Consider the following 68,385-nt stretch of genomic DNA (forward strand, 5'->3'; position numbering starts at 1 on the left):
GATGGACGCCGGGTCCATCTGCAACACTGCCTTGGAGCCTGAGCCCCACCCAGGAGAGACCTCTGAGCACAGAGCCGGGAGTCAGCCTTGAGCACAGAGCCGGGAGTCAGCCCTGAGCACAGAGCCAGGAGTCAGCCCTGAGCACTGCCGGTGTGAGCAGAGGACTGTGAGGCCGACTCCAGGCAGAGACCGCCCCGACACCTCCACCTTCCTTGCGTTCTTTCACACCGCAGCTGAGGGCCCGAGGGGGGCGTCCCTGCTCTGCAGGCAGGAGGCCAGGGCTGACGCTGGCAGGAGCCCCCGCCCCCACAGAGCACAGGGTGTGTGAGCCTGAGCCAGACCACGCAGGAGCGTTCCTACCCGTGGGACAGAAATAAACTCTCAGGGCTGGAGCGGCAGCACAGCGGGGAGGGCGTTTTCCTTGCACGCGGCTGACCCGGGTTCGATTCCCAGCATCCCATAGGGTCCCCCCGAGGGCCGCCAGGAGTGATTCCTGAGTGCAGAGCCAGGAGTAGCCCCCTGAGCATCGCCGGGTGTGACCCAAAAAGCAAAAGGAAAGAAATAAGCTCTCGCGCTTGGGGGTCAACGGAGTTTTGACGAAGATGGCAGGAGATTCAGGAGGGAAGAGGCCAGTGTCCCACGCACACGTGCCTGGGACTGAGTGTCGGATCCTGCACCCAGAAGGTCCCCGAGCCCTGCCGGGGGTGCTCCCTGAGCACAGCCAGGTGTGGCCCAAAGACAAACAAACAAGACGTTCAACTAAATGGCGCCACAGAGACTGGCCTGGGAACGATGGAGTCCCACAGCCAGAGCTCAAGGGCACCCTTCCGGGTGGGGCACAGGCAGCCGCTGCCGCCCCCCGCGCCAGGCCGGAGTCCCCCCAGCAAGGCTGAGCAGGCGCCAGGTAGGGCCGGGCTGTCCCGTGGCCGGGCCAGGCCGCCTAGAGTGAGGACGGAGCCCAACGCAGGCTGCGTGGCCCAGAACAAGAAGGAAAGGGAAGGAAGGAAGGAAGGAAGGAAGGAAGGAAGGAAGAAGGAAGGAAGGAAGAAGGAAGGAAGGAAGGAAGGAAGGAAGGAAAGGAAAAAGAAAGAAGAAAGAAAAGAAAGAAAGAAAGAAAGAAGAAAGAAAGAAAGAAGAAGAAAAGGAAGGAAGGAAGGAAGAAAGGAAGGAAAGGAAGGAAGAGGAAAGAAAGGAAAGAAAGAAAGAAAGAAAGAAAGAAAGAAAGAAAGAAAGAAAGAAAGGAAAGGAAGGAAGGAAGGAAGGAAGGAAGGAAAGGAAAGGAAGGAAGGAAAAGAAAGAAAAGAAAGAAAGAAAGAAAGGAAAGAAGAAGGAAGGAAGGAAGGAAGGAAAAGAAAGACAGAAAGAAAGAAAGAAAGAAGAGAGAGAAAGAAAGGAAGAAAGAAAGAAAGAAAGAAGAGAAAGAAAGAAAGAAAGAAAGAAAGGAAAGAAAAGAGAAGAAGAAGGAAGAAGGAAAGAAAGGAAAGGAAAGAGAAAGAGAAAGAAAGAAAGGAAGAAGGAAGGAAGGAAGAAAGAAGAAGAAAGAAAGAAGAAAGAAAGAAGAAGAAAGAAGAGAAAGAAAGAAGAAAGAAAGAAAGAAAGAAAGAAGGAAAGGAAAGGAAGAAGGAAGAAGAAGAAGGAAAGAAAAGAAAGAAAGAAAGAAAGAAAGAAAGAAAGAAAGAAGAAAGAAAAGAAGAAAGAAGAAGAAGAAAGAAGGAAAAAAGAAAGAAGAAAGGAAGGAAAGAAGAAGAAAAGAAAGAAAGAAAGAAAGAGAGAAGAAGGAAGGGAAGGAAAGAAGAAAGAAAGAAAGAAAGAAGGAAGAAAGAAGAAAGAAGGAAGGAAGGAAGGAAGGAAAGGAAGGAAGGAAGGAAGAAGGAAGGAAGGAAGGAAGGGAGGAAGGAAGGAAGGAAGGAAAACGTCAAACAAACCCGGGCCACGGAGAGCGCAGAGGGGCGCCAACGAGAGGCAAAGGGAACCTTTTGGGATGAACCGGGAGGGCGGGAAGGGCCCGGCCCCTCACTGCCAGAGACGCCTCCAGGGCCCGGCCAGCGGGCAAGGAGGAGCCGAAGGCTCGGGCCACGGCGACAAGCAGAAGTCCCAAGTGTGGCCACTGGGCGGAGGGACACGCCTGACCTGTCCAGGCAGTGAAGCAGCAGCTGCGAGAACGGGACCAGCCCTGACCCCGAAGCCGGAGAAAGCGGCTCTGCAGCCCCTGGGGGTGGGGGGTGGGGGGTGCCGCTGACACGGGCTCAGGAGGACTCGGGAGGACTCCGGGGCCTCAGAGATGGGCAGGGCAGCGCTGCCCGGGCCGGCGGCGCCAGGCTAGGGAACCCACGCGGGGAAGGTCCCTCTCGCGGTGACGCTTGCTGTGGATCACGTGTGACTTACATGTCCAGGGCGCTCGGGAGGGCCAGAGGGAGCCGGCAGTGGACAGTGGCCGCACTCTGGGACCGTCCGTCTGTGGACAGCAGGCGCGCGTCTCTGCGGAGAGGAGGCCCGGCTTCCCGCCCAGTGCCACGGCCCCTGGGCACGGCCTCTCGCTCTGACCCGTCCCCCAGCCTCGCTGCTGAGCTGTGGCGGACGCTCCCGCCCGAGCCGAGCTCAAGGCGCACCAAGGGGGCGAAGCTCAAGCTGTGAGATGACGTCACGGACAGAGAGGGGGGAGAGGGAGAGAGAGAGACAGAGAGAGACAGAGACGGGGAGAGACAGAGACAGAGAGACAGCGAGAGAGACAGAGACAGAGAGACAGAGACAGAGAGAGACAGAGACAGAGAGAGACAGAGACAGAGAGACAGAGACGGGAAGGGACAGGGACGGGGGAGAGGGGGGGAAGGAGAGAGAGGGTGGGAGAGAGAAAAGGAGAGAGAGAAGGAAGAAGAGAGGGATGGAGAGAAGAAGGAGAGACGGAGAGAGGGGGAGAGGGAGGGAGACGGACAGACAGACAGACAAACTGAGCCACCACCCTGTGTTTCCCGGAGAGGGCGGCAAACGGCCCGTGTTCCGGTGCTGTCCCGAGGAGCACTTTAACACAAAGGGCCACGCAAGAGCTGAGGGGTGGAGACACCTCACTGGGGGCGTCTGGAGCAGAGCGCGGTGACGGTGGCGGTGCTCTGGGACCCCCCCGCCTGCAGTGGGTGGCCCCCCCGGCTCCCTGTTTGCCATCGTCTGCCCGGGAAAGCCCAGAGGAGCCCAAGTGTGTGCCTGAAATAGGGCTGGCACGCGGAGGGCGCGCTGAGGGGGGGTGGGGGGGCACTGCCCGAGAGCAGGTGCCGCGGGCGCTGTCCCGGCTGCAGCTGTGGCCCCGCGGCCCCCCAGCCCCCCCCAGAGTCTCCCCCAAACAGGTACTTTCTGCTGTTTCCAGGAAAGGGCACAGCCTCTGCACAGCCGGTTCTCTCGAGGAAGTTCTCAGAGACAGAGCAGGGCGCAGGCCGCGGGACCCTCCCCGCGGCCAGAAAAAGCCACTATGCAAATGGGCCCGAACCCTGCTTTCAGCTGTCCTGGCCTCCCGCCCCTCCCGGGGCGCTGCTCTGGCTCTGACTTCAGCATCAGTCCTGGGGTCAGTGCTGGGTGCAGGGTGCGGCCGGGGGCTCACCACGGGGCATGCTGGGAAGTCCCGTGTTTCCCCCTGTGTCCAGCCACCGGGGCCGGGGTGAGCGCGCAGGGGGGTTCCCACAGGCTGCAGCCCCCCGCCCCCGCCCCTCCCAAGCTTCGTCCATCTGCACCCGGCACATGGGAGGGTCTTTCCCTGCGAGGGTTTTTGGACTGTTGGGGCTGGTGGTGCCCAAGGCACGGAGAAGGCTCGGGGTCCGCCAGCTTGAAAGATGGGGGACGGAAGCTTCTAGAAAAGGAAGCAAGCAATTTCTCCCCTCGCTGCGGGCCGGGGGCTTCTGCCACCTGAGCTGTGGGCTGGCGGGCACCCCTGGGCCGGCCCTCCTGAGAGCAGAGCCCTTCTGCAGACGCCCCGGGGGCTGGCAAAGTGCTCTGGGACCACCTGCCCGGAGGTGGGTTCCGAAACCCACATCTGGGATGCGGGTTGCGCCAGGGCCAGGCCGGGGGGCCTGGTCTCCTCTGCCGCCCCCACAGCCTCTGTCTGTTTACTCTGCCGCCCACCTGCCCTCTGTGCGGGCCTTGTCAGAGCCTTTGCCGTGTGTGTGATTGCCAAGCGACTCCGGAGCCCCCGGCTCTCTCTCACGGCCTGGCCTCACACCCGCTCCCCCACCCGAGATGGCCAGCGCCACGGGCAGAGGGAGGAGGCAGCGAGGGCCGGGCTGGTTGGTGGTCAGTGGCTGTTCATTCCCATTCTCCCCACCCGCCTGTTCCGGTCTCACTGAGCCCCTCACTCCCGTCTCCTCCCGCCTCCCTCGCTCGTCTCTGCGTTTTGACCAGCCACCTTGCTCTCTCTCTCTTTCCCCCTCTCTCTGTCTCTGTCTCTCTCTGTCTCTGTCTCTCTCTGTCTCTGTCTCACTGTCTCTCTGTCCCTTTCTCTCTGTCTCTCTCTGTCTCTGTCTCTCTCTGTCTCCCTCTCTCCCTCCCTCCCAGCACTGGGGTAGCAACCACACCCATGTCAGTACCATGATTGACATATGAAAGCCCCTGTTCATTGCCTGCAGTCAGGAGATCAGGCTCAGGGGTGGAAATAACCACCTAAGGGTTTTCCCCCTTTCCTTAGTCCAATAACTTAATTAACATCTTAGTTCTACTTTTTAATATCAGTTATTTTGTATTGACACGGGCTGGAGTGATGGCACAGCGGGTAGGGCCTTGCACTCGGCTGACCCAGGTTCGGTTCCTCCATCCCTCACAGAGAGCCCGGCAAGCTACCGAGAGTATCCCGCCTGCAACGGCAGAGCCTGGCAAGCTCCACATGACGCATTTGATATGCCAAAAACAGTAACAAGTCTCACAATGGAGCCGTTACTGGTGCCCGCTCGAGCACATGATGAGCAATGGGATGGCAGACATACAGTGGACACAGATACAGCATGGACGCAGTAAGAGATACGTTGAGCTTGTAGGGTGGCTCTCCTGGGGACATCTCACTATAAACTCAGACTACAGTGCTCAGGCCAGATTAATCTTTCCTAACCCTAGCAGGGTCCTAATTAGTTGTTGCTTTTTGGATCATGGCAGAATTTGCCCATGGCCATGCTCTTAACGTACAGTTAAGAATTATGGCACTTTGGCCTGGCCCATTTCAGTGCCAGGGTAGCTCACAGCTTGCCCTGGGTCCATCCAGTCCCTCGTCGGGACCCTGCTTTTGGGGTGTAGGAAGTAAGGGCCACTGAGGCTTAAGTCAAGCGAACAGAGGCCCGGAAGTGACTGCTATTTGGAGCCAATTAGCTCCCACGTTACAAAAGCATGAACTGCCTTCCTGTGTCTGTACGGAAAGGACGTGGCCCTGAACTAACTACGCAAAGGACCTACGGAGAAGAGAAAAGCAACAGTTACAAGTTAACGGGGTCTGATTAGGTAAAGGTGATTGACGGATGGGGAAGCGGAGCACAAAGAAAGAGGTTACAAGTAAACACAGAGGAGTGGGAGCACTGTGATGGGAGTAACCAAACAAACCTAAACTCCCTGTGGCAAGGCAGAAAGGACAAACCAATGTTATCCTAGAGCCGTGAAGTCTCGTGGGCCGTGGCCTGGGCCTGACCCGCAGCACATGGTGGTCCTGTGAGGCCGAGGGGCCTGGGGGCACCTGCAAGTCTGTGTCACCAAAGAGGGGTTCCCCTTCATTCCATTGCCTCAGTAGCTGCAGCCAGTGTTCACCTGTAAGCAATGGTACTGAGCACTGGGATGGGGCACCTCAGTGAGCACTGGGACATGGTTCTTCAGTGAGCACTGGGATGGGGCACCTTGGTGAGCACTGGGACAGGATCCCTCAGTGAGCACTGGGATGGGATTCCTCAGTGAGCACTGGAAAAAGATTCCTCAATGAGTACTGGGAAAGGATTCCTCAGTGAGCACTGAGATGATTCTCAGTGAGCACTGGGAAAGGATTCCTCCGTGAGCACTGGAACAGGATTCTCAGTGAGCACTGGAACAGGATTCTCAGTGAGCACTGCGAAAGGATTCCTCAGTGAGCTCTGGGAAAGGATTCTCAGCACTGGGATGGGACTCTCAGTGAGCACTGGGATGGGATTCCTCAGTGAGCACTGGGACGGGGCTCCTTCTGTGGCTCTGAGGCCGTGTATTTCAGGTGCTGAGACAATGGTGGGCATGGGACCCTCGGCCCGCCCGCCCCAGCACAGTCAGGTGTGGCCCTGAAAAAACTCCAGCTTCAAGTTTCCACACTGTGGGGCCTGGATGAGGGGCCCGGGGAGGGCGTCTGCCTTGCTCGTGGCCCACCCGGGCTCACCCCCCGCCCCCGGCGTCCCACAGGGCCCCCTGAGCTGCAGGACGCCCCAAGCACCTCCAGCGTGGCCCCATTAGAAACAGATAAATCCTCCCTGCCCGGGTGGCTGGGGACAGGGAGTGAGGGTCTCCGCCCGGCTCCCTGGGACAGTCCCAGCCTCCATCGGCCCGGGGCCGGCCTCCCCGCGTGTCCCTCTCCAGGCGGCCCCCCGGCGGGACGGAGAGTTTGCAGCCCTCCCGCGCCCTGTCCTGAGGAATGAGCAGGTGCCGCCGCTTCCTCCCTCGCTGGAACAGTGCTCCCCGAGCAGGGGCCACCGGCAGACCCTGCAGTGCCACACTCAGCTCTGGACGCGGGGCTCCCCTTCCTGCACCCCGCACCCCTGCCACGGACCCCCGCCACCGGGCCTGCACCCTGTACCCCTGCCACGGACCCCCGCCACCGACCCTGCACCCCGCACACCCCCCCCGCCACCGAGGGGCGAGGTCAGCGAGGACTGGACCCTTGAGAAACTGCCAGCTGCTGCCGAGGGCTGCCCGCGCGGTGTCTCCGCCCCCGTAGGGCGTCTCCAGCTGTTCCCCTTGCCACCAGCAGGTGGCGTGTCCGGGCGCTGGCCGAGGCTCCTATTAGTGCCCCTCTATGTGGTCCTAGTCTGCAGTCCGCTAACAGTGGGTGACTTTGAGTATCTTTATTTTGAGTGTGCTGGGCTGCCTTGGTCTCACCGAGCTCCTAGAACACGGTGTGTACAAATACAGTTTTATGTGATATGTATATAGTGGTGGCTCTGACGCAGCGCTTTGTAATTGCTTCTCAAGAGAAAAGTACAGACTAGGGGCTGGAGCGATAGCACAGCGGGGAGGGCGTTTGCCTTGCACGCGGCCAACCCTGGTTCGAATCCCAGCATCCCATATGGTCCCCTGAGCACCGCCAGGGGAGATTCCTGAGTGCATGAGCCAGGAGTGACCCCTGTGCATTGCCAGGTGTGACCCAAAAAGCAAAAAAAAAAAAAAAAAAAAAAAAAAAAGAGAAAAGTACAGACTATTTCATCATTAACCACGCCGATAGTTGTACTTTTTTCATAGACTGAGAAAATCTGCTAATATTAATTTTTCGAGTGAAAATTATGAATAGATGTTGAACTATACATGCCTTTCTGTGTCTTTGGGGATGACCATACAGTGTACCCTTAGAAGTGTGATACTATGGTGATAGCATTGGCTTTACGGTGTTAATTCTAGGATAAACCCTGCCGATCAGCCCCATTTGAAAAATCGAAACAGCTAATATTTTATTAAAGATATTTATTTGATCCTCTGAACATCTATCTGCAAATTGCTTTCTTAAATTTCCAGATGACATTTATTTATTCCAGGTGTGTAGTAGGGTTAGGCTGACCTGAAATCATCCCCTCTTCTACTTCTGTGAAACAAAAATTTTACATGGTAAGTTTTATTTGTTCCTTAAATGGCTTAAAAGTTTGATCACTGGAACAGCCTGGGCCTGAAGTACCCTAGTGTGAAGTCTGTTGGACAGAATTCAGTATCTCTCACAGCACAGAGGGATCCGGATTTGTACTTGCTCCGTTTCACTCCCCCCAAGGGCTCTTTGCAAATGAATTTGTGGGTCTCGCCCCGTGCTGGCATGAAGCTTCCCGGTGCAGTTGGCGTCTCCGTGTGCGCATAGCGTGTCTTCGTGTGCGCATAGCGTGTCTTCGTGTGTGCATAGCGTGTCTTCGCGTGCGCTCTCTGTGTCTCCTTCCCGCGCTCACAGCTCACCTGCGTCTTTGTACTGGGAGTCGGCTGGAGTCAGTCAGCCCGAAAGCTCAGAGTGAGCCGCTTCACCTCCGGGAAAGGGGGTCCGCTCCCGGGAAACCCCGCGGCGCGCTAAGGGTTTAAAGGAATCAGGTCTCGCGGGGAGACTGCACGATAGAAGGGCGCGGAGTGTGCAGATTTCATTGATTTCTAAGATGATTGAAAATGGATGGACGCGTCCCCGCCGAGGGCCTCGGGCTGTGCTGTGGCCGCCTCGGGGCGTCCTTCGCCCTCCTTTGTCCTTGGGAAGGAAAAGGGACTCGTGTTCTAGTGCTCCCTCCCTTCCACAGCGGCCCAAGGCGAGCGGGGCACGGAGGGGGCGTGGTGGGGGCTGGGCGCGAGGGGTGCGGGGGTGGGGGTGGTGGCATGGGGCCGGCAGGCGCTCGGTGTACGGGGGTTTGGGAGCGCGGGGTGGGGGGGGGCCGTGGCGGGGGCGCGGGGTGCAGGGTCGGTGGCGGGGGTCCGTGGCAGGGGTGCGGGGTGCAGGGCCCCGGGGCGGGGGTCCGTGGCAGGGGTGCGGGGTGCAGGGCCCGGGGCGGGGGTCCGTGGCAGGGGTGCGGGGTGCAGCGCCGCCCCGGCTCGCAGCAGGGGCCCCGCCTGGCCGTGACGCCGAGTCCCGGCCCTGAGTCGCGGGGGCCACCCGCACCCCCAGCCCGAGTCCCGCTCGCGCCCGCCCGTGTGCGGGGCTCCGGGAGGCTGGAACTGTCGGGCCGCGGGGCCGCCCGAGCCCAGCGCCAGGGGCCGGGGGCGGAGACAGCCGCGGCCACACCCCTCCCCGCCCAGACTTCCGGTCCCGCCCGCCCGCCGCGGCTTCCCATTGGGCGCGCGCCGACGTCCGCGTGACGTCACCGCACCGCGCCCGGAAGTGCGCGGCGGCCGCGGCAGGGGGTGTGCGGGCCCTGTCGGCGCAGGTGGGTGCTCGGAGCGCGGTGCTCGGGCGCGGGCCGCGGGGAGGGGCGGCGGCGGGGCGCGCGCCGGGTGCCCGCTGCCGCGTGGGCGCCCACGCGGACTCGGGCCCGGGGGCTGCTGGGGCCCGGCGGGGCCGCGCGGGGGGCGCGGGGCACGGGGCGGGCGGGCGGGCGGGGGGCGCGGGGGGCGCGGCCGGGGCCGGCGGGCCCGGGACCGAGGCTCGCGCCGCGCCTGCGCGCTGGGCCCGCGCCCCCCGCCCGCCCTGAGCGCGCCCCCCGCCCGCAGGAGCCGACGCGGATGCTGAGCGCCCTGCGCGCCCTGCGCCGGCCGCTGCTGACCCGTCCTGGCGCGCCCGGCCCGCGGCGGCCGCTGGTCACCATGAAGCTGCAGTCCCCCGAGTTCCAGTCGCTCTTCACCGAGGGGCTCAAGAGCCTCATAGGTGAGCGCCGGGGCCGCCCGCCCCGCCCGCCCCGCCCGGGCCGCCCACCCGCCCCGCCGTGTCCCCCGCTGGCCGCGCGGACACCTGCTGCCGGCCGGGACGCGGGCCCCAGGGGGACGGGCAGCCGCGGCCGGGGGGGCCCAGAGGGACCCCGCAGTGGCACCGCAGGGCTCGCCGCTCCCGGGGTCCCCGCAGGGCTGGCCAGTCCGGGGCGGCCCTCGCAGAGACGGTGCCTTGGCGAGGGCTGGGGGGACGCGGGCACGGGCGGGCCGACCCCCGGCGGGGACCCCGGGGGCCTGGGTCTCTGGGGCCGCCCGGCCGGGTCAGCCCCGCCGTCCTTGGTCCCCAGAGCTGTTCGCCCGCGAGGAGCACGAGCTGCGCATCGCGGGCGGCGCCGTGCGGGACCTGCTGAGCGGCCGCGCGCCCCAGGACGTGGACTTCGCCACCACGGCCACGCCGGAGCAGATGAAGGCGCTGTTCCAGGCGGCCGGCGTGCGGCTCATCAACAACAAGGGCGAGAAGCACGGCACCATCACGGCCAGGGTGAGCCGCGCCGGGGCCCGCGCCTGGCTCTGCCCCTCCTGCCGCCTCGGCCTCCTGCCGCCTCGCCCCCCCCCCCCCCCCCCCCCCCCCGTTTCAGGGGCTCCCGCGGAAGACCCCCGCCCGAGGCCCCACCGGGTCGCCGGCCGCCGCTCCCCCTCCCCCGCAGCTGGCACTGACCCGCCCCTTGGCCTTGCTTGGGAGGCTCTGGCCCCCACTCACCCCCCGGGGCCGTGTCCCCGGGGGCACCCAGTGTGGGTGGCCGCAGGAACTGGCCTGCCCTGGGGCTCCTCTGCTCTGTGCTCCTCGGCCCTCTCGCCCACGGCGCCTCTGCGCACCTGCTGCTCAGCCGGGCGTGCGCCCGAGGCCTGGGGCTGCCTGCGAGTGGGCAGGGCAGGCGGGGCCTGGGGCCACTGGGGGGGGGGGCAGAGCCTCTGCGCCCTGGGTTCCCACTGCTCCTTGCGGCACCGAGAGCCAGCGAGTGGGGCCCTGGGCCCAGCACATGTCCTTGGGACATGCCGTTACTTCCTTGACGCGGGCACTGAACCGTGGGCATGTGCCATCAAACACCCGGGGATCCCAGGCCCCTCCAGGTGTGGCCCCTGCTGGAAGAGTCCTGGGAGGGGGCTTCTCCCCTACACCATGACCTGTCCGGCAGTGAGCACTGTGCTGCTGAGTCCCGCGCCTCTGCCCCGCTCTGGGCCCAGCGGGGGCTGTGCCTGCCGCTGACCCCGACTCTCCCTGGCCGCAGCTGTACGAGGAGAACTTCGAGATCACCACCCTCCGGATCGACGTGGTCACCGACGGCAGGCACGCTGAGGTGGAGTTCACCACCGACTGGCAGAAGGACGCCGAGCGCCGGGACCTCACCATCAACTCCATGTTCCTCGGTCAGTGACGGCGGCCTGGGCAGCCGGCCCTGTGGCTGGACTCGGGGTTTCAGTCCAGATGTCTCCTGGGGGGCCCTGTCTTTTCTTGGGGGTGGCGTGGGCGGGCCCCGCGCGGACAGCCCTCTGGGTGGCACACAGGCAGAGCTGAGCGAAAGGGGCCCAGGGTAGGACGTGCCCTGCTCTCGGGGTGGGGTCTGGGGGTGGGGGGTCTCTGCCCTGCATTGGATGCGGGCATGGCTCAGTCCTGGCTTGGGGTGGTCTTGGCTGAAACACTGCATCTTATGGGGATGGGTTGAACCCCAGGAGACACACAGTTACAAAATTCTTCCTGACACACCCTCCCTTCACCCCTGTACAGTTCCCACCTTCCCCCCCCCCCCACCTGTCCCCCTGACAAGCCCCCCGGACCCCTTCTGCGCTTTGTGGCTGGCATATAGGTATTTACAGGTCACCATGTCATCCTCGGCACCTGTGGATGTCTGGGAGCCGGGGTCTCCCACCGGGTCTTCACTGGCCCGGGCTGATGGGCTTTGTGTTGGGGGTCTCCCCCGTGCTGTGGAGCTGATGCTGGTCTTGGCCTTCGTGGCCTTCTGGACTTCTGGAAGGTCACAAAGTCTGCAGGCTCCTGGGGCCTCACGACTGTGTTCTTGTCTCGGAAGGTGCCGGTGTGGCTCTTCATGTCACGGGGTCCCCCCATCTCAGGCACGCCATCCCCCCAACACTTGGCATTCTGGGCGACTCCACATTTGGGTGCTCTCGCACTTCCTTGGGTTTTATTTACTTGGAACTTGCCCTTGTCTGGCCCTCTTGGGGCCTCGTGCCCCACTCCCCACGTTTTCTAGAGGGTTCTCCAATGTGTGAGTGTCTCGGTGGCTGCTCCCAGGGTCCGGTCAGACACGCCGTCTCACAGAGAACACGCCGGACCTGGAGTCACAGCTCCTCACCTGCTTGGCTTCCCATTTCTTCCTGCAAATGATTCCTCTCCTGCTTTTTCCCTGCCGTGAACAGATTTTGAAGGTACCTTATATGACTACTTTAACGGATATGAAGATCTGAAAAATAAAAAAGTGAGATTTGTCGGGCAACCCAAACAGAGAATACAAGAGGATTATCTTCGAATTCTAAGATACTTCAGGTAAGAATTTTTGTGCATTTGCTGGTTTCTGCTGTTCAGTCCCGTGCTGAGCAGTGGTGGTCAGCGCGAGAAGGTGTGGTGTCCAGGTGTGTCTGGACACTTGGCCCGGGAGCGAGGAGGGCTCGGCTCTGCTGCCCGTGGTGCCTGATGTCAGAACTTCCAGGTTCACGTGCTGATAGGAGACGCATTTGCACCCTTTGTGAGTTTAATGATTTTTAAACTAACTCCCAGCACTTCGGACTCTCTGAGGGAGCTTGTTTGTTACCTTGCTGGCGAGCGTCACTGAGCAGACACCTCACGGGGTGGTGAGCCCGGGCTGTAGTGCCCCGGCAGGCCCAGGCGGTGATGTGAGAAGCGGCTCTGAGGCTCCAGGGCGTGGTCGCTTCGGACACTGTCCCGAGGCTCTCGTTTCCCGCGTTCAGGAACGTTGCTTATATTTGATCAGAGCTCAGGGTTTCACACCGGAAGAAATACTGAGAATCAGATGGTTCCTGAGGCCGCTCCTAGACCTGAGTTTTCGTCTCTGATGGAGCAGACGAGTGAAAGGGTAACGCCCCTCTCCCGACGGCGGTGTCGGGGAGTCAGCGCCCGGCGTGACGGTGTCTTGCAGGTTCTACGGGCGGATTGCGGACAGGCCGGGCGACCATGACCCTGAGACCGTGGCTGCCATTGCGGAGAATGCCAAAGGCTTGGCCGGCATTTCAGGGGAGCGGATCTGGGTGGAGCTCAAAAAGATTCTTGTTGGCAACCACGTCAACCACCTGATGCATCTCATCTATGACCTGGGCGTGGCTCCTCACATCGGTGAGCGCGGGATGTGAATTCAGGTGTCAGCCGGGGCACGTGCTTGGGCTGGGGCGGGACGTCTCGGGGTCAGCGGCCCAGGAACTGGCCAGCAGCTGCCTGAGTTAGAGCTCAGCAGGGACCGTGGGACTGGGTAGGGTCACAGGCGCCAGCACGGACGCTTGGGGCCCTCTGTGGGTGGTCTGGGCTGGTGACCGCGGTGGGGAGCGGCTGGGGGCCGGGGAGGGAAGCAACTCGGGACGGCTGGTTCCGAGGAGTGTCTGAACGCTCTGGAGCAGCGGGTGGGAACTGCTTTGTCCCGACAGGGCTGCCTGCAGATGCAAGTCTGGAAGAGTTTAACAGAGTCAGCAAATTCGTCGAAGGCTTTTCGCCCAAGCCCATGACTCTCTTGGCTTCGTTATTCAAAGTACAAGATGATGTCACGAAGCTGGATTTGAGGCTGAAGATCTCAAAAGACGAGAAAAACCTTGGAGTGTTTATAGTTAAGAACAGGAGAGATTTAGTTAAGGCGGTGGACAGCCCGGAGCCGTTGAAACCCTACCAGGACTTTGTCATAGACGTAAGTACGGGCGGGCCTGGCGCCGCGGGACTCTGCGCCCGAGCACGGGGGATGGTGGCTGAGCGCGGGTCCTAACGTGTGCCGGCTCAGTGCAGGGAGCCGGACGCCATGGCCCGCGTGTGTGAGCTGCTCAAGTACCAGGGCGAGCCCTTCCTGTTGCGCCAGATGCAGCACTGGACCGTCCCTCCCTTCCCGGTCAGCGGCCACGACATCAGGCGCGTGGGCATCTCCTCGGGGAAGGAGATCGGGGTCCTGCTGCAGCAGCTGCGCGAGCAGTGGAAGAAGAGTGGCTACCGCATGGACAAGGAGGAGCTCCTGAGCTACGTCAGGAAGGCCGAGCACTGAGCAGCCCGCGGTCGGTAAGCCTGGCCGGTGGCGCCCGCCCGGGGAGCTGCTGAGAATAAAGCTGGTTTGAGTAGAACTGCTTCCCGCGTCTCTTCCACACTGAACTCTGGTTCTTTCGTCACAGTTGCTGCCCGTCTGGGAGAACAAGGACACCCCCAGCGGCTGCCCTCATCCTGTCCCATGGGGAGGCTCAGTGCCCCCCGGGGTGCCTGGGCTCTGCCCGCACTGAAAGGCCCACACCTTTCAGCACTGTCTCTGCAGCTGCCGGCTCGCGGCTGACGGGGGAGCGTCCTTGTTGTGTGGCCATGGCAGCTCTGTGCTCTGACCAGCCTCCCGCCACCCCAGCCCAGAGCCGAGACACAGTGTGACGAAGGGGCTGCAGGAGAGGGAGCACGGTGACACACGGGAGGCCGACCGGAACACAGATGTGGCCCTGGCATCGCGCGTCACGTATGAGACACCATGTGCATGCTTGTACACAGCAGAAAATTTTATTTGCAATTGTCAGTAAACAATCTAGAACATTCTGTGACCACACCGGGGGAGGAGGGGCGATGTCAAAGGGACCTTCCCTCACTGCCACAGGGAGACAGAGCTGGGGCTTCCCAGGGGTCCCACTCTCTGGGAGCAGGACGCCCCTCTTTGGGAGGCGGCTGGCGGCCAGGCACTCTGCGGGCTCAGGCCAGCATGCCACCAGCCCCCCAAACAGGAACGTCGGACTCCAGAGAGGGGGGCGACAACCCCAGGATGTACATAATCAGTCCTGAACAACAGACAGCGTTGCGTCCCTTTCCTTTACTCATCTGTCAATAGGCAACATGATAGTCATCCTGTGTGTAGTTGAGGAGTAGCAAAACCTTTCTGTTCAGCGAGACAGAGCTCGGTGACTAACGGTCTGTTGGACCTGGTCAGCCCAGTGGTTCTGTGTAAGCAGTGGAGGGTACAGAGCCAGAGTTGTCACAGAGGACAGGCCCCAATCCCTCCAGCCTACGTGGGAGCAGAGGTAGGTGGCAACCAGTCTCGTAAGAATCCCTTCGTACTTGTGTATTTTCCGCGTATGAGTAGTTCACTATTGGAACAAGGGACGAATAAAGTAGCCTACAAAATAGAGTCGCCTCTAGCCTGTGTGGGGAGGGCCTAAGCTAGCGTCTGCACCACATCACACTGCGACAGGACGCGGGAGTCCGAACACTGAGCAGATACACAAGATACTTCTTCACTCACAGACACCTAAGGAAGTGAAAACTATATTATGGGGCTAAAGCCACATATTTTAATTCTAATATTTTCAAAATTTACAATGGGTATTTCAGAGAACTAAAGAACAAAGCCCCTTTACAAGAATGTACACTGCTTGCCTTTCCCAGAGGGCTCCGGCCTTGACCCCGACACCTCGCTCTTGGAGCATGACTCAGATGCTCTTCATCTAACCCCTGTGTGGGGAAGACGCCGCTCTCACGTAGAGTGAGACCCCACAACAGGGGTGCCAAGAAGCCACGAGACGGCTCTTGGGGGGCTTAAGTTGAACCCTTCAGCTGTTCCCAGACCTGGCCTTGGAATACATCACTCCTCGGTCAGTATCGTCCTCCCTACCTCCTGCTTATAAGCAAAGTGTCACTTTGTCGGGGCTGATCTCATCTTTGGCGTCTGTGTCTGGAATCGTGGGCAGTAGAGCAGATCGAGTCAGACCCCAGAACTTCTGCGGCGACATGTCTTTCTTGGTGGCTGTGAATTTCCATCCAACGTGGCTTCCGCAGATGCGACACTGGGCGATGGTCCAGGCATACCTACGTGGTGGGAGAGGCAGCTAGGGGACGCCTGCTTGGGGCCCAAGCCCACATCCAGCCCAGCCACGGAGGTGGCCCAGTTCTGGCACTGAGAAGATCAGTGCTCTGTGCTTGGGTGCGGGGCCTAGAGAGCGTTCTGACTCGGACAGCTGATGGACTGCGCTCCCTCCCTGAGTACACACGGCAGGAGGGTACCGGGCAGGCCCCCCGCGGCCTTACCTACCCTAGTCTGGCCCCTCAGCAGCACTGCCCTCAGATGCCCTGGCCAGGGGTCCCCGGGACTCCTGAGCACTGCTTAGGAGCAAGCCAGCAAGCCCTGTGCTTCTCGGGTGCACTGAATCCTCTACGATGCCGAGAAAGGGTTTGTTCCTGCCAGGTGCCAGGAGCACCCTGGGATGCCCTGCCCCGCCCTGCAGTGGCCGCCTGTGAAACACGCAGTGCTCTGCTTGCTTGGGGGCTGCTCCTGTTAGCACACGAGGGACCACATGCAAGGCAAGTGCTTCAGTGAGCACTGTAAGAGGAGCCTTAATCACTGGCTGGTGTGGCTGGACGCCCACAGAGAGGGTCTCCTCGCCTTTGTCCCTGGACTTGCCTCTGAAAGCTGGGGGCAAAGAGCCAGTAGTGCTGTGAGTGGCCGACCCCTGGCCAGCGGCGCAGGGCGGACTGTGCTGACTGGAACTGGAGGCGCTCCTGTCCCCACGCTTCTCACTAACCTGCTGGCGCTCCGCCAGGCTCAGGTGCTGTTCCTACATGCAAGTGGAGGCCACGCTCTGCCTGGTCTCCTTCCCCTGCCTCCCCCCTGTCTAGCTTGAATTCTAGCAGCTGCTTTGGCCCCGGCGGCCCCCGTCTCGCTCACCCTGGGAACCAGCTGTGCTCCGTGGACGGGCGGCCGATGAGGTTCAGGTTGTTGGCCTTGTGCACGGTGAGTGTCTCGTGCACGTAGCCGTGGGGGTTCACGTAGGCCGCCATCGGCCCGCACAGGGACAAGCTGCGGCAGGAGAGGAACAGGCTCAGTCTCAGGGCAGGATCCCCAGGCGGCTGTCGAGGCTGAGCCCCGGGGCCTGCAGAGCGCGTCCGGCAGGGCTGCCCGTGCCAGGGCCGTGTCCCGAGGCCCGCAGGACACGCAGGGCCAGCGTCTGTAGACACGCGGGGCCCCGCCCGAGTCTGGGGTCAGAGAACCCACCCTGGGCCCCGTGTCCTGCAGGCTCGGCTCGCGCCAGAACTCGCTGAGAGATTCGAGAAGGCAGTCGGGAAATACCCCAAAGAACACGGAGACCGTCACGGAAGGCCTACCTGAATATTTCATTTTTGGTGGTTATTTCTGTTTCGTGACACTGTTTGCAGCAAAGAGACGTGCACTGAAAAGTTAAGAAAATTAGAAAACGTTAAATATCCTATCAAGACACCTCTCTGGTGTTAGCGTTTCCCCTTCAACCGTTTCAAAACGGGATTCTAAACGCCAAGAAAGGACTGGTGAGTTTTCACTGATCCAGTGAGTCCCTCTGTCCGGGGACGGCACCCCTGCTCCCCTGCAGGCTCCTCCCAAAGACAAGCAAAGCTCTGCCCGGGGGGCACGTGCCCGCCCAGTGCCCCCAGTGGGGCGCTCGCCCTGGACAGTGCCCCAGCTGGGCCTGGGGCCGGCTGCCTGGCTGCCCGTCTCCTGAGGGCCGCGCGCGTCACAGCCGTCCTCACCCTGTTCATGATGTCCAGCTCGCAGCGCAGCCGCTGGATGGCGCTGCCGATCTTCAGCAGCTGAATCCTCAGCATGTCGTCAATAGGGAGACAGGCGGCCACTCTGTAGGAGAAATCTTAGACGCGCGCGTTTCCACATTTCAGACCCAGGGTCAGGCACAAGTGCCCCCGCGCCTGCCGCGCCCACTCGGCTGGCCTTGACAGATGCCCCCCCTAGGCTCAGGGATCTCTGGTGACTCAGTGACGCTCGGCCAGGGTGGGTCACGGGCACAGTGCGGGGTCGGCCCCACGGCCGGGACTCTCTCCCCAGCCCTAGCGGCGTCCAGGCCAAAGTGCCGGCACCCACGAGGGGAGCTGCTCCGTGTCGCTCTGGACAGGGAACAGCCTCCCCCGGGCCTGGCTGGGCGGGAGGAGCCCCTGCGGCAGTGACCTGACCGCTCACACACTCATTTCACGCCTCCTCAGAGCAGAAGAAACACACACGCCTCTGAGAACAGTATTACTGGAGAAACTCCAGGTTTTTATTGCACTGAACATGGAACAAACACCCTTCAGTGACACGGGACAGACGGCAGGAAAGAAAAGACTTTTCATACCTATTGGATTTGAAGGAAGAGACTCATCTTTCAGATTCTCGTCCCATTCGTGCAACTGCTTCTTGATTCTGTCCATTAAGGTTTCCTTATTGGAAACGAAAGGAGCCAGAATCAAGCCCAGGCACTGATGCTGTCGCCTGGCGACAGGCCGGTGCCGCGCTCTCCTGCCCGCGCCTGCCACTGCCTCCCGCCCGACTCCCTCCTGGCTGAGCTGCATGACGCCCACCGGCTGTCTGTCCGCCTGTCCGAGCCCCGTCACCGGCAACTCCTCCCTCGGGCTGTGCGCCATCCTGGCCGAAGTGCCGGCAGGACTCTGGGCCGCAGAGGATGGTGCCGGCCCACGGCTGCTCGGGCAGGGGACGCGGCGTCCTGCAGCTCTGGGCACTCCAAGGGGCTCTGGATGTGCGGGTCAGGCGAGCCGGGAGGGCATTAGGACGCCCAGTTGGGGACGGCTACTCTGGGTCAATGCGACTGTCTAACGCCCACTTCACAGCTACTCGGAGAGCCCGTCCCGAGGCACCGTGGCCGTGAGGCTTCCTGAACCGTCTCCCACGCGGGGCTTCTCCGGGCCACGCCAGCAGCACGTTCCTTAGCAGGAGCTAAGCGGTCACTCCTGACCCCGGGGCGAGCAGCAAGAGCGCGTGTGGGCGCGCCAGCTAATGCACGGGCGAGGGGTCCTGAGGCCTAAGAAGTGGAGGGGCCTGATTTTCTGAATTTCACTGCCCCCCCTCCCCCCGAGCCAAATGACCCTACAGTCTCCCGACCCTGGGGCCTGACGCCCCTCGGAGGGCGGGAGTGAAAGGCAGAGACTACACGGTCACCTGGAGCCCGAGTCCACCTCTCCCCGGGACACCGGATGCAGCTTACCGCGTCATACAAGGAATACAGCCAGCGGGGCCACTGGGTCAAATTTGCACAACGAAACTTTCTCTGCAAAGAGAGAAGAGCCAGTGAAACGCCCACAGAACAAGGTTCTTGCGGGGAGAATCACACAGGGGCACAGGGGTGGGTTCAGACAAAGACTTTCTTTTTCAGGGCCAGAGGTGCTCGAGGCAAGTGCTCTACTGCTCAGCCACTGCCCAGACGGTCTGGACTCCCTCGCCAGGGCCAGGCTGCCTTTCTGTGCGCCCAAGGGAGACTACGGCAGGTGCCGGCGCTGCTGGAGGCCGCGACAGTCGACTGCAAGGCCCAGGGTGACTCTGTAACCATGACTCTCGACCTCTGTGCGAAACCTCAGAAGGGCTCGTAACCTGACCAATGACGGACTTCAAATTCCTTCAAGTTCCCTTTACCCTGAAGCCCAGGCAATGGGGAAAACCATGATGTTCTCTTCCAACTCTGTATGAGTGTGTGTGTGTGTGTGTGTGTGTGTGTTTGGAGTGGGGTGGGCTGGCTCACACCCACTGGTGCTCAGAGCTGTTCCTGGGTCTGTGCCAGGGACTACATGGCGGTGACAGAGACCCAGCCTGGGACGGGCACGTGCCGGGCAAGCACACTTCCCACTGTACCATCTACTATAGCTTCACCCCCCCCCCCCCCCCCACTGTATTTTGGGATCCAAATGGAAACATCTAACTCCAGGTAAAACGTGGATTATATTAAATTCCTGCAACATCTGATGGGAAGACTCAGAAGCAAATTCACATTTCAAAATTCAGTGCAACACCGGAACTGAAAATCAACTTAGAATTCGTCTAAAATAAACACAGACGTGTTCTCCAGGCCACAACACGGAAGATCCACCGAGCCGTCCAGCACAGGCGGCCAGCCGGGAGCCACCTGGAGACCCAGCACCCAGGGGCGCCAACACAGCACAGCAGACCAGGCTGGCGGCCAACGGGGTACCAAGGGGCCCCAGGGCGCCTCCCAACAAAGGGCTGGCCAGACTGGGAGAAGGCCGGCAACCGCTGGACGGGACGAAGGGCCTTCCTGGGAGCCTGCTGGAGCCAGCCCTCCACTCCCCGCTAGCCCGAACGTGAGCACGGGCAGCCTGCGGTCAGCGCAGCGGCCACGGCCACGCCGTGTTCAGTCTGGGGCTCTCAGCAGGGACGCCGTGGGGAGCTGCCTGCAGGGCCTGGCTCCTGCGTGCAGATGGACAGCCACTGGCACCGGGGAGGGCAGAAGGGCCTGCAGGGCCGTGCAAACCGCTGGACTCCCAGGCGTGAGTTCTGAGCCCCACCTGACCCTACGGGTGAGCTGCCTGACATGTCGGGAATTTTAGCACACGGACCACGGCCAGTCGCAGAGCACACGTACAGGTCACGGCCAGACGGTCTCAGCGCACATGTACAGGTCACGGCCAGACAGGCTCAGCGCACATACACAGGTCATGGTCAGATGGTCTGAGCCACATGTACAGGTCACGGCCAGACGGGCTCAGCGCACATACACAGGTCATGGTCAGATGGTCTGAGCCACATGTACAGGTCACGGCCAGACGGGCTCAGCGCACATACACAGGTCACGGCCAGACGGTCTCAGCACACATACAGGTCACGGCCAGACAGTCTCAGCACACATGTACAGGTCACAGCCAGACGGTCTCAGCACACATGTACAGGTCACGGCCAGACGGCCTCAGCACACATGTACAGGTCACGGCCAGACGGCCTCAGCACACATGTACAGGTCACGGCCAGACGGCCTCAGCACACATGTACAGGTCACGGTCATTCTGAGTAGCCAGCCCACAAGGAGCGGCTGCTACATCTCTGTACCCTGAACCCGGGAAGCGAGCCCCGTGTCGGCATGGAACTGTCTCTGTCTGTCAGCCTCGAGCCCGTGGGGGTCTCCGTCAGGAGGGGCACTGACCCCCCCACGAAGGGGAGGAGCCGTGCAAAGCCTGGGCGCGGCTTGGAAGGGGTGGCCGCACTGTCCCTGTCCCGGTCCTGTGCCCACCCGCCGGATGAGCTGGCTGTTCCGAGGGACCAGGCCAGACTCGGGCAGCACATGGACACGTGCACGGCAATCGGGGCAGCAGTGGGAGGGGCCCCGGCACCCAGGGACGTGGTGGCAGAACACGGGCCGAGGGCAGGGGGCGCACTCCCCCGTGAATGAAGCTCAGGTGGGGGCACCCTAAAGCTCTACGAGCATGTCACAGACGACCGCACCCTGGCCCTGCCTGGCGGTGCCCCGTGCCAACGCACGAGGGCCCTGCTCGACACCTTCCGGCCTCCCTCGGTGACGGGAAGGACAGGAACACTGTCACAGACAAGGAACTCGATGCCCTCTAAACATTTCATTTCTGATGCAAACAACAAGGAAGGTTCGTGCAAAACCAAGGTCCACCTGCGCGGCCCCGGCCCGGCCGGGCAGAGCTGCTGCCCTCAAGCCCTTCCTGGTGCAGCTGCCTGCGGACTCTGACGCCACACAGCACGGAGGCCACCTGGAGGCCCGAGGCTCAGCCAGCAACTCCCTGGGCCAAACCTACAGCCAAAGAAACTCCACTCAGAGCAACCGTTGAAAGATGACCCGACGAAGGAACAGGGCGAGGGCGGTGGGCACCACAGCCCCCCGAGGTCTCTCACTGCTCACCAGCGCCCACTCGGGCCTCGGCAATGTGACCAGCAATCACAGGGGCCTGGTGCGAGTCCAGGATCACTGGAGAACTAAGACATCAGGGGAGCGCAGAGACTCTGGTCCCAGAGACAAGTGCTTGCTGGCGGCCGGCAGCTGTGCCTGCCCTTGCTCTGGGGAGGGGGCCCGGGGGAAAGACCGATCCCGGCTCAGCGGGAGCAAGCAGAGAGTCCTCGCGCACAGCACCAAGACTTTAATCCATGACTCACACAAAACTGACATTTAAAAAGCTGATTCACGGGCAGACGGCAGACTCAGGACTGGGCCGACACGCCTCTGAAGGCAGGGCCCGCTAAGGCAGGGCCCGTCAACTGACTCACCCTCTGCCGAGACGCTACCAAGAACTAAGGCAGCAGCTCCAAAGGACGAAGAACTTAGGACAAAAACACCAGTGTGGAAGAACCCAATACGCTAGTTTGACTGAAGGCAGACACAGAGCCGGCCCAAGAGGCAGGAAGCCCACCGCGCGGCCCCTCGGCCCCCGCTCGGGACACTGCCAGCCCCGCTCCCGCTCTGCCCATCCTCGCCCACCTACTCGCCATGACAGGCACACAGCTACTCTCCCTCTCTCCGCTGCTGAAGCCAGGGGCCAGGCTCCGGAAGCATCTGTCTCAAGCAGCACCCCGCGCCGTGGGGCCCACAAACCGCCATCGTCCAGAGGGCATGGGACCCCGAGCCGCCCAGGCACACTCCGCCACCTGCTCTGGGGAACTCGAACCCATACCACGCAACCAAGAGGAAGCTGGCCATGGCCTGGGCCTCTGCAGTCCTCTGGGACGGATGGACGGGCTCACCCGTTCAAGCACTCTGGTAGGAGGACTTGAGGCCCTGGGAGAATCCGCCACACGGGGCTGGACTAGTGTCCTACGCTCACTCGTGTTACAATTCAATCCTTCGCTGTGCTGCCTGACAAAGAACAGGGGATGACGAACGCAGCAATTCTCAGGTTAAAACGGGAAAATGCACTTTCGCATTTCCCCAAATCTCAGGGAAAACAATTCATTCTAAAGTCAGAAATGGGCCATCCTTTCCTCCAGACACTAGCAAACATCAGCCGGTTTGTTTAAAGTGACGGACCTCACAAATGAGCAGAGACTTTCTCGTGCCGGTCCTAGACGAGCGCTCTGCCGAGCATGGGGATCTAGAACGAGTGCTCGAATCGGCACGACCTGGAAGTGGCGCCCAGTCCCGTGCAGTGACCGGGGTACGACTCTCAGCAGCCAGAGCTCGGCCCACTTGGTCCCGTGACCCCTGACCCTCCCCTCAAGGCCCGTGTCTGAGTGCAGAGCCATGGCAGCGAGCTGCTGGAGCCCGGCAGATTCCTGTGGAATTAAACGTCAACGCTATTAATAGGGCACAGGTGGCACAGCAAACACATCTTACAGTATTGACATTTTATGACTCTTGCAGACCGCTTTTACAGAATAGTGTCACGACATTTTTAGAAGTACCAGCTATGATCAAATGCAGCTAAAGAACCGCCACAGAAGGTGTCTGGGGAATGAATCATGAGAGTTGTTTGTCTCTCTTTTAAAAACAGGAAAAAGCAACCTGTCTTCATTTTATGGAGATGCATAAAAAATTCATTTCTCACCTTCTGGTATTTCTGCCACCATTTATATGAATACTGGTCTTCCCATGAGAGCGGTTTTGAAGGAAATATCTGGCACTTACTGAGGGATTCTAACTGAAATGCAGACATGGTTGAAGGCAATACACATTCAGGAAGAATTTGCACTTTAGCTTGCTGGATTCTAAAATAAAGAGAACCAAGCATGGTGTTCATTTTCGAAGATAAACTAACTCCAACTATTAAGTTTCTAAGCATTATGGGTAACTTTAAATACTATGATTTCCAAAATCTTAAAAGACATACTCATCAAAATGCTGACATTCATACACAGTTTTTAAAAAAAAAACAATATTATAGCTCATAAATCATAGCAAAGATAAACGATGGAATTAATTTTCAATCTCACTATAGAATGATTAGGGAGTTTTACATTTCAAATACAATAAGTGAAAGGAAATTGAGAAACTGGTAAACCACTCCTATTGCATATCCTGGTACCATAAATTAATTTCTGGGCACCCCTAAGTACTCTCAGTGTCCCAAACCCTTGTGAGCCTGACGTCACCCCAACCCCAGGTCACCCGAGGAGCATCTGAGAATAAACAAGTGAAGACCCTGATGATGAATTCAGATCAGACTAGAGAGCTGCAACATTTCTCTGCATACAGCGTACTTCTCATTTAACTTCGATGTGCAAAGAGCCAAATGGATTATTGCTTTTAACTTAGAAACTTTAACTCTCCCAAATACACTTAATATTTCCGGAATGCTGTTTGGGGTCACCGTGAATTGCGAACAGCCAGTCCCTCTGTATGACGGGCTGCTCTGGAGGGTCTTGGTTCTCACGAGGCACCGGTTCAGGGGTCACCCAGACGCTGGAAGCAGACACTGCCGAGACCTTCCCAAGCACTGACCGACGGGCTCCAGATGTGAAGCTGGGCACTCGGTCCCGACAGCTAAGGCAAGAGCGGGCCCACATGCTCAAACCCATGACCACATGCTCAAACCCATGACCACACGCGCTGGGCATGGGGGAAATCAGGCTAAGCCGAAACACGTCCCAGTGCCCTCAGAGCTCGATGACAAGCCACTCCGTCCACTCCTCTTCCTCTCCCTCTCCAGGCAGCCTGACTGGCCATGAACGCCCACTCTCTTACTGACCCTTCCATTAGCTCTGATCTCTGTAGAACACACTGGAGAAACAACTTGACCCCTGCCTTGATCTGCTCCTTCGCTTGGTTCCGAATGACGTGACCTTCCAGACTCATGTGGCCTTGCCGTGTGCAGGACCGAGCCACGCCTTCCACGCGCTGCCTTCTGCGGAGCTGACTGGTACTCCACTGCAGACACGCCAGGCCTTTACCTACGGCCCAGGCCTTCCCTGCCCTGGCTGCGGGAATGCTGCGGCAGCAGACGCGGCAGTGGACACCTACTCGGGTGGGCTTGGGCGGACACCCGAGGTGGCCTGGAGGGCTCCGCTTCCTCCAAAACGGTCACACCGGTGTACAACCGTCCCAACACGCACTCAAGTCCTGTCTCCGCCTTCCGGCACCTGCTCTGGTGCCCGCCCTTCTCAGGCAGCTGGGGTCTCTGCTACGGCTCCTGCCCATCCCCACCGCCTGGGACCCAACTGCAGGCCCCGTCAGCGCTCACACCTGCCTGCCCTGCTCCTGCCCCTGGCCTCAGCCTCTCACTAGACAGGAGATGCCAGCAGTATCCTCCCCATCACAGATTCCTTACTGTGCTCTTTCCCACACAGAAGCCAACGGATACAATGTAGCACAGTTTACCTTCACTCTCACTGCTTTCTCTCTGCTGGAGTCAAACACAATTGGAAGCTAATGTCGTGAAATGCGCCTCCTCGCCTCCTCTCCTCCTCCCAGCCCCCCAGTTCTACTGCTGTGACCACTGATCGGTCCCGAGCAGCCGCCTCCCCAAGCCCGTCCTGGGGTCCTGGGGCCCTGTTCCCCCAACTCCCGCCTGAGGCTCTGCCCCGCCAATCCGGCGTGCTGAGACTCCGCGCTCGGGCCCGTACACCGGCTGCTGTCCATTCTACCCCCTCCGCCTTCACTGCTGCTTCCCCACGACTCCAGTCCTTGAGGATGTTCGTGATTCCATAACGGACACTAGAGGGTCCTGTTCTAGCTTCTGAACACGACTGGGACTGTGCCGGGTTGCATGATCTCCAGGCTGCCTGGGTGAAGAGTCTCTTCGCTGGGTTCCTGGGGGACTCGGTCTCCGTCTCCATCGTGTCGGTGCATTCTTGAACAGTGCTGTGGGGTTTACGTCAGGAGGGTCTTGCTCCGCCTTAATTTCTTTTTTCTGTTCATTAACTGAATACTGATCTTCTGTACGTAGATTTTGTAACCAGCCTCTTCGGCCACGCCTGAATCTCTACTTTAGTTTCCGTGTGTGTGTGAGCCCAGAGGCCTGTCCAGCCCGTCCCCCGCCGACTGGGCCTATGTTCTGCCGGGGAGCACCGGGGCCAACCCCGCCACGCTCGAGGCCAACCGTGCCACAGATCCGAGTCTACGGGCGCATGCCCGAGGACCGTACTGATGATGGTGCCCGCACCTCTGACCACACGGCCCCTCTGGTCTCCCGTCTGTAACCCAGCCACCGCTGGGATGTAGCCTCACTACTCGCCAGGCTTCATGTTGTCTCAGTGCTCTCGTCTCTAAGCTCAAAGTCTTATTCTTGGGGAAAAGGAAAGAGCTGCCCCCCCCCCCCACTCATCTGCGCAGGGCACTCTCGGGCGGGGACGCTCCCCCCTCCCCCTGACTGAGACAGCAGAGAAGCACACTGAGAACTTTAAGATGCCCTCTCAGCACCTACTTAGAATAATTTCCTTTGTTTCTACTGATGACCAATATATCACTGATTGATTTGCTTACTGAACCACTGTTGTACCCATGCAATAAACTGCACTTATTCATAATACATGATCTTCTGATGCACCGTTGAGTGTGACTTGGCGATGCCGTGATGAGGAAGTTGCAGCTGTGTTTATCACAGGTACTGCGGGGGCCGGGGGAAGCCCCGTGTAGCTTGTGTGGTATCAGGATAATGCTGACCTCAGAAATGTACTTGCAATTATTCCTTCTTTGATTTTTTTCAAAGAGTCTGAAGAGAACAGACTTAGGTTCACTGAAAATTGGCAAAATTCACTGCTCCAGAACTACTATTTTGGGGAGCTTTATTAATTCCCTGCTGTTGGGCGCCACACCCGGTGATGCGCAGGAATCATGCCTAGCAGGGTTGGGGGGAGCATGTGGGGTGACAGGATGGAACCCCACTCGGCCGCGTGCAAATAGCCCTGCCTGCTGCGCATCTCCCCGGCTCTCTGGCCAGGGCTCTCCATCTGCACGCTTGGGGGCATGAGTCAGGTTTTATCACTTCTGTTTCAGCTGCAGATTGTTGCATTTATCTGAGTTTCTGTGGCTTAACCAATGTGTTGTTGTAGTTTTATCACAGCCTCCTATACCACTGTCTCTAATTTCTCTTAAATTCCTGATTCTTTTGAGTATTTTCCCTCCTTCACATATCTATCTAAAGGTTAATTGATCAATCTTTTTAAAAAAACAGCTCTTTCATAGAATTTTTCAAGAATTTCTGTTGGTAGGAGAATAACAGCGAGGGGGCATGCCTTGCGTGCAGCTGACCCGGGTCTGATCCTGGCATCCCACATGGTCCCCGCGTCTCACGTAAGAGACAAACGACTGCTAATTTGGTACTGCTTTATTAAAAAGGAGCTGACAGGCTCCCAGAGGCAGGGGGGGCTGCCGTTGAAAGGCCACTCCTTTGGAAGCCACGGGACCGAGACTGAACCGGCCCTGCTTTATTAGCTAACTGGCGTCCAAAAAGCGTCCCTAAAGCTCCATTTCCTGACTGGGAAGAAGAGGCGCCTGCCCCACCCTGCCGGGCCCTGGAAGGCCTCGCCCCTGAAGGACGGCCACCAGCGACCTCGAGACCTGGCCTGTCCCACTCCTGCCCAGCCCCCCAACATGACGCCAATCCCCCTCGCAGAAAACGGTGTGCTGCCACCCGGTGTTCCAAGGGCTTGGTCGTAACCAAGCCTCGGTCACTTTTCCCTAAATCAATTTTCCTTTATAGGTTTTTATAGCAATCACCAGGTAGCCAAACTCAGATGAGCTGGAAGGCAGGAGGCACTCAGAGGAGGACACTTAGTAAAGTCAGGGTAGAAGAGCCGCCTGCCCGGGGCCACTCGCCAGGGCCCCGCTGTCACTCAGTCCTACCCCACTAGAGACCTGAGGGCGGAGAGACAGAGCGTCCACCCAACCCTACCGACTCCTGGCGTGCTTGAGCCGGGGGGCCTCGCAGGAACGCCCTGGGAGTGCCGGGCGGGGTACTGAGGCTCAGCCCCGACCTCTGACACTCTCGGGGTGCAAAGGACGGCCCGTCCATGGGTCCCGTCTCAGTCACCTTTGCTACCTCGTGACCAACGGAGGCCGAAAGGTCTTGCCTTCATGCAAGAACATTCGTGTTCAGAACTGAAGCCTCCTTCCCCGCCCCTGCGTTCAGAAGACACTCCGTGTGCGGCACGCAGAGCTGACTCGGGCTCTGGCTACGGGAAAGGGACAATTCGCTAAGACATAATGGAACTGAGAGTCGGTATCTCTCAGGACACCCTCAGTGCCACAGTCGAGAACCACGCCCAAGAGATAAGGCGCAATCACCGAGAAAAACTACTTCCTGTGTTCGGAAAATGAACCCAGGCCTCCCTACACTCGTGGAGCCAGGGCCAGGCCTGCAAGGGCCGCGCTGCCCGTGCTGCCCGTGCTGCTGCGGTGTCCGCGTGGGCCTCTGGACCCGGGGAGGTGCGAGGGCAGCGCTTCTGGCCCCGCTGAGGGAGGACAGGCTTCGCGGCTGGTAGGGATGGTCCCCGAAGACAGCCACCGGCAGGTGCAGTGACCGGGGCCTCCCAGTGCCAGACAGGCTGCCAGGCCGAGCCGTGAGAAGCGGTTGGAGACGGCAGACTCTGCACAGCACCCACTCGAGGGGCCCGAGCAGACGGCCTCTCCCCCCAGGCCTCAGGCACTGTCCGCAGGCTCGGGGCACCTCAGTTCCTAAAGATGCTGCAGCCTCCTTCCCGGAAAGCCCTGCCCAGGGACAGAGGGGAGCCAGCGTGAGACCCTCCAGCCTGCAGCCCTCCCCTGGTGCTCCCCTGAAGCTGGCGGCCTCTCGGTGTCACCCCGAGGGAGAAGCGCAGCAGAGAGGCCAGCGGGAGCCCGAGACCTGCCGCTCTCACAGCGGCCCCGCAGGTCTTACCCGTCCGACTGGGTCCTGAGCTCCAGGACTTTGAACCTCTGTCTCCCGACGGCTTTCACTTTCACTATCTCAATCCCAAAATCCTGCTCCTCGCGATAGGCATAGATCTCCGCCGTGGTGCCAAACTGCGCCTCTCTCTCCTGGGCATTGCTTCCGAGGCGATTTTCAAAGAAAACATTTTCAACGTTAATTTTTAATTATGCAGATTGGGCAAAGCAACATGCACGGGAAAAGAGTGCACAGCATCAACTCACTGATTAGTTCCCTTTACTCCAAACACACACGGGACAATTTAAATAAGAAAGCTTTGGTAAGTGGAATTAGGACACGTTAGAAAAAGAATAAAATTCTCGTCGCTGAGAATGATCTGGGGCCGGGAGGGGTTTACACTTGTCTGTGAAGCCAGATGTCATTTCTCTGCTCATTTGCCACACAGTTCTGGGGCGGGAACTTTCTGCATGCACGTCCTGCCTGAATAACTGATTTTAGCTGGTCACTACGGGACACAGAAACAAGGTTTCCATTGACCAGAGGTCTGGAATGGAGTGACTTAGGAATTTACCAACAGGGAAAAAGCCCCTCTTTTGTGACAGTAACTGTCTATGTTATAATGCAGAAGCCGCCACATTTTAGATCAACACAGTTACAATTCAGACTCTGAAAGTGTTTTCTGTCCAATGCTAACGAGTAACAGCATTTCAAATAAGACAAAGTTCCCTCATGGGGAGGTCGAGTGCGAGTGTTCAGATGTACAGACAAACAAAAACACTCGGATCTCGGCTTATGAACCCACAAAGACTCGCACCCCTGACCCCGCGCGACGCGGGGGCGCGTACCTGTAGGCGAGCACGGCGAAGGTCCTGTCCCTCTGGATCAGGGTCCGCACCATGCTCACCTCCTGCGGGCTGAAGAGCTGCAGCGGCAGCGTCTGGCCCGGGATGAGGATCATCACCACCTGCGGGAGCACGGGGATCACCTGGCAGCTGTCGTCGTCGTGCAGGGTCCGCCCGTGGAACTCCTCCATGTCGGCGCCTAGGTACTGGTGGGGAGAGCGGCGCGGTCACGGGGCGTGGGGGAGGCCACCCCCCAACCCCTCACCCACGGAATCGGACTTGGGACTTCCCAGCGTGAAAAACCGTAAGCCCAGAGCGATTTTTTTTAGTTAAAAATATTCTGATTGAGGGGCAGAAGGATGGCACAGCGGGGAGGGCGTTTGCCTTGCACGAGGCCGACCTGGGTTCAATGCCTGGCATCCCATATGGCCCCCCCAGCGCTGCCAGGAGTGACTCCTTAGTGCAGAGCCAGGAGGAACCCCTGAGCATTGCCGGGTGTGACCCAAAAAGCAAAAAAAAAAAAAAAACAATCTGACTGCGAAACATCTCTGTGTCCAGCTCTCACGAATGCTGACCGTGTGCGAGCACTAACAGCGCAGCCAAGCAGAGCCCCGCAGGCTCCTCAGGGCAAGCCCCGAGGGCCGCTGCCGGGAGAGGAGCGCCAAGCCCGCACGTTAGAGGTGTTACTGCATCACATACTGCGTGTGCTGTTGGCAGACTGGGGTTAAAGTTTATGATGTTCGGTCTCCTGTCGTCTCTGCTGTCTTGGTCTTCGATTTCCATTTCAATTTCATCTTCTTCCTCACTCTCCGCTGTCAAGGCAGCATAAAAACAAACAAAGCAGGCGCATGGAAACGTCATTGGCGCGCCTTCTGCCGAGGCCACTTCTCCCAGGGAAGCCGGGTCCCGACCCCACCCTGGGGATGCCCGGAGCCCGGCGGGGTGGTGCAACGATGCCGGGCTCCGGCCTACCTCGGCCCACTCGCTCCAGGGAATCTCTGCTGCAGCGTGTGCTACCCAAGGGGTCCGCGGGGACAGGAGGGGCAAACCTCCCCATCGGGGCGTCCCTGGGCTCTTCCCTGACCCAGTGCACAGGCCAGGCGTGAGAGTGCTCGCTCGCTCTCTCTGGCCCCAAAGGCACTCTGGGAGCGTCTCACAATCACACCAGGGCAGGGACAGAGACACACACAAAGCTCTTTCCTTCTTTCCAGCGTTAGGTGCCGACTGCCACGCCCCTCGCCCCTGCTGGTCCCCTTTCAGGAAAGAGAGGACTCACTCCCAAGCCATCTTCTGTGAGTGAACAGAGTCCCCGCCGCTGCCCCCTGCTGCACTGGAGGCTCCAGGAAGAGGCTGTGCCCACCTTGGTGGCAGACACCGGACACAGTCTGTACCCCTCGCCCCCGGGTTCTTGAACTCCCCAGCCTGGAGCTGCTTCTGCCCCCCATCAGACACAGACAGACCCTGAGCGCAGACGCACTCCGCCTCGCCCGCCTCCTCTGAGGAAGGGCGGGCAGGAACGAGGCAGTCGCTAGAGTCCGTCCAAAGCTCGACTTGGCAGCACCCTGGAAGCTCCCCCAGCGCTGCCGGAGGCAATCCCGAGCACTGGCCGGGAGCAAGGCCCAAGAGACTCCGGCTGGACCGGAGCCCCGAGTAAGAGCTACCGCAGAAGGCACGACGGCAGGCGCAGGGGAGAAGGGAAGGGGGGGAGATCCGCTCACTGGAGCGGAAAAAGACGCCGTCACCTGGCCCCAGCACCCCGTCCGCACCCCCAGTGCCACCTCCCCTCGCGCGGGCACAGTCCAACACCGGGGGCTTTGCCATCGCTCACGTGAAAGCCCCTCTGCAACTTTAAAGCTTCCGTGAAACAAGATTCTTCAAAATCTTTCTCTACACTGGAGTGTATGGAAGCTACACAGGGCGGGGGGCGGGAGGAAAAGAAGAAAATCCAATGCGGGGCACTAGGGTCGGGGTCAGGACCGGGGACGCCTGCACGGCCGTGCACAGCTGGGCGGGACCTGCTGGCCCCGGGCGGGGAGGCTCCCCCGCAGGACACGGTTCCGGGGGACACAGCAGGCGCGGGTGCGAGCCGCAGGCCAGTCCACGGCCACAGGGCGGCCCCCGGCCCCCGCCCCAGAGCCGCGGGCCGCCTGCACGGGTCCAAGTCTCGCGGGCCTCGCGCCTGACCTCCCAGCTCGGGCGCCCACACCCCAGGGGGGACCCGGAACGACACAGTTTCACCGAGTCTCCGCCCTCCGCCCCCGACCCCGCGGACGCCGAGACACGACACTCGGTCCACACCCGCGCGGCCCCACGCCTCCCGCCGCCCGCCCGGCCCTCCCAGGGCGCAGAGACCCCGCACGCCCCGCCCCGCTCCCTCTCCGGGGGTCCCCGCGCCCTCCCGTCCGAGACGGGGCGGCGCCTCCCAGCGACCCCTCCCGCGGGCCGCCCCCAGCCCTCGGACCCGAGCCTCCGCCATCGGGCCGGGGCGCGTCGAGCACAGGCCGGTGGACCCGGGCCCGGGATGCCCGCCCCGCCCGCGCGATGGACAGTCGGCGACAGCTGCCCGCGCACGGCCCGCGGGGCCCGGGAGCCACGGGGGGGGGGGACACTGGCCGGGAGGGACAGGCCGGGAGGGACAGGCCGGGAGGGACAGGCCGGGAGGGACAGGCCTGGAGGGCGGGAGGGACAGGCCGGGCCGCGGGTCGCATCCGGGCCTCAGCGGGGCCCCGCGCTCGGCTCCCGGCGCAGCCCACGGGACCCCGGGCGCACGCCCCGCCCCGCCCCAGCCCCCCGCGCCGGCCCCGCCGCCCCGCGGTTACCGGGCAGCAGCGGCAGGTGGTTGCCCATGTCGTGCGCAGCGTCCTGCGGGTCCCCCTCGCCGGCCATGTCTGTTTATACGCGGGGCAGGCCGGGAGGGCGCGCGGGGCAGGCCGGGAGGGGAAGGGGCGGGGCACGCGGGAGAGGAAGGGGCGGGGCAGAAGGAGGGGAAGGGGCGGGGCAGGCCGGGAGAGGGAGGGGCGGGGCAGACGGGAGAGGGAGGGGCGGGGCAGGCCAGGAGAGGGAGGGGCGGGGCAGGGGGGCCGGGAGGGAGGCGCGGGGCAGGCCGGGAAGGAAAGAGGCCCGTCAGGCCGCGAATGGCGGGCGCCGGGCAGGCCGCGAAGGAGATGGGGCGGGACAGGCGAGGGGCAGGCCGGGAGGGGCGGCCCGAAACAGGCTGGGAAGGGAGCGCCGCGGGGCAGGCTGGGAAGGGGAATGGGTGGGTTCGTCCCTGGGAGGGGCAGGCGCGGGACAGGCTTGGAAGGGAGGGGGGGGCGCCATTGGGAAGGGCGGGCGCGGGGCAGGCTGGGAAGGGAGGGGGCGGGGCTCGCAGGAAGGGGCGGGGCGCAGAGACCTTGAGGCGCTCAGGCCCGCCCAGACAGACAGAACCCTTAAAGCTGAGGAGGGATGAGCCTCAGCAGAGCCTAAGGGCCTTGGCGTGGGGCGGGGCCTCTCTGGGGCGGGGCCTCAGCGCGGGGCGGGGCTTCTCTGGGGCGGGGCCTCAGCGCAGGGCGAGGCCTCTCTGGGGCGGGGCCTCAGCGCAGGGCGAGGCCTCTCTGGGGCGGGGCCCCAGCGCAGGGCGAGGCCTCTCTGGGGCGGGGCCTCAGCGTGAGGCGGGGCCTCGGGCGGGGCGGGGTCTCGGGGCAGGGCGGAGCCTCGGTCCGGTCTGGGGTGGACGGAGTGGACGGAGTGGACGCCTTGTGCCGCGACTGCCTAGGGGCCCGTGGGGGACACGTGCCTGGGCACGTGGCCTGAGCACCCCTGGCCCACTCGCGTGTGGGGAAGCCGGGGCCAGGCCCTTGGTCCTTGCGGCGCTGTGAGCGGGGTCGGGCCCGGAGGATGAGTGCGGGGTCTCGTGGGACTGCCGTCGGCAGAGGCGCGCCGTGGCCCCGGGCCTGCCCCGGCTTGCCGCGTGTCCGAGCTGGCCTGCCCTCCCAGGAGACCTGCTGGCTCGGCGTGGCGGAGCTGTCCCGGGGAGCCGCGGGCCCGACCCCAGCACGCGCCTGGGAGCCGGGTGGGCCCCGGGCCGGAGGCAGCGCGAGGGATCGCGCCTCAGTTTACCCATCTGCGGAACAAACCGAGGGCCCCCCGAAGGTGGCCGTGGACGCGCCTTCAAGCGGAGCCCGCGGGCCGGCCCTGGAGCCGGGGTCACGCCCGGCCGCTGACTGGGGGGGGGGGGGGCGCCGAGGGGACCTGCCCCGTCCCCACGCCACGCGCGGACACGGCCCGAGGCCTGTGCTGGCCAGGCGTGGGGACGCGGCCTGCCGCCTTCTGCCTCCAGTCGCCAGCGAGGCCCCGCACCCAGCAGCCCCGAGCCGTCCTGAGCACTGTCCTGTGGGTCCTACACGCCGCTCCCGCCCCGCTCCTCCGGACCCGGCTGGGCGGACTCTGCTGCCCAGGGCTGCTGCCGGCCTGGCACCCCGGTGGACGGCACCTGGGCGCTCTCACACCCGGAGCCAGGCCATTCCGGATGGCCTTGCTGACCCGTCCCTCCCGCTGGACACTTACAGTGCAGGGCCAGGGCTGAGGCTTCAGCTCCCTCCCCCAGGCCTCAGGCGCTTCTGACCCTGCATTTCCCCCAGATGGGTGCAGTGGTCACCCGGCCTCCCTACCCCGCCTCCCCTGACCCCCCCTGCCTCCCCACTGTCTCCCCCACCCCCCTCCCCAGTGCCTCCCAGTCTCAGCCCTGGGGCACCGCTGGAAGGATCCCGGTTGTGGGGGTGCGAGGGGGCCCCCCTCCCTGACAGGGCTTGCCCAGGCCCCAGTGCCCCTGCTTTTCCTGGGGAGGCACCAAGGGAATCTCCCGCCCCTCCTGGGGACCCACACAGTGAAGCCAGAGACACGACCTGCCAAAGTCAAGCCCCAGTGACAGCACGCGGGTCGCAGGGGAGGTGAGGGCGGGACTGGGCGCGCAGAGCCGCTCCTCGGACCCTGGACATCCTGTGCTCCCCGTGAGGTCCCGGCGTTTCCGGCTGGAGCGTCAATTCTGAGCATCTTCACTGCCTCCACCCAGCCCCCGGGAGGGGCCCTCCCCTGGACCCCCAGATCCAGAGGGTCCTGGGTAGGAGAGGCAGCGCTCCCTTCAGAGACGCCACCGGCTGGCTCCTCAGCCGTCACCTACGCGCCCGCTGGTGGGGGACAGGATGGGCCGCGCCCCACGGTGCCCAGGCCCCTCCAAGGACTTGTCAGAGGGGTCGCCTCGGCTCCAGGAGGAGGGGCGCCACGGGCAGTGCCTGTCAGACTCCTCACCTGGGCTCCGTTCAGAAGCAGTGCTGGGAGAAGAAGCAGACGGGCGTGTCCAGGGCACTCTGAGGATCGGTCGGGGCAGGCTCACGTCTGGGGGCGACAGGTGCCCGCCCGGAGCCGGCAGAGGCCCGGGCAGCGGGCATGCCTGCTGTGGGGGTCGAGGCAGGGAGGTTAGTGCTTCTTTGATTGCCCTTAATTTCATAATACATATTTTACAGCATCTTCGCCACTTACACTTTGCGTCCTAGTTAACATTCATGGCATGGGAATTCACGTTTTATTTAAGGAAGGAAGGTAATGAGCGATGATGGTGTTGGTCTTTCTCAAACTCATCATGTTTCACTGAGCACTAAGCCATGTGCACCTCTCCCCAGTGGCCACGAGGTGGCGCCATTGCAATTCACAGATCACGTGGGAGAAATGGGTCGTGGGAAACTTCCTCAGACACACACACACACACATGAACGCACGCACACATGCATACGTGTGTGCACACATGCATGCATGCATGCAACAGGCTCACGTTAATGCGTGCACACACACGCACACATGCATGCACATACAAACGCACGCACACATGCACATGTGTGTACACATGCACGCATGCAACAGGCTCACATTAACGTGTGCGCACACACGCACACATGCACACACACACACACAACCACTTTATCCATTTAATGGTAAAACCAAAGCCAATGAGGAGAGAAAAACATTAAAATACACGCAACCAATTTTTTTTTCTCTCTTTGGGTCACACCCGGCGATGCTCAGGGGTTACTCCTGGCTCTGCACTCAGGAATCACTCCTGGCGGTGCTCGGGGGACCATATGGGATGTTTGGAATCGAACCCGGGTCGGCCGCGTGCAAGGCAAGTGCGCTCCCCACTGTGCTATCCCTCCAGCCCCGCAACCAGGTTTTGACTTTGGAGCGTTTCCCAGCTGTGGTGCGGGAAGGCGCCTGAACGGGCATGTCTGGTGCTGAGGTGAGGAAAGCCTCTGCCTCTCAGGGACCAAGCCCCTGGAGGGAGGCGGGTGCCCATGCCTTGGCCGGAGCTTCCGCCGGCCCGCGGGAACGTCCCTCCTTCCCGGCTCCATCACTGGTCACTGGGGTTGTGGCAAGCAGGGTCCACGCATGCCCACACATGCTCTGGGCGTCGCCCGTTCTAACTCAGTGGTCACAAGGGGCCACCTGGGCCTCACACACATGCTTGCCGGGGGCCGGGGGGGGCGGACAGTCCCGGGCAAGGCTGAGGGGCCAGAGCAGCACTTTGCCGCCCATGCTCCCGCCCGTCTCTTCTCTCCCCCACCGCACCCTCCACCCACTGGCCTGGGTCGTCCACGGTCCTCTGGTCTACTCTGGTACACCGGGTAGGGAACTGCCACCGCCTTGCCTGTGTTCTACAGGACATTCTAGCAAGTTCTCCTAGCGAGGAGGGAACCCCAGGTCCTGGCAGATGTGGCCATGGTGAGCTGGGCCTGGGGCCCGCACCTCGGGGGCTGCGTGGGGGTCCGAGGAGCAGGCTGCGGGCGGGATGCTGTTGAGCACCAGACAGGCGCGGTGGGGCTCGCCCGCAGAAGCCCGGAGCTCGCCCGTAGGTGCAGCTGTCCCCAGCCCGGGCACAAGCAGGAGGGCAGAGGCCCCGCACCCAGAAGCCGGGAAAGGCCTGGGAGCCCCTTGGGAGCTGTGCAGACAGAGGGCGGGAGAGACGGGCCGAGCCTGCCAGCCCCATCTCATCCCACGGGAGGTACAGCCGGGGGAGGCTCATGAGACCCAGGCCCACCAGCTGAGGCCCCTGAGTCCGCAGGTGCCAGTCGGGGGACGAGGGGCGGGAGGCGTCTAGGGATGCCGGAGGGTTGGCACCTGGGAAGCCCTGTCCGGGGCAGCGCGGAGAGATTTCCCGCCCCTGCCAGAAACCTGTGTGCAATCGAGTGCTCGAAGGGCCAGGGAGCAGACCCTGCTGGACAGCTGATGTGACCAGCCAGCCCTCAGTTTACCCTTCCTGCAGTCAGTGACCAGTCAGCCTGTCAGGGAGAGTTTAAGCCGCTGACACTGGCCCACCCTTTTCTTGAAACAGTCACTGACCGCCCCTCCAACCCCCCTCACACACACACACACACACACACGACTGTACCCTCCAGGGGACACGGTGTTCCCCAAACTGCGGCCCTCTGGTCCTCTGACCCGAGAGCAACCCCAAACACTTGCCCCCTGCCTCCGTAATCACCTCCTGGGCCTGCAGTAGCTGAAACTGTTGCAAGTTCCGCTCACGTGTACCTGGAACTACTCTGAAAAGCCGTTCCATTGCAATAGAAACCGAAAAATTAAGAAGGAACAAGAGGAGCCGGGAAGAGCAGGCGGCACCTCGGGTTTTAGCCGAGCCCCCTTCCTCACTGACTTTGTCTCTGGTGTCGTTCTCTGGGGCCATGGCGTCGTGCTGGAACGTGGGAACCGGCCACAGTTTGCCCGAGGGCTGGTCAGGGCCCCCGAGGGCTTCAGGAGCTCCGGGGGATCCTCACAGGCCGAGCAGGGGCCGCAAAGGCTCCAGCCCACTCTGCCTGCAGCTGCGTCCTGTTAAGCAGAAATTTATTTTAAAGTGGGGACTATGAGTCCAAACTTAAAGTTGGAGAGTTTCACTGACAACTTATTTTCACTTTCTCTCTTTCTTTCTTTCTTTCTTTCTTTCTTTCTTTCTTTCTTTCTTTCTTTCTTTCTTTCTTTCTTTCTTTCTTTCTTTCTTTCTTTCTTTCTTTCTTTCTTTCTTTCTTTCTTTCTTTCTTTCTTTTTTCTTTTTGGGTCACACCCGGCGATGGACAGGGGTCACTCCTGGCTCTGCACTCAGGAACTACCCCCGGCAGTGCTTAAGGGACCATATGGGATTCTGGGAATCGAACCCGGGTCAGCCGCATGCAAGGCAAACGCCCTACCTGCTGTGCTATCACTCCAGCCCATCTTTTTTTAAAAAATTAGGAGAGGAGCTGGAGCGATAGCACAGCGAGTAAGGCATTTCCCTTGCACGAGACCGACCCAGGTTCAATTCCCAGCATCCCATATGGTCCCCCAAGCACCGCCAGGAGTAATTCCTGAGTGCAGAGCCAGGAGTAACTCCTGTGCATCGCCGGGTGTGACCCAAAAAGAAAAAAAAAATCAGGAGAGTCCAGACGACGGTTGAAGGCTGAGCACACATCTCAGAGCCCCAGGCCCCTCCCCCCAACGCTAAGTGGCCCCCTGAGTGTTCCTCCCCTCTGAATCAGAACTGCAACAAGCTTCCGAGGGCGGGGCTGTTCCGTTCCTGTCAGCCCCCGACCCCTCCCGCCTCTCAGTGAGGCCTGAGGTGGTTGCAAAGCCTCTGATCACCGGGAGAGAAGCGGATGTTAAACCGCCAAACTCATTTAGGATATGAAAAGCATAAGATTGCATGTTATAGATACGCTGTTCCCTCGAGGATCTTCTGAGCCGTGGACATGTAGTATAAGAGTGAACGGTAATCACACAGGGGGCGCCGGTGAGAGGGCAGGGGACCCTGCACCTCATTTCCAGCTCGACCTCGAGCCATCTGGATCACCTTAAAAACCCTCTCATTTCCTGAGCTTCTTTATTAGGTATTTCTAAGACGTTAATGCTAAGAATGTGGCCGATGCTTCCCAAAGTGTGTTTCTCCTGGCACACCGACCTCCACGGAATCAGGGTTCCGCTTCCAGGTCCAGCATCTTTTATCTGGCTCTGTAATCATCATCATCATCATCATCATCATCATCATCATCATCATCTTCACTGTCACTGTCATCCCGTTGCTCATCGATTTGTTCGAGCAGGCACAAGTAATGTCTCTCATTGTGAGACTTATTGTTACTGTTTTTGGCATATCCAATACGCCACGGGGAGCTTGCCAGGCTCCGCCGTGTGGGCGGGATACTCTCGGTAGCTTGTCGGGCTCTCCGAGAGGGACAGAAGAATCAAACCCGGGTCAGCCACATGCAAGGCAAATGCCCTACCGCTGTACTATCGCTCCAGTCTGACAGTGCTACAATGATAATAGTAATAATAATAATAAAACCAAAACAAAACAAAAGCCATTCAATATTGCCATATTTAGTAGCAGACCTATAGAAATGAAACAGCAAACTGAGTGGAACCTAGTGTCCTCTGCAAATCTACTTGACAAAAGAGCATTTCTCAAAGGGGGAGCTACCAGAATGTTCTAGAACTTGCCTCATGTGCACTGACAGTGACGAGTTGCAGTCACAGAGCTGGATCTCACAGCCCACGTGCACAGCGGCCCCCAGAAGGGCAGACCTGTGGGCTTAGCCGTGACGGTTCTGCATCTCAGGGGTCTCTAATCCATTAGTTTGCATTTTATCCAATTTTCTCCAATTTTCTGGTGCGAGCACTCTCCTTCCTTCCCCAGCTAAGGGAAGTAGGAAACGTCACAGCAAGGCGAAGTCTAGTCTCTGCATGATCAGAACTGGATTTTCCAAGGCCTTCCTTCTCGAGATTCAGCAGATGTTCCTTCCAGAGTGACCGTTTGGCTGCCAAAACACTGAATCTGACAAAGGCAGTTTCTGTGCCAACATTAAGAAAGCGTAATTACCACACAATGGCACCGGCTCATTTGCATATTGTTCAAATGCATCTTGACGGGCCAGGGAAATGATTTTCAGAAAATATTTTCTGGGCCATGATTTCTGTCTTTGTTTCTCTGGTCACATGGGGCCTCTCAGAACACATTATTATACAAATTTGAAATCAATCAGGGTTAAAAAATATCTCCTTCCCAAGAATGGGGCATGTTTAATCTTTTATGGTACCACCGGGGGGAGTTTGGGAGCCTCTGAAAAATATAGCTCCTTCCGGAGCACTCAGCTTCTTGAAGGAACGCGTGCCAATGCCATTTCTTCCAGAAGCGGCGTGAGGGAGTGAGACTGGGAGTGGAGGTGCGGGGAAGTGAGACTCGACCAGGCCAGAGTGCAGCCGTGAAACGGCAGAAAGGAGAAAGATCAGCTGGGCCTCGGGTTCAGGTCCTGGGACTGACGGTGTCTCGGTTTCCCAGCAATGAAACAATGTAACCGGCCAACCTGAACCCACCTGGGAACTTCCTGGGCCCGATAAACGCTCAGTCAGTCACTGTTACGTAAGGAACGGGCAGCTTATGTAGCCATAGACTGTTACTGTTACTGGAAACTATTGTTTGACTGTTGCCTGACCGCTGTTGCCATAGCGCCTGCTTCACTTGGAAACTCTGACCCCTGCAGAAACCGCTTGCGATCTGGAGTCGGGGCCCTTGTCGAGACTCCACTGTGTCGGAGGAGACTCGAACCCCAGCTCGAGCTAGCGATAAAGTCCCTTTGCTTTTGCATTATCGTGTGTGGACTGGGTCTCTCTGAAATTGGGCGTTTGAAACTCGGGCACAACAGGGCAACCCTTGACCCTGCCAGGGTGAATTTCACTTAGAGCACGAGAGTGTCTGGAGGGGCGCAGACCGTTCCCCACCTCGTTTCTGCCACAGAGGCAGAGACCCCCCTGCACCTTATTCCTCTCAGCGAGGTGTCCGGGCCTTCTCGGAGCTGCTTCTAAAGCGGTCACAGCGCGTGGGCCTGGGACAGGACGTCCCATTCGCCCTGTGGGCTGGTTCCAGGGCACTGTCCGCTTGGGAGCGACAGTAATGAGCCACTGTCCGAAAGTCCAGTTGGTGAAGACGCAGCTGGCGGGAAACGCACATCAAGCTTGGTGACGTTCAGAGCACAGCGAATGTGGCTGCCTCGGGCGCTTGAGCCACACGCCCTATTGCCGGGACGGCTGCGTGGCGAGAAAGGCTCTCAGCCTTCCCAAGGGCTCACCTCGGCGCTACTGACGTCAGGCCTGGAAGAACAGCTGGGAACAAAGCAGCAGGCTGAGTGTGTGTGTGTGTGTGTGTGTGTGTGTGTGCGCGCGCGTGTGCACATGTGTGTGCATGTGTGTGTGCATGTGCATGTGTATGTGTGCACCCGTGTGTGTGTGTGTGTGTGAGCACGTGTGCCTCCATCATACCAAACCTCAAAGGAAGACGCAGAATGTTCTAGAACTCTTCAACAATTAGAGTCATCCCGTAATGTCAGGGCAGTGACCCTGGCCTGGGTATCTTCAGACTTGGAGGCCCGAGTCTAGCTGTAGCCATGAGCACACTTGGAATTGAGGGGGTGGGCTGAGGGCACGTGGGCTGTGTGGGAGGGGGGCTCAGGGCACATGGTGGGCCGTGGGAGGGGGGGCTCGGGGCACATGGTGGGCCGTGGGAGGGGCTGAGGGCGCTCAGGGCTACTCGGCAGGACTGAGTTCCCCATCACTCATCACCGCAGACCAGCAACTAACCCGCAGAGCAGAAAGTAGCAAGGCGGCTCCTAGTCAGCTTTCCAGCCAGTGGCCATCTCTGTGTCTCCGGGTCAACCCCGGGTCGTCCTTGAGACCCTGAGCTGCATCGTGCCTGGAGGGGCCTGGTCTCCTGCTGTCCGGGGGGGAGGGGTTCTGGGGACAGGCGGCAGTAGGGTGGGGGCAGGCCGAGCCTTCCCGCAGAGCGTCGGGCGGGAGGCGCCCCGGGAGGACCCTGGGGCCCCCTCCAGCTCCCCCAGGAGCGACTGGGCGGCAAGAAGCAGGCGGCTCTGCCCTCCACCCCCTGCGCGAGGCCCCCCACACTGTGTCTCTCCCTCCCAGTGTGACTCTGAGTGTCGAGTCAGGCCTCTGTCGACGCCGAACCACCCCTTGTGCCGGGGCTCCCGAGGCGAGGGGGGATAAACCCCCTTTATGGAGCCGTCGCGCGCGGTGGGGCGCGGTTCTGGGTAAGCTTGATCCCGGAAGCAACGGTCACGTCCGACAGTCTCACCCGGATCCCGTTCCACAAGATCTCTCTGGCACGGGGCAAAGAGATCTCCCCTGTGACCAACGCCCAGGCCACCCTGCAGAGAGGTGTCTGTGACCCCAGGATAAGGGCTCGGAGGAGGGGGGACGCGCCTCCCTGAGAAGCCAGCTGCCCACAGCGGTGCGGCCGCAGCCCTGGGGAAGCTGGTGCTCTGGCCAGGGTGTGCCGAGCCAGCCAGGTGGGGTCTGCCTCGTGCCCCGCAGGGCTCCATGCTCGGGACGCATGGCACAGAACGCGGAGCCCTGCTCTGAGGAGAGCGTGCTCAGGGCTGCTGCTTCCCGACCAACCTGCACACCAGCCGTTTGTCACGCAGATGTGCGAAGCGGGCCGTGCTGCAAATGAGAGGAGATTGCCCGGACCATATTTCACTGAGCACTAAGAGATCGTCAACTCATTGCAAACGTGGGAGAGTAAATCCCCTGGTGGACGCGCGTTTGATCCACGGCAGGGGCCACGCTGAAAGCGTCTCTGCAGAGTTTTATTGCTGAGGGGGCAGAGGAGGCGGCCCGGGGGGGTTCGCAGAGCCCAGGGGCGGGCTGACGTGCTCCGAGCCGCTCCTTCCTCTGACACGCAGGGCCATAAGTGTCCGCATGGAAAGGTCCCAGCTACCCACTTTAGGACCCACTGAGGAAAGGTGCCCACCTACTCGGGCAGTCACCCCCGCCCCTGTGGCTCCCCCGCCCCCGGGCTCCCTCTGTGGAACCCACTCGCAGCCCTTCCTTCCTCAGCGAGGTCCCTGGGTAGGTCGGGCGAAGGAGCACCCATCCCTGTCCCGCTCCCACTACCCCTGCTCGCACCCTCTCCCCGGAGAGGCCACGCCCTCCCTTCCTCCGTCCTGCCATCCCGTGCCACCGTGGCCTCGCAATGAAGCATCTCCCTGACCCCCTCCACCACAGCCCGGAAATGGACACGGGGCCTGTGCCCGCTGGGCAGGCCCAAGACTGCTGAGGGTAGCTGGGGTGGTGGCAGGCAGCAGTTTAGACTTCTTGGGGGCCTCAGCAGGACCCCCTCCTTCCTCCTGAGCCCCAGTCTGATGGTGGGGGCTCCATCACTGCGTGGACAGAAACAGCAAGAAAAGCAGAGGGACCTGCCCCTGCACGCCCATGGCTGAGAACAGAGGGGTCCGCTCTGCACCCCTACACAGCCCCGCCCAGCCGCACCCCTCCAGCCAGTATCCGTCCAGCCCACCCTGCATCCCCTGGCCTTCCGAGGGCGCTACTGGCTTGTGGCCCAGCATCTGCCCACTGTCCCCTTCTGCCTCTCAGCACCTGTCCTGGCCTCTGGGTGGGGCCAAGCCCATGTCCTGGGTGGTGCCCTGGCGGTGTCTGGGTGGCACTGTGGCTGTGGCCGTGTCCTGTGGCACTGTGACCGTGTCCGGGCGACACTGTGTCTGGCTCCAGGGAGCCCAGGCCATGGGCAGCCGTGAGCCTGCGGAGGCTGCAGGGAGGATGTGCGCCGAGAGGGCCGGGTAGCCCAGCAGGGTGGGCCGAGGCGCCCCGTGGCCGGAGCTGCTGCTTAGCGGGTGAGGCCCCCGGCTTTCCGGTGAGACACGCAGTCAGCCCAGAGACCCGGCAAGGCTCAGACGAGCCACTGGGTGCCCTGGCGGAGGCCTCGGCCATGAACTGGGGGAGCCCAGCCCAGGCGCCACTGAGGACACAGCCAGACTCGTGCCAGGGCCGGCCCAGCACCCCCAGCTTGGACGATGCACCGAGGCCGGCTCTCTTGTCTCCGTTTTCTTACGGATGGGACATGTTTGCTCTTCTCTTCTGTCGGGGTGGGGTCACATCCGGGAATGCCCTGGTGGACTCTGGGCTCAGTGCTTAGAGGTCACTCTCGGTGGCGTTTGAGGACATTGAGGTACCGGCCATTACCCAGCCCTCCCCACATGCCAAGCGGCCACTCAGCCCACTGACCGATCTCCACTCCTCTGTCTTCCCTCGTTTCCTTTGAAACAGAGGCTGCCCTGGCACACCAGGGGTTCTTCGGGGCCAGGGGCTGGACTTGGGTCCTCGCGCATGCGCGGGGGGCGGGAGGGAGTGGTACCCAGCACCCAAGCACCCAAGCCGTCTCCGGGAAACTCCGTATCACACACACCTCACTTCTCCCCTCCGCTTGCCCGCTCGGAGCCTTCTGGAACTCGCAACTGGGATGCAGCCTTTTGGCCCAGCTAGTTAAAGCCAGAGCCTGGAAATCCATCTTCATTCCGCGCCGGTCCCCAAAGGTCTCCACGTTGGTGGCTGGCTTCCTTCCCCGTGAATTATTTAGTAATGAAGAAACTTTCTGGCTCGGAGATGGTGGGCTAATCGGCACTAACACGGCTCGGTGATTAACCGCCCCGACTTGTGATTTTAAATTTTCCCGAAGAGTCCCCAGGAATTTCATTTTATTTAAAAATGTGCTTATTACTTATTCATTAAATCATTAAATAGATTTACCCTGGAGTTGATAAATCCCCCCTGAGAGCGATTTTCAGCCCCTTTCCCCGGAGGTTAAGGCGGATGAAGGTCAGGCATGCACAGGCCCTCGGCTTCCGCGCACACCTGCCCCCGGGGGGCCCACGGGGCTTCTCCCGGGGCGGACCGGCCTCTGCTCGTGGGGGCCCGGGGGTCGGGCTCCGCACCCTCGGCGTGTGCAGGGCCGGCCAGCTGTCCCCCACCGCGGCCGGACACGCCCGAGGAAGGTCCGGCTTGTCCACACCCGCGGCTGAAGACCCCGGCGGAGCTGGCTTCACGGGGACAGAGGTCGCGCGTGCTCACTTCCAAGGTGACAGGCCGGGGGGCGCGGCTCCGCCTCGTGCCCGGGTCGCAGGGGCCGAGGGAGACCCCCGGGGGCTCGTGAACAGGCCGTGCGGGCGGCAGACCCGCGCCTGGCCCGGGGTCCGGGCTCGCAAGGCACCTGCGGTGACGACCCGGGTTTGAAACCATTCACGAATCCGGTGTGGGAAAACCCCAACCGCCCCCCGGCGTGGGTGGGAGCTGCTGGGCCGGGGGCCACCCTGGGTGGGCACGCGGGCACGCGTGGGGGAGGGGAAAGGCGGGGACCAGCCCCAGCCGCTCCCAAGCAGGGCCCTGGAGACGGTCACTGCGATGTGATCGAGCGCGCAGGACGGGGCGGGCGGGCCAGATAGCCTGGACAATCCAACTGGTCATTTAAAATGTCACTCACATGGGTGTAGCCAATCGGATCGTAGAGCTAGCCGAGGGCTGGTCTAAGACAGGCGCGAACGCTGGCTATTGGCTAAAACTCTCCCGCCCTCCCCACACGCACGCAGTGCTGGGACTATGGGAAGCAGCGGCAGCGCAGGATGGTGAGCACTGACCAGTGAGCATCAGAGCACCAGTGGCTGAGCAGCCACCCTCACACCAGACCATGATGACAGGTGAAGAGGCCAAGGCCAGGGCAGAGGCCAGGGTCCCGGCCGGAGGCTACTGGGGGAGGGGGAAGAGCCGTGAGGTGACAGCGCTGGGGCTGGTCCTCCACACTCACCCACCTCCCGAGGACCCCTCAAGGCATCTGATTGTGTTTGGGGGGAGTGGCAGTGGTGGGGGGGTGAGCCACACCAGGCGGCGCTCAGAGCTTACTCCTGACTCAGTGCTCACCCCTGGGAAACCGGGGGCCACATGTGGCAGCCGGGTCAAAACCGATGCGTGTGAGGCCGGCGCCTTCCCTGCTGTCACAGTGATCTGGGGCCCGACTGCAGCTGCGGGCGGGCCAAAGGCCTGGCTCTCCCGGGTGTAAGTGACCCCGCGGTCACGCGTACCTCGTTTGTCTGCACACACCTCCTCGCCCTTCTAGAGCGTTCCCGTGCCCTTAGGATGAGTTGTGAGAGTTCTTTCTTAATTTTTATTGTTTCATGGGCTGGTGGTGCTGAGGGATTACTCCTGACTCAGTGCTCACCCGGGGATCAGGGAACCCCTCGGGTGCTGGGGATCGACCTGGGTGGGCAGCACGCAGGACCAGCCCCTTCCTTGCTGTCCTGTTGCTCAGGGATTCGTGTTCTAGCCACGGTGCCGGGAACACTCACGTGGGTGTGGGCGGCTCCAGGGACAAAGCGGGTGACACGACAGTCCCTGGGGCTCTCTCCATCCCGCTTCTCCCTGAGGCTTAGGCAGCCTGTCTGAGGCCGTCCGCGCTGGGGAAAGGCCACTCCGCGTGAGCGTGGCGAGGGCAGGGTCCGCAAACGCAGGCCGAGGGGCCACGCCGAGTCTCCCGTCGGGCGCTCCCTTGAGAAGTGAAATAAACCACACGTTTCTCTCCAACGCCGTCTGAGTTCTTGGTGTGATGATGCCTCCAGGGCCGGGGCTGGCGTGGCTGGACCCAGCGCGGCCTCACACCTGCGACGCGACCCTGGCTCAGGGTGGGCTTCCGTGGGAGTGTTGGGGGCTTCCTCGTTTCCCCGGCCGCGGCCACCCTCACTCGGGGCCTGGCCGCCTCTCCCGGACGCCTGGGGTACAGGAGCTTGTGTTTGGTCAGCGGGGGGGCAAGGCCGCGTGACCACCCGTGTTTCCAGGCGGGCCTGTTGGAGCTGCGGCCCCACCTGCTCTCTGGAGCTGACACTTTGTAGGACCCCCAAACCCCCCGGCCCGACAGCGCAGCCCTCAGCGCTGAGCAGGGCTCTCTTTGTTAGAACTTAGAAGTTTTGTGACTCTAAGCCCCTTCCCGCCACCCACCCAAGTTAAGTAATCCTCGGGTAAAGTGGCACCTTTACCTCCGTTAGGTGACCATGGTGGTACCAGGCTCCCCTCACCGAGCCCAGCCAGCACGTTCCGAGGAGCCGCAGACACCGTGATCTCATTCTGGATAAACTGATTTCTTATCTCCCCAGAGGCAGAGCTCTCCCACCGAGTAATGTTTACTCCCCGAGTTTAGTATTTAGGAGACGAGCAGAGCATGAATGATTGATGACGCGCAATTAGCGAGTCACACTGCGCGCACAGTGACGTCATTCAGACCGGGCCCTAAGGACTCTGCGGCCAGGAGGACTGCAGCCCGAGGAGCCAGCTCTGGAGACTTGGCACTGGTCAGCAACATGCAGCGGCGGCGGTGGGAATAAGACAGCTAAAATAGCGGCTGTGAGTGAGATCAGCCCAAAGATAAAACGCCAGCGAGCACGCAGTGAGGCGTGTCAGTGACCCCGGGCCCCAGCCGCTGCGCCTTTGGTGAGGACACGGGCTAAAGGCGGGGTCGGGAAGCCCGGCCCACCACACGTGGGGCATCTGCTCGGCCTTGGCCAGACGGGGTTGGAGCCAGGACACGCCCAAATTAAATCAAAACAGGAGGCACTGCAGGCTTACCATGTGTCTAGAACCTGCAGAAAATAACAGCCGACGTGCCGCGAGCAACAGCAGCCCACCTGGGTCCGTCCACCCTAGACGCTACAGGCTTGGCCTGCGAATCCCGGCCCTGCAGAGCTGCGGTGGGTGGGGTGGGGTGGGGCTGGGGGGGGCGGCGCTTCTCCAGCGACCTCCCTGCAGGTTCCAGACGGTGGAGGTGGAGGTGGGACGTTCTGCGCGCTCGCCAGCAGAGGGCGCTAGACCCGCCCCCGCCTCTCCTGAGCGTCCAGGCGTTGCCAGGGGCGCGTGGTCCCACCTCCACGTCTGTGCGCGATATACTGAGTTCTGTTAGTCCCATAAACCCTGGACTATCGAGTCTAGAATACTCCCTGAAGGGACTTCTCGTGGGAATGAATCAGTGGCCAGAGGCGCACAGCCACTGAGACAGGAGCCCTGAGTCCCCTCCATGGACGGGGGCGTCGGGACTCAGAGAAGAGCAGACGGGCGTGGGGAAGGCACGGGCACGGACGGAGCTGCTGGTTCGAGTCCTTAGCCCGGCCACACGCCAGGACGCTCAGAACACAGAAGCAACGGGGGTCAGCGGGGGCCCGGCAGGGACCCTTCAGCCCCCGCCTCTGTGGTTTGAGCAGGCGTGGGCCACCCAGGCTCTGGATGGTGGACTGGCCCCTGGCTGTGCTCCTGGCAGATGGCCAAGAGGCCAGCCCCGAAGCTCGGACGTCGTCAGAACAGCTCCCAGGAGCGGTTGGGCCCCCCCAGCCTCTCCCCCGGGTCTGGCCCCACCAGTGGCATTTTTTGAGCGTGAGCTGTGCTGCAGGAGGGCTCTGAGCCTGTGAAGCCGCATGGTTTGCCGCTGCCACCCCGGGGCCGCCAGGAGCTGCAGAGTGGGCCGTGGACAGCGTCCATGCTGTGAGATGCAGAGTGGCCCATGGACAGCGTCCACTGCTGTGAGCCGCAGAGTGGACCATGGACAGCGTCCACAGTTGTGAGATGCAGAGTGGGCCATGGACAGGCCCTCCGCTGTGAGCCGCAGAGTGGACCATGGACAGGGTCCTCCGCTGTGAGATGCAGAGTGGGCCATGGACAGCGTCCACTGCTGTGCTCTGCAGAGTGGGCCATGGACAGGCCCTCCACTGTGAGCCGCAGAGTGGACCATGCGTGGTGTCCGCCCGTGGCCTTGCTTCCCCTCCTCCCTGTGCCCGGCTCGGATTCCCACTCTGAGCGGCTGCAGCTCTGGCACTGTCTACCTCCAGGCAGCCGGGAGGGGCGGCGGGGGGGGGGGGGAATCAGCCGAGTCCAGGCCCCCCCTCGGCTTCTCGAGACCCTTGCTGGCCTTGATTTCTCTGTTCACCTTTCCCAGGGGAGGGACAGGCCCGTCTCCTCGACACCCAGGTCTGCAGGGCCCTCAGGCCACGCCGCGTCCCCCTTAGGGACTGTGGTGTGCGGGCAGAGGCACCCAGGCGGCAGGTCCTGGGTGGCTCCGATGCCTCTCGGGGCTTGCACTGGCCCCAGGTGTCCTCGGCCATGAACCGCTCCTTGGTGTCCCAGGCTAGCCCGGACGTGCCTCGTTGACCGCCGGGCTGGGAAGTGAGGCCGACAGTCGTGGCTTGTTAGGTTGTGTGACCTCAGGGTCATCATATCGGCTCGTGAAAAGGCGAGTCACAGCGGGGCTCCTGCAGCCTGTGGGCGGGAGCTCCAGGTGGCACCCGGGTCTCTGGGCGTTTTCCCGGGGGCTCCATTCCCAGGCCTGTGGGCGGGAGCTCTGGATGCTCCCGGGTTCCGGAAGTCGGAGCTGTTGACACAGTGTCCTCTGTGAGACCAGGATGAAAAGACAGAGGACAGAGAGCGAGAACAACAATGGTTGTCACCCAGCAGACAAGACTGAGAGATAGTCGATGTCCAGACCGAGTTCCGTCCTAGGACAGAGTGGGCAGTCGATGATGCACTGAGGGGCTAAAGCATGTCACCTCCGCAGTGGCCACTTAGGCCGGACAGGTCCTAGACATTCTGGACCAGATCCCAGAAAATCTGCAGGAGGAGAGGAACGAGCTGAATCTGATGCACATTAGTGACTGGAGGCCGTACTGTAGCTCCCACTGCGACTTCTCCAAGGCCCACGGCCCTGCTCCCTGCGGGGGGTGGCGCCCCGGGTGACATCGGTGTGCCTTGTCCACGCTGCGCTATTCTGAGCTCGGATTGGCCGGCGTCGCCCCCCCCCACCTCCCCCATGCTACTGTTTCCCTGGTCTTCCCACGGGCGCACCGACAGCCTCTGCTGCTCGATGAGAGGGAAGGACGGGACGGGGGGGTCCAGAACTGCACACTTGGGGGAGCAGACGGGAGCAGCCACTCTCCGATGGGGGGTGACAGCAAGGGCTACTGCGAGGTACGGGCCAGGCTCGGTTCTCCTCAAAGGCCCTCGGCTAGGGTGCTGGGCCCAAAGACAGACACAACGAATCAGAGCTGGCAGAACCCAGGCGTGGGGAACCCGGGCGCGTCCCTTCCACTCTGCCGGGTTCACCGATTCTCTGCGTGTCCGATTTGTCTTGGGGACCAAAATGCATGGGCGAGAGGCCAAGCCAGGTCGTGTTTAGGTCCTCACTGGCCTTTGTCGTGAGGGGGTGAGGGGGTAGGCGCTGGCACAGAGGCGGTGCCCGCCATCCCCCCCGGCTTGCTCCACAGGGAGGGAGCATGGGCACAGCGGCCTCAAGCTCTCGGGTCCCTCTTCCGACCCCGTGAGAAGCGTCGCGACTATCCTGGACTGGCAGTGATGGCGGGCGCAGACCCCTCTCAGCCACACACACGCACACACGCCTCCCTCGCGCAGGGCCTGGCGTGTGCACACGTGTGGGAAGGGCCGTGCGCGTCGAGTCTCAGGAACAGGCTCGGGAGCAGGAGGGGCCGTCGGAGGCTGCGGCTGCCCCGCCGAGGGGTGATGGCGCGGGTGCTCCCTGCCCTGCCTGCATGGCCTTCCTGTCCCGACAGCACTCGCCGTCAGGGGCGCCCGAGTGTTCGAGGGGCCAGGCCCCACCATTGCACGAAGTTTAATATTCCAAACACCGGGAAAGGACCCCCAGGCTCACAGCCTACTCGAGAAGCCGGTGAACTGAGTGGACGTCAGCATCCTTCCCAGCTCACCCCCGCCCCCCAGTGCTCTTGAGGCTGTGAGTTAGCTCAGAGGCCGCGCACGCGCGTGGCCTGTAGGGCCTGAGCCTGCCCAATGCACGTAACCCCCCCACCCCTACACTGGGGCTTGGCTGGAGGCCCCCCAAGCACCTCTGGAGACCCCCCCAAAGCCAATCGATAGAGGAAAGATCCCCAGATGCCGCCTCCGCTGAGGAGGTCTCTGGCTCCCTCACCGCCCGGAACCCGGAGCAGCTTCCCTGCAGGACGGCCCCGCCAGTGCCCGGGGGCGGGGGTGTTCGAGCTGGCCCCCGCCGTCCCCAGGGAGCAGCTGTGTGAGCTCTGGCGAACAACCCCCGTCACGACCACTGGAGTCCCCTGGCCCCAGAGGGGTCTCGGGCCCCAGCTCCTCCGCTCTGGGCAAGCGGCTGTGTTTTCCCTCCCTGTAGCTTTGCGGTTGATGGAATCACATTGCTGCAAGCTTTGTGTGCACACGCGCACAGATGCACGCACACCCGCACGCACACACTCAAGCGTGCACATGTGCACATACACGCTGGCCTCTCTCACTTGGCCTCGTTGGGGCCGTGGTATTGCTGCACGGACACCAGGTCACTCCTTCTGGCTGTCAGGCCCACGCTTTGTCCGCTGACAGGCGGATGGACAGCAGCACAACTGCAGTGACCGTCTGAGTAGGAACCATGTTGAAACAGGCCCCCGGCACGTGACATCTCATACCTCACACCGCTCATATTCCAAGAGTAGCGCACCACGTTGTGTGGGGTTTAGAGGAGAAGCACCCAACCTTAGAGGGAAATATGTTTTTACATCACTGTATCACTGTTTCACTGTTATGCCATTGCTCATCTATTTGCTCTAGTGGGCACCAGTAACGTCTCCATGGTGAAACTTGTTGTTACTGTTTTTTTTTTGTTGTTGTTATTGTTACTGTTTTTGGCATATCGAATACGTTTTTTTTGTTGTTGTTATTGTTACTGTTTTTGGCATATCGAATACGCCACGGGTAGCTTGCCAGGCTCTGCTGTGTGGGCGGGATACTCTCGGTAGCTTGCCGGGCTCTCCGAGAGGGACAGAGGAATTGAACCCAGGTCGGCCACATGCAAGGCAAATGCCCTACCCACTGTGCATGTATGGCCTTAATGGCCCCTGGGTGAAATACAAAAATCTTCTCACACTTTCCTCTAAGAACACTTTTTTTTTTTGCTTTTTGGGTCACACCCGGTGATGCACAGGGGTTACTCCTGGCTCTGCACTCTGCACTCAGGAATTACCCCTGGTGGTGCTCAGGGGACCATATGGGATGCTGGGATTCGAACCCGGGTCAGCCGCATGCAAGGCAAACGCCCTACCCACTGTGCTATCACTCCAGCCCCTAAGAACACTTTTTGTGGGGAGCACTTTCAGCGGTTTATTCATAATAAACAATATAAAATAAATTATTTTGGTTCTGCTTTGGGGCAGGGGCTGGGGTTCTGGATGGAAACATCCCAAAATACGGTGGGGAGAAGGTGTCATGGCGGTGGGATTGGGGTTTGGATGTTAAATGTAATCAAATACTGTGAACTACTTTATAAAAATAAAATTAAAAAAAATAAAGCAGGTCTCCAGGCTTTTGTGGCTCCTTCCCCTTCTCAGGAAGCTGTAACAGCAACACACAGAGCCCTGGAACTCCAGCTTCCTTAAGAAAGTGGAGTGCCAGTGGGTAGGGCGTTTGCCTTGCACGCGGCCGACCCGGGTTCAAATCCCAGCATCCCATATGGTCCCCTGAGCACGGCCAGAGGTAATTCCTGAGTGCAGAGCCAGGAGTAACCCCTGAGCATCGCCAGGTGTGAACCCCCCCCCCAAAAGAAAAGCAAAAAAAAAAAAAAGATAGTGGAGTGCGCCCCCCAGAGGCGCCCCAGCCTGTTGCACGCCTTGAATGGCGCCAGCCAGGAAAGGAGGGTGTGCCGGAACCGCTCCCCTCTGGGAGAGGAGGGGACAGTGGGCCTGGGGCAGGTGCACCCCTAACTTGATCAGACCCACCAAATCGTCCTTTGAACCCAAGCAGTCTTGTCCCCGCTGGCGCCCGTCCCAGGGCAGCCCTCACTTAGCCCCGCCCGGCTGTGTGCCCTGGGAACACCGGGACTCATACCCCGACGGTACAGCCCTGCCCAGAGCCCCCCGGAACGTGCCTCCTGCCTTGCCCAGCTCTTCGGGCGGCCCCAGACGGTGGTGCTGGGCCCCCCTGCGGCCCAAACCTGTCTCCCGGGGGCCCACCCTGACCGTCGCCCTCCGCATCTCAAGGACCTGCCAAGAACCGTTTATTTTGAATAATCTGCTGCGCAGTTGTATTTCCTGCTTCCAACCCCGATTGCCCCTCACCATCTAGCACGGGCTCGGCTGGACTCGGTCCGTCGGCTTCATGCAGACCGTCAATGGAAGCGGCGCGGTCGCTGTCGTGGGGGGTGGGGGAGGACACCGAGGCACTTCCCGAATGACTAATGTTGGGAGCTTGGTTCTGACATCGGCTCACTGCCGCACGTCTGCGTTGGTGAAATATTGGTTCAAATCTGTTGCCTATTTATCTCGGGGTCTCGCTATTTTGGGGGGTCAGGGCTGACGCTGGCTGTGCCTGGGGGTCCCTCCCAATGGCGCCTGGGAGGTCCCTGCGTGTTTTCAGGACGGAGCCTGGCCCGCACACGCAAGGCAAGCGCCCGTGCTCCGAGCCCCTCTGGCCTCTCTGCCCACGGCAGCAGCTCACGCCCCGCCCCCTTATTGGGTCTGAACGTCCCTTTCATGCTTCCGGCTCTCGTCTCCCATAAAACATGCATCTTGCCGACATTTCTCCGGCACAGAGCCTGTCTTTATCTTACGGTGTTTCCGGAGAGAAGGTTCTGACTTCAGTGCCGCCCGATTTCTCACTCCTCCCCGGGTGACGCCCGCTCAGGAGGGCGCCGTGTTGGCTGCCACAACACCCCCGTCGCACGCCCTTCGGCCCCCGAGTCAGGGCTCAGATGGGCCTTTGGAACAAGTGCCTGATGCTTCAGAACCACTTTTTGAGGAGAGGAGATTTAATTGCTACTTCCTCAGAGTTATGTGCAGAGGCCTAAAGGGCAGCTGCTTAACCGGGTTTGATTTTCCATTACATCATGACCGTAAGCCCCGGGAAGGGGGACGTCCGCTGATTACAGACCAGGTCAGGCACACGCTCAGCCGGTCAATACACGCCCCCAGATTCAGGATGGATTATTGATCTCTCCCCGTCGCCAAGAGGCCCCAGACCATTGGGTCACGAGGTAGGAGCAGCGGCGACTCATTAGCAGGTTCTGTTTCATGCTTCTTGCACCTGCACACGGGCCCTCGCGTGACCAGCTGCCGGGTCGGTCTGCCGGGTCGAGCCGCGCCGCGCCAACGCTCAGTGGCTGAGAAGCGTCGCTGGGTCTCACCTGGAAGGATGCGCAGCCTCGTTGGCGGGCACCCGGGCCGGAGCCCATGGACCGTCAGGACGAGTCCAGCGGCGTCGGCGAGGCAGAAAGGAGCACTGTGGGGGCCCTCGAGGCAGAAAGGAGCACTGTGGTGGCCCTCGAGGCAGAAAGGAGCACTGTGGCGGTCATCGAGGCAGAAAGGAGCACTGTGGGGGCCCTCGAGGCAGAAAGGAGCACTGTGGCGGCCCTCGGCGGGCTGCTCCTGCGGCGTGTCCGAGCCGTGGCCCAGTGCTGCCCGTCCGTGCCCGGCGTGGAGGAGCGTGGCCGGGGCCCCGCAGGCTCTGGCGTCACGTCCAGGCTCAGGGCCCAGCCCACCGCCGACTGGTCAGCCGTGGGGCCGTGTCTCCGTCCGCATCACCTAGGGGTGCAGGGCAGGGGCCGCCCGGGGTCAGGCGAGCGCTCAGGGACGCTCCTGGGCTGCAGCCGGACCCGGGGCCACCAAGAGGCCGGAGGCTCTTCCTGACACCCGGGAAAGGCTTGGGGCGCGCCTCAGTGACCCCAGGCCCTTTCCCGGACCCTCTTGTGCCAGAAACCCCTGTGTGCTCAGCCTGCCCGGGCCCGTGGGCGTCGGCAGGGGCCCCGGAAATTGGGTAATCACCCCGGCGCCGACCTCTCCCCAAGGCCTCGGTCTCCCTTCCACTCCCTGGACTCATTTCCTTCTACCCAGCTTATTCACGCTTCTGGCAGTGCTTGGGATACAGTGCTCAGCAAGGCATCCTGCCTCCCGCAGGCAAAGCTGGGCTCCCTTCTCTTGGGTCGGTGCTGCAGCCCCGCCCAGGGGCAGGGGAAGGTCTCAGAGGGCTGCTGGGGCCCGAGACCCATCTCGCTGTCCAGGGGGCAGTGTGGGCAGGGCCTGGGCTTAGGGCAGTGAGTCAAGGCACGGGGAGCGGGGGAGGGAGGGCAGGGCAGGCACCCGCGCCCCGGACGGAGGGACGGGCCGTGTCCCCTGAGCCCGGGAGCCCGACCAGGTGGCCGGGAGGAAGAGGACACGTGCCTGCTGGTTGGGCGGAGGGAGCCAGGCTCCACCCCACCACAGCCCCCCCGGCTCCCGCCCTCCGTGTCCCTGGTGTCCCCAAGAGGGAACAGGACAGACCCTGGCTCTCGAGTGGCTGCAAAAGGTGCCGTTGGACCCCAGAGACGCAGGTCGGCTGCCCCCAGGGCCCCTCCTGGCCAGGCTGCTGTGCCCCCACCCGGGGCCCCACGGGAGGGTCTCGGGGCCTTGTCCCCTCAGAGCTGTGGGCCTTCTCGGGGACCCACACAGCCCTGTGTGGCCGGGGGCAGCCCACAGCTCTCCTCGGGGCTGCAGCCTGTCCGGGTGGGGAGGGGCTGGGCCGGGCTCTGGGGGACTCTCCTGGGAATGCTCATTTCCCTGGGCCGTCCTGGGGCTGGGCTGGGCGGGGCAGAAGGTGGTCCTTGAGGTGGGGCCTGAGTCCTGCCGGCGGTGATCCCAAAGCCGGAAGTGAGCCCTGAGCACTGCTGAGCGAGTCTGCTGCCCCGTGGCCCCAGGGCCCCAGCTGACCCTGTGCTGGCCTCAGCGGCCCCGGCCTTCTGCTCTCCTCACATGTTTTATTCCATTGATTTCCCCGCTTTGATGGAACCATTCGAATGCGCCCGTGAGCTTTGCTGTCGGCCGTGTGAGTGGGGGCCCAGACGCGTCTGTCCCATGGGACGCTCACGTGACGACGGTCTGGGAGTCCTCCCGACAGCGGTCCTCCCTCGGAGACTGAGGGCCACTGGCCGGGTCCCGCTGGTGGTGGGCGGGGAGCCTGACACCTCGCTTAGGGAAGAGCCTCGGACCCCTGAATCCAGCGTCTCTGCCAGGCCGGGGCGGCTGGGAAAGGCCCCTGGGGCCCCTAGGGAGCTCCGAGTGCGAGGCCAGGCTGGGGGGGAACGCAGTGTGTCCCCGGGAACTCGGCGGGGAGGCTCTGGGAAAGGAGGGCCGACAGTGGGCCAGGGTGACGTCACCGCGCGAGGCCGCGTGCCCATCTGTGCCCGCACAGAATCTGGGCATCTGTGCCCGCACAGTCTGGGCATCTGTGCAGACGCACGCGGTCCCTCAGCGGGGTGCGGGTGACCTTGAAGAACCACTCAGCGACCTTCTCTCTCCATCCCTTCCTCCCAGCCCAGCTGTGGTCGTCAGGGACTTTCACCCACTAAGCACCGTGATCCTCCCCCTCCCGGGGAGACGGAGACTAGAGCAGGGAGGGGTCACAGGGCCCGGGGCCAGCGGGAGGGCTCAGGGGACCAGGGTCAGCAGGAGGGCTCAGGGGACCAGGGTCAGCGGGAGGGCTCAGGGGACCTGGGTCAGCGGGAGGGCTCAGGGGACCAGGGTCAGCAGGGAGGGCTCAGGGGCCTAGGACCAGCAGGGAGGGCTCAGGGGACCAGGGCCAGCAGGGAGGGCTCAGGGAACCAGGGTCAGCAGGGAGGGCTCAGGGGACCAGGGCCAGCAGGGGGGGCTCAGGGGCCTAGGACCAGCAGGGAGGGCTCAGGGGACCAGGGTCAGCAGGAGGGCTCAGGGGACCAGGGCCAGCAGGGAGGGCTCAGGGGACCAGGGTCAGCAGGGAGGGCTCAGGGGACCAGGGTCAGCAGGGAGGGCTCAGGGGACCAGGGTCATCAGGGAGGGCTCAGGGGACTAGGGTCAGCAGGGAGGGCTCAGGGGCCTAGGACCAGCAGGGAGGGCTCAGGGGACCAGGGCCAGCAGGGAGGGCTCAGGGAACCAGGGTCAGCAGGGAGGGCTCAGGGGACCAGGGCCAGCAGGGAGGGCTCAGGGGACCAGGGTCAGCAGGGAGGGCTCAGGGGCCTAGGACCAGCAGGGAGCGCTCAGGGGACCTGGGTCAGCGGGAGGGCTCAGGGGACCTGGGTCAGCAGGGAGGGCTCAGGGGCCTAGGACCAGCAGGGAGGGCTCAGGGGACCAGGGCCAGCAGGGAGGGCTCAGGGGACCAGGGCCAGCAGGGAGGGCTCAGGGGACCAGGGCCAGCAGGGAGGGCTCAGGGGCCTAGGACCAGCAGGGAGGGCTCAGGGGACCAGGGTCAGCAGGGAGGGCTCAGGGGACCAGGGCCAGCAGGGAGGGCTCAGGGGACCAGGGCCAGCAGGGAGGGCTCAGGGGACCAGGGTCAGCAGGGAGGGCTCAGGGGACCAGGGTCATCAGGGAGGGCTCAGGGGACTAGGGTCAGCAGGGAGGGCTCAGGGGACCAGGGCCAGCGGGAGGGCTCAGGGGCCTAGGACCAGCAGGGAGGACCAGCTCAGGTGTCCAGGGCCAGAGGAGGCATCACAGAGTCCAGGGCCAGCAGGGAGGGGCCACGGGGCCCAGGGCCAGCAGGACAGCAGGAGTGGGGGGAGGAGAGCAGGCGGCACTGGTGTAGGAAGCTGCCAGGAGCATCACGGCCGCTCTGGGCAGGAAGCCAGCCCACAGATGTGGACACGCGGCTCGGTCCCGCAGCGAGGAAGCCGCGAGCTTGGACCATCTGCAGGTCGCGCTCGGCCAGGAGTGCTCCCGAGGCAGGCAGGCGGTGCTCCATGCACTCCCTCGCCTTCTGGACCCGTCTCCCCCCCAGATAACAATCCCCGCAACTCAGAGGATTAAAATTCCTCTGCAGAGACCACGGCCACTTACAATGAATGAGCCCGTAATCCCAGCACTCCTGGAACTGTACGGCCAGACTAATTGCCTTCAGCAGAAAGAGCACTTTTTTCTCTGGGACACAAACTCCTTTGTCCGTGGCGGTGCCGCACGAGCCAGCACTCCGTGTCGAGCAGGGAAGAGGTAATTAAATTAGAATTCACGGTGGAACGTGGCAGCGGCTGATAATCGCTTCTCGGAGGCCAGTATAATTGGTGCTCTAAGGATTTTATTTCAAAGCATCGGAGTCGATGAGGAGGTTCACTTCTCTGGACTCCGGTTTCTTTGATGAAGACACGGTGTCTTTGTGTGACTCGGTTTTCTCAAATTTAACTACATTTTGAAAAATGATGATGTTACTAATTACAGCACCATGATGCCTCTGTGTCGGATGCTGCAAGATCAGATTCAAATTCCCCGTCTGCCTATTAGCTAAAACGGCAACCACCAAGCGTACATGATATTCGATCATCAACCATTTGATAAGCTCTTGATACCACGTCGATAAAAATGCCTTTATCACTGGGTTTCCCCAGGCACCCATGGACCCGGTAGCTCAAAGCACAGCCCGCGTTTGTGGAGGAGCCCCGGCTCAGTGCTCCCTCGCTCCGATGACGCCCACCCGTCCTGGCCCGGTGCTCCCTTCCCGACACCCCTGTCCCTTGGGTGCAGGGGTGGGAGGCCAGTGCCCCCCTCCCCGAGTCTCAGCTCAGGGCTAGCCTCTTAGGAACCGGATGCATGAGTTGATGCCCGAACCCCTAAGGCTCTCACTCCCATCGCTGGCCTCGGGAGGTGGAGCCTGGCGGGCGGGTGCCGCCCAGAAGGGGGCCCGCGCCGGAGAGATGAGATGGGGGACTTGCGATTGTCACTCGCCTTGGTGAGGGCACCAGGAGGAGCGGGTCCCCTGCATGGCCGAGAGGGCTCGACCCCAAGACCCTCCGAGCACTCCCGGCTCCCAGGGCTGCGGGGAGCAGCAGCTGGTGTTACCCCGAGTCCAGCAGGGCAGCTGGCAGGGACTTGGACACCCCCTCCTCTTCCAGAAGTCCTCCGGAACTGTCCCCGGGCACTCAGGACTGTGGATGTCTGTCTGCCGGACGGTTGTCATCGGTCCAGTCCTGATCTTCCCTCACAGGGTGACGGCCACAGAACACGCTGGCAGCGCCAGAGGCCGCCGGGAGGGCCCCAGAGGAAGGCGCCCCCCCCCCCCCTGCCGTGATTCGTGGGTCTCTGAAGGACGCAAGGCAGCAGAGACGAGTCGTTGGCGTGAGGCGCGTCCACGTGCCCGGCTCCGGCCCATCCCGCAGCCCTGGGGGAGCAGTGCCTGCGTGCTGTGTGGCCGAGGGGAGGTCACTGCACTTCTCTGGGCTTCAGCACATCAGAGGAAGCCCCTCCCCCTCCGGCGTCCCTGTGTCCTCAGGCGACGCAGCGCAGGGCAGAGGGGGCGGCTGAAGGGCGGCAACTGCAGAGCCGCATTCCTGCCTCCCCGTGTGCGTGGCCGGCGGGCGGGGGACGGGGGGGTGGACGCTGCGTCTCGAGCCCCCACGGCCCCTAACGAGACCCCCCTGTGCCCACTCGACCCTTCGTGCCTCCTTGCGGCTTTGATGGTTTTCAGGTCGGGTCAGGGAGACGGCAGACGGCTCAGTCCCGAGGGGGCTGAGAGACTCTCGGCCCGAGCACTCTGGGCAGGGCCCGCGTGGGAGCCGGTGGGATGGGGGCGGCCCTGGCGGCTCTCGGTGCAGAAGCTGCTGACCCGGGTTTGTGCGGGGCCACGTGGGGGGCGGGCACACGCTGCAGGGGGTCTCTGTTCACATTTGTGTTTCTCCAACAGTGCTCCGGGGTGCTCCTGGTTGGTGCTGCAGGGCGGGGTGCTAAGGGTTGGGTGCTTCAGGGCTGGGTGCTAAGGGCTGGGTGCTAAGAGCTGGTGCTAAGGGTTGGGTGCTTCAGGGCTGGGTGCTAAGGGCTTGGTGCTCAGGGCTGGGTGCTAAGGACTAGGTGCTCCTGGAATGGGTGCTCAGGGTTGGGTGCTAAGGGTTGGGTGCTCAGGGCTGGGTGCTCAGGGCTGGGTGCTGCAGGGCCCTGCTGTCCCCTCGGCTCTGCAGACACCCCGAGTCCCTGGGGAGCGCCTGCCTCCCCTCCCCCGCCCCCAGCTGGGCGCTGGCCGACTCCGCGGGCAGGGCGTGGCAGGGGCAGCCCGGACTGGACTCTCATTCCGAGTGGACGGGGCCCGCGGGGAGAGGAGCTGCCTGTCCCTGGGCACGGGCTGGCACTGGGTGCCAAGGAGGGGGTTGGGTGTGGGAGGCGCCTGGTGCCCACGGGTGGGCTGGCCAGTGCCCAGCCTCTGGCCACTCTGATGTCCTCCGGTGTCCGTCCGTGCTGCCTGGCCTTGGCCTTTGGACGCCCGCCGGCAGGGTGGAGGCCCACTGGCCGGGACAGACCAGCCCCGACCCCCTGGATGTGGAGCGACGGCAGGAAACGCCCCCCGACGTCCTGGGCAGCACAAGCTCAGCGCATGGGCGGGGGGCGAGGGGGGTGAGACCCTCCGGGCGGGGCGGGAGGAGCAGGTCAGGGACGTCCCAGCTGTGCGAGAGCCTCAGGCCAGGGCCAGGAGGGCGCTGCGGGCAGGTCGGGGCTCAGGCCAGGGGACACGCACGGGCAGGGTGGACAGGCCACGGTCACGCCGTAGCCACATGGCCCCCGGGGTGGACACGCCTCTGCCAGCACCTCGTGTGCCTCCGTCCTCCCCTCACACAGGGCTGCTGCGTCTGGGCAGAGCCCGGCCAGTACCGTCCAGCTGGCCCTGGGTCGGGGCGGAGCCCGGTCAGCACCGCCCGGCTGGCCCCTGGGTCTGGGCAGAGCCCGGTCAGCACGCGTCCAGCTGGCCCCTGGGTCTGGGCAGAGCCCGGTTAGCATGTGTCCAGCTGGCCCCTGGGTCTGGGCAGAGCCCGGTCAGCGCGCGTCCGGCTGGCCCCTGGGTCTGGGCAGAGCCCGGTCAGCACCGCCTGGCTGGCCCCTGGGTCTGGGCAGAGCCCGGTCAGCGTGTGTCTGGCTGGCCCCTGGGTCTGGGCAGAGCCCGGTCAGCACGCGCCTGGCTGCCCCCTGGGTCGGAGTGGTGGGGACTGTTGCAGCCTGGACATGCCGCAGCGTCCATCTGCCCTGTTTTCAGTGGCTGACCCTGGTGGACAGGGTCAAGGGGCCCCTCCAGCTGGCGCTCTCTGGCGGGGCCGGTCAGCGGGAGGCCACGCTGGGCACGGCAGGGGTGGCCATGGAGCGAGTGCAGCTCCGCACGTGGTGGCCTTCCGGCACAGGCCAGCCTGGCCTCCTGACCCGTGTCTGGGCCCGGAGACACCAGGACCCCCTCACCTCCCTGGTGCCGCCCCCCCACGCCCTCCCCCTGCTCTCCCTGAGGCCGAGTGGACAAGCTGCCCAGCTGGCTCTGACTCTGTCATGTCAAGGACCAGGAAACCAGCGTTATGGCCACTGCTACTGCTTGGTGCTGATGGGGAAGCACATGCGTGTGCACATGAGCATGCATACATGTGCTGGCCATGCTCATGTGGACAGTGACAGGTGTGTGCATGTGGGCATGTGTGCAATTGCAGGTATGGGCATGCATGTTTATGTGGACACAGGTGCATGTACGGGCACGTGTGTGCATGTGGGCATGTCATCATGCATGATCATGTGGACACGGGTGCACGCGTGTGCATGCGTGTAGTGGGCAGTGGCCCAGCACAGTCTCATGATGATGAGGCGCCGTGGGGGAGCCTCTGGCCGGCCCGTCAGCCCGAGGGGTCTCCTGTGTCTGGGGAGTCCTCTGCTCTGCGCTCAGGGTCACTCCCGGGGTCTCTGGGCCCACCTGTGACCCTGGGACTGACGCCGGGCTGACCCTGCCAGGCGGTGCCTCCCCGGGGCTCGGACCGCCCTGCCTCCGGCCTGGCTGGTGGCGCTGGAGCTGGTCCTGTTGCAGTGGAGTCATGAACGTTCTCGGCTCAACACTGGTTCGTCCTTCCTCCCTCGCCACAGAGTTTAGTTTACCTGGTGACAATCTCTAAACCTGTTAGGACAACACTGGTCTGTCCTGTCCCCCTGCCACAGGGAGCTCAGGTTTATCACAGTGCTCCCGAGGCTCTTCCATCCCACGGCCTTTATCTGCTAACTCCTCTCCGTGCTCTCTTCCCCAGCCGGTCTAGCACTCTCCCCCCTAGTCAGACTCTTAACTTGTAGGGTCGGATTCCTGGATTCCTCAGAAATCTATGAATCTATATGTATGAGTGAAATACTGCCTTTCTCCTCTCCTTATGTCTTTTGAATAGTTTACTTTAAAGCAATGTCCTTTCTGTATGGACAAAGGAAGACAGTTAATATTATGCTTTTGTAACTTGGGGGTAAATTGTCTCCGAACAATATGAACTTCAGAGCATCTGCTTCCTCGACTTAAAACTCAGTTGTCCTTAGTTCCTAGCACCTCAAAAGCAGGGTCCCGACGAGGGACTGAAGGGACCCAGGGCAAGCTGTGAGCTACCCTGGCATCAATATGGGCCAGGCCAAAGCGCCACGATTCTTAACTATAAGTTAAGAACTTGATCATGGACAAATGCTGTCATGATCCAAAAGCAATGATGAGACTAGGACCCTGCTAGGGACAGGAAAGACTAATCTGGCCTGAGCACTGTAGTCTGAGATCGAGATGACCCCAGGAGAGCAATTCTGTAAGTTTAATGTATCTCTTACTGTGTCCGTACAAAATGACTAATATTATGAATGCATGCATGTTGGATTAAGGAGAGGAGAAACACACTCACATTTGCCTTTGGGCCAGTAAAGTAGCTTCCCCTGAGGGAAGGACCTTACACCCGCTGATTGTATGATGACACCTATGTGTAAGCCCCAACCCTCTGGCTGGGGGATTTATCTAGACTGTAAGAGGGGGCTGGGGAAGAGGGAGATGGAGAGAGAGGAGTGAGGGGAGGCGAGATTGGAATAAACAGCAACTGAGACCAACTAGCCGGGTTCCCGTTCCTTCCTCCGCCTGCCCATCCCCACCAACCTCCCTGGGGTGGGGGAGGCGGCGTGAGACCACTGAAATCGAGCGGTGGGATAGAGATGGAGCCGCCGTGCCCCCTTTTTTGTGTTTACACAGGTACCGCCCCACAAAAGTTTCACACCAGCTTTTTATGACATGATTCTACTTCTGTGCTCAGTCCGTCTGTGAAGTAACTCGCAAGTAGCATCTCCAATGAGGAAACCAGGAGCTATGACCACACACGGGGCAGAGATCTGTCCTGAAGTGTCAGATCATGAACAAACGGGTGAGTGGGGAACAAGCCCGAATCAACACCGAGTTTCTGCTTCAGCCTGAGCAGGTTGGGGTCCTGGTTAGCTGTCAGGGAAACGTCCCACCTGGCTCCCAGACGGGGCCGCCTGCCCTGAGACTGGGCATGATGCCCCCGGCTCCCCGGACTGACCCCAGTATGCGGGCACCCTGCCGCAGGCGACAGTGGGCAGAGGAGGAAGGCACGAGCAGAGACGAGAGGGGCGGTCACAGAGCAAGGACACGGATCATGTGCCATCCCCCAGAAATGAAAGGCTGCATCGCGAGCAACAGTGCTACAGTACAGTGCTAACTCCTTAGGCGTGGAACAGAGTCACTCAGTGGGTTGGTTGTATGTTGTGGGCTACTTAAGCCTGTCCCGCCCCTCTCAGAGAGCCCGGCAAGCTTCTGAGACTATTCTGCCCGCACGGCAGAGCCTGGCAAGCTCCCCATGGTGTATTCGGTATGCCAAAAACAGTAACAAGTCTCACAATGGAGACGTTACTGGTGCCCGCTCGAGCAAATCGATGACAGTGACAGTGTCATCAAACAGGGTGACAGTGACAGTGACTTAAGCCTGCATTTGCCACTGTGCTAACAAACAGTATTAAAATAGCCACAAAAACCAAAACCAGAACAACCTTTGGGTTCATAGCCCTCTCTGCAGCCAGGGGCAGCCCCGGGAGCCAGAGTCTCTGAGGACACGAGCACTGTTGACATGAGCACTCCTGGAAGGTTGAACCTTCCAGCCCGGCTGAGTGGCGTTGGCTGGGAATTGCTCTTTCAGCTCTTGCACACCACTTAGGAGGCCTGTTTTTATTTTTGTTTTTGTAATATTAGAGATTTTTTTATTAGAGTTTTTGTAATATTAGAGCTCCACTACCCAACCCCCACCACGCTCCAGGCTGCTTTCCACACGCTCCGGCCGAGCCTCACGCCTGAGTGAACATGTTCCTGGACCAGGCGACACATCATCATAGAGGGAAATACATATGTATGCCTCTTGGAGAGCCCGGCAAGCTACGGAGAGTATCCTGCCCGCACGGCAGAGCCTGACAAACTCCCTGCGGCGTATTTGATATGCCAAAAACAGTAACAATAACAGGTCTCATTCCCCTGACCCTGAAAGAGCCTCCAATCGTTGGGAAAGACGAGTAAGGAGAGGCTGCTAAAATCTCGGTCTGGGACAAATGGAGACGTTACTGGCGCCCGCTCACGTAAATCGACGAACAGTGGGATGACAGTGATACAGTGACAGTGACAGTGAGCAACGAACCAAGTCACCTACCCAACCCCGCAACCAACCCCCGACCAGTCTGCGGCCAGTCTCCCACCTCCTGACCAAGCGACCGCCTCTCCACCCATCAGGCAGCCAACAGTCAGCCTGCCAACCTGCACATGGACCCCCGCAGCCTAGCAACCAACCTAGCAACCAGTGGGCCAACAGCCAGTCCAACAGCCACCAGCCGACCAGCCGACCGGCTGATCCGACAACACGCGGTCAAGCCAAGGCGCAGAGGGTCGGGCTGCCCAGGCAGGACATCTGCTAGTGCACAGGACTCATGGGCAGACGCAAGTGTGTATACGCACATGTGTGTGTTGTGTGCACATGGATTGTGTGATGTATGCGGTGTGTGTTATGCTGCGTGAAGTGCCTGTGGTATCTGGTGTGTGTGCATGTGATTATGGTGTGTGTGTGTGTGTGTGTGAGAGAGAGAGAGACGTGATACTTGTATGTGGTATGTGTATACATGGTGTGTGGGCTGCATGTGTGTATGTGGCATGTGTATGGTACGTATGTAGCATGTGTGATGTTGGTACATGTTGTGTGTTGTGTGTGTGGGGAGGGGGCCCTGGCTGGGCCTTCCCAGGAAAGTGCGGGAGGTGGTGGCGTGTGTGATGTGTGTGTACACGGAGTGTGTGAGGCCAGGCCCAGCCCGGGGTCCCTCTGCCTCCCCTGGAGAGGGCGGCCCTGGGGGCGGACAGAGGGGGCAGCGGCTCTGCGGACTCAGCTGCCCCACCCCTGGCGCTGGGCTGCCAGCCGTGCCAACGCGTGGGGAGCCGTGTCCTGCCCCGACTGAGGTTTCTCTCCCGACTGGTGCATGTCGGGTGAGCTCTGGGGTCTCTTCTGCACTCTCGGAGGAACTGCACCTTTGCAGCCGGAGGAACTGCACCTTTGCAGCGAGGGGCCCCCGCCGCCCGTGCCTCTGTGTCCACTGTCTGTCCCCGACGCTCGCGCCACTCGGAAGTTGCAGCTTTGACCGTGGCCTTGGGACTCCCTGAGGGGGCTCGGAGGGGACGAGCAGAGACGGGGCCACGCCTGAGGTCACGGCCGGGTCTGACGCAGGCCCCCTAGGAAGGGGGTGTGGCCAGCCAGGCCAGGTCACGAGGGGGCTGGGGGTCCTGGCAGAGCGAGCCGGAGTGCCCACGCCCTCATCCCTCCCCCCTCCTCCTGGCCCCCTCCTTGCTCCCCTTCCTCTCTGACGGTGACGGCCGTGAGGTGGGAGGCGCGGGGGGACTCAGACCCTCTCCCTGTGGGTCAGGGGGGCAGCCGGGGCCGGGCAGTGCCCCACGGTCCCCTCGTGGGCAGGAGCGGGGCAGGGGGCACAGGCGGGGGATGCGGCTCCCACACCGGCACGCGGGCTGCCGGGGCGTGTCCGGGATGGCAGGACTCGGAGCTCAAGTGCTCTCCGGAGACCGTCGTGAAATACTGACACGTCTGGTTCCCGGGACGATCTCGGGCAGCAGACGCGGCTCTGCTGTGCCCCACGGTGCAGAGTCACAGCCGTAAACACGCAGCCACGCAGCCACGCAGTGAATTGGGCCTGATTGGCTGTTTGTACTCACTCTCGAGTGCTCCGTACTCATCGGGTTTGCTGCCAGCCAGCACGCCCGCAGACGAGCGGCCACAGGTGCAGGAAGCCTGACAGAGTTTGGCAGAGAAAAGCTTAAAATTGGGAAAATTTTATCCATTAAGCTATATTTTCTGGAAATTGCAAAAACCCAGCAATTATTCCAATTTGGTGATGGAACATCCGCGTTTGCAGAGCCGGGACCCCCGGCTCTCCCACCCTCCCCGACAGCCGGTGCCAGGCCACGGGGCGGGGGGCGTCTCGGCCCACAGTGGGCAGTGCGGAGACGGCCAAGGGGACCCGCCCGCCGGGGCACCCCCGTCTCCACTGCAGACATACGGCGACTCGGGCCCTTTCCCCAAAGGCACTGACAAGGCGCGCGTGAGGGGACGGGCGAGGGCAGTCACTGCACCTTCCCTTCGCTGCTGCCCGTGGCAGTGCCAGCTGGACAGACACCGGGGCCGAGGCTCTGCGCTCTCCCTGCTGGCCTCAGAGCACAGAGTGTCCTTTACCCACCTCACAGGGCTGAGCACTCCCGGGCTAAGGACTCACCGTCTCAGAACTGATTTACACCATCTGGTGAACGGAAGCAGTTGTCCTTAGTGACAGCACCACCAGGAGGCGGAAAGGATGCTCGGAGGAGCGTGAGCACTGAGTGCAGAGCAGAAGGGGTGTGAGCACTGTGTGCAGAGCAGAAGGGCATGAGCACTGTGTAAAGAGCAGAAGGATACGAGCACTGTGTGCAGAGCAGGAGGTATGAGTACCGAGTGCAGAGCAGAAGGGCATGACCGCTGTGTAAAGAGCAGAAGGGCATGAGCACTGTGTAAAGAGCAGAAGGGTACGAGCACTGTGTGCAGAGCAGGAGGTATGAGTACCGAATGCAGAGCAGAAGGGCATGACCGCTGTGTAAAGAGCAGAAGGGCATGAGCACTGTGTAAAGAGCAGAAGAGTACGAGCACTGTGTGCAGAGCAGGAGGTATGAGTACCGAGTGCAGAGCAGAAGGGCATGACCGCTGTGTAAAGAGCAGAAGGGCATGAGCACTGTGTAAAAAGCAGAAGGGTACGAGCACTGTGTGCAGAGCGGGAGGTCTGAGCACTGAGTGCAGAGCAGAGGGGCATGAGCACTGTGCTGCGTGCACGAGTGAACGGCAGTGCTCGCCTTTCTGACTGACTGACTGACTGACTGAGCACCACGTCGTGCGCCGACCCCCCGCGTGCGGGCAGAGCACTGTGGATATGCTGGATCCCAGGTGCGGCTTTGACAATACCCCGTCGCATGTTTAAAAGCGCCGTGAACTCGAGTCACAGCCGTGCGCCCCCACGCAGGCGGAAATGCTGCCTTGGGTGGGATTTCATCTTCTGCCAGCAATAGACCAAGAAGCCATGGAGAGCGCCCCCCCCCCCCCCCCCCCCCGTCACTCGGCGCAGGATGCGGCAGTAACTGCCGCCTCCCCCAGGGGCGCCTTTCTGGAGCCGGCTGGGGATCCCGGCTCCAACCGCCCTCCTGGGAAGAGCTGCCGTGAACCGTGTCCTGGCGGCGCAGCGAACTTCCCAGCTGCACCCCAGTCATGAGCCAAAACCCAGACAAAAGCAGACACCCCGAGACACAGGAGCGGGCCAGCGCGAGGCAGGGTGAGGGGCCGGGCCTCGGGTCCCAGCCGCATCTCAGACGGGCCCCGCCGAGGCCAGCGCCCCTCTCTGGGCTCACTCTGGAGAGCTGGGTGGGCTTTATTGGGGGGACCACCTACCTGGCAGTGCCCGGGGCTTCCTCCTGGCTCTGCACTCAGGGATTGCGCCGGGCGGCTCGGGGAGCCCCAGGACGTGCCGGGTGCCAAGGCCGGCGCCCCCCCCCCACGGTCACTCTGGCCCTGGGTCCAGTTCTCACCACTCCCGTTCATGGGCAGGGGTAGCCCGCGCCCTCACCTTCCTGCCTCAAGGCTCCACCCCTGGGCGCTGTCCACTTCACTGACGCGTGCCGTCCGGGTGCCCCCACCGGCCATGCCAAGTGTCACCTCCAGTGCAGGGGTGAGGAGAGGAGGAAACAGGGCTGAAGGGGCAGGGCGTGTGAAGCTCTTTTGGGAAGAGGCTCGGTCCCAGGGCACGGAGCGGGGACGGACAGTGGCGTGTCCCCTGCAGCCCCCACCCAGGCTCCTCCGCAGAGCCCACGTCCCCCTCAGAGGGTCTGACTCTCCCGCCCGCCCTCCTGAACACCATCAGCCTCACCGACTCTATTCCGGCCGTCTCCTGGGGTGGCGGATGCGTTAGACCCTGGATGTCTTTATGGGAATCTGCTGGCCGGAAGGTCGTCCTCGAGAGCAGAGAGGAAGAGGCAGGGGAGGAAAGGGACTTTCAGAAACTCGGCACAACAGGGCCTGGACGACCCAGGAAGGCCAGCTGGAGATGCTGTCGCTCTGAAGCTCTAAAGAATCAGTTTCCCGTTTGTTTGATGAGAGAGAGAGAGAGAGAGAGAGAGAGAGAGAGAGAGAGAGAGAGGGAGAGAGAGAGGGAGGGAGGGAGAGAGGGAGGGAGAGAGGGAGAGGGAGAGAGAAAGAAGAGACAGAGAGAGGGAGAGAGAGGGAGAGAGAGGGAGGGAGGGAGAGAGGGAGAGGGAGAGAGAGAGGGAGGGAGGGAGAGAGAGGGAGAGGGAGAGGGAGGGAGGGAGGGAGAGAGGGAGAGGGAGAGAGAGAGGGAGGGAGGGAGAGAGAGGACAGGGAGGGAGAGAGGGAGGGAGAAAGAGAGGGAGAGGGAGAGGGGAGAGAGAGGGAGGGAGGGAGAAAGAGGAGAGGGAGGGAGAGAGGGAGGGAGAAAGAGAGGGAGAGGGAGAGAAGGGAGATGGAGAGAGAGGGAGAGGGAGAGAGAGGGAGAGAGAGGGAGAGGGAGGGAGAGGGAAAGAGGGCAAGAGGGAGAGAGAGGGAGAGGGAGAGGGGGAGAGAGAGGGAGAGGGAGAGAAGGGAGATGGGGAGAGGGAGAGGGGGAAAGAGAGGGAGAGAGAGATGGGGAGAGTAAGAGGGAGAGAGAGGGAGAGGGAGAGGGAGAGGGAGAGAGAGGGAGAGAGAGAGGGAGAGGAGAGAGAGAGAGGGAGAGAGAGAGGGAGAGAGAGAGAGGGAGAGGAGAGAGAGAGGGAGAGAGAGAGAGGGAGAGAGAGAGGGAGAGGGAGAGGGAGGTAGAGAGAGAGGGAGAGAGAGAGGGAGAGGAGAGAGAGAGAGGGAGAGAGAGAGGGAGAGAGAGAGAGAGAGAGGGAGAGAGAGGTGCCTGGGGCTGAACCCAGGGCCACACACACGCACGGCCCACGCTCTAGCTCTGAGCCCAGGTCTCCCCAAGTCTCAGGATTCTGTTTCCTCTGCTTGCTTGAGGCTTGGCTACTGCCTCCAGTTCCCCAGGGTGAGTCTAGGCTATTGATTCCTGA

General features: G+C 61.6%; 2 protein-coding genes across 2 annotated transcripts; one reads left to right on the forward strand and one right to left on the reverse strand.

Annotated features, from left to right (window-relative positions):
• The first annotated feature begins 9,002 nt into the window (after positions 1–9,002).
• On the forward strand, positions 9,003–14,891 carry TRNT1 (tRNA nucleotidyl transferase 1). The gene is made up of 9 exons (XM_055134773.1): positions 9,003–9,071; positions 9,355–9,508; positions 9,858–10,051; positions 10,800–10,938; positions 11,947–12,073; positions 12,684–12,877; positions 13,183–13,436; positions 13,527–13,795; positions 13,906–14,891. The coding sequence occupies exons 2-8, from the start codon at positions 9,367–9,369 to the stop codon at positions 13,779–13,781; spliced, it is 1,305 nt and encodes a 434-aa protein (XP_054990748.1). The 5' UTR covers positions 9,003–9,071; positions 9,355–9,366; the 3' UTR covers positions 13,782–13,795; positions 13,906–14,891.
• On the reverse strand, positions 14,247–32,101 carry CRBN (cereblon). Its single transcript, XM_055134772.1, has 11 exons — positions 31,947–32,101; positions 29,827–29,939; positions 29,131–29,333; positions 28,295–28,444; positions 23,027–23,186; positions 18,724–18,786; positions 17,857–17,941; positions 17,261–17,376; positions 16,862–16,926; positions 16,425–16,556; positions 14,247–15,568 (listed from the first exon to the last, which is right to left on the reverse strand). Exons 1-11 carry the CDS (start codon positions 32,011–32,013, stop codon positions 15,382–15,384), a joined length of 1,341 nt encoding a protein of 446 aa, XP_054990747.1. The 5' UTR covers positions 32,014–32,101; the 3' UTR covers positions 14,247–15,381.
• Positions 32,102–68,385: the final 36,284 nt, after the last annotated feature.

The sequence above is a fragment of the Sorex araneus genome, chromosome 4, assembly GCF_027595985.1.
Source record: "Sorex araneus isolate mSorAra2 chromosome 4, mSorAra2.pri, whole genome shotgun sequence".
Classification (NCBI taxonomy): domain Eukaryota; kingdom Metazoa; phylum Chordata; class Mammalia; order Eulipotyphla; family Soricidae; genus Sorex; species Sorex araneus.

What these genes read in the sequence shown, in the direction of transcription:
- TRNT1 (XM_055134773.1), top strand. Translation starts at nt 9,367, where the DNA reads ATGCTGAGCGCCCTGCGCGCCCTGCGCCGGCCGCTGCTGACCCGTCCT. An exon ending in ACGGCACCATCACGGCCAGG is followed by an intron (nt 10,052 to 10,799) that starts GTGAGCCGCGCC and finishes CCCTGGCCGCAG; the next exon opens with CTGTACGAGGAGAACTTCGA. An exon ending in ACCAGGACTTTGTCATAGAC is followed by an intron (nt 13,437 to 13,526) that starts GTAAGTACGGGC and finishes GTGCCGGCTCAG; the next exon opens with TGCAGGGAGCCGGACGCCAT.
- CRBN (XM_055134772.1), bottom strand. Translation starts at nt 32,013, where the DNA reads ATGGCCGGCGAGGGGGACCCGCAGGACGCTGCGCACGACATGGGCAAC. An exon ending in CCACCTGCCGCTGCTGCCCG is followed by an intron (nt 29,940 to 31,946) that starts GTAACCGCGGGG and finishes CTGCCTTGACAG; the next exon opens with CGGAGAGTGAGGAAGAAGAT. An exon ending in AGCTGGACATCATGAACAGG is followed by an intron (nt 16,927 to 17,260) that starts GTGAGGACGGCT and finishes TTAACTTTTCAG; the next exon opens with TGCACGTCTCTTTGCTGCAA.